This window comes from Durio zibethinus, chromosome 25 (genome assembly GCF_047325235.1).
Source record: "Durio zibethinus cultivar Kanyao isolate XHJ-2024 chromosome 25, ASM4732523v1, whole genome shotgun sequence".
Lineage (NCBI taxonomy): Eukaryota > Viridiplantae > Streptophyta > Magnoliopsida > Malvales > Malvaceae > Durio > Durio zibethinus.
This window is the reverse complement of record NC_143186.1, coordinates 12,438,978-12,511,066: the sequence shown is the minus strand read 5'-3', so window position 1 is coordinate 12,511,066 and position 72,089 is coordinate 12,438,978. Positions and strand designations below refer to the sequence as shown.

Genomic DNA, 72,089 nt, shown 5'->3' with positions numbered 1-72,089 from the left:
ATTAGATGGTTGGGTTTTTAGAAAAACCTTGAGATATGTTATCATGATTATCTGATTGTTCATTTTTGGGCTTTGTCCCAATACATATCCTTGTAATTCTTTTTGGCCAAATTTGCCAACATTTTACTAATAAAAGACATTATATTTCACTCTTTGTGTCTTTTTTTCTGGTGACTGTTTTTTAACCATTTTTATTCTTTTCTTCTCAATACCCTACAATGGAAGAAATGTGCAAATGCATTCTTACTTTTTGAGTTTGAAATAATGATTGATGAATGAATAATAGCATTAAAGATTTTTACATTACATTGAAAAAGTCAAGAGTAATAAAGGCAGAACCGAGATATTCAGTTTTTGATAAGGTCATTGAATTTGAAAAGAGATTTCATACAGAAAGAATGTAAGTGGAAGAGATGATCGAGAGCTACACTGGCTCGATCTTAGAAGAGCAGCGTAATTGGGTCTTTGAAGAGTCAAGGGTTCGGGGCCCAAGAAAAGAGCTTGAGAAACTTGAGTACCACAATTGAATAGGAGTTAATTAGCCAACATTTGCATAACAGGCATTGAATTTCATATGCATTGCATAGCATATACTACATAAATTCAAGAAGTAGGGGTATACCAAAATCTCACATAGAGAAGACAGATGTGAAGACATTTTCAAATTTGAGAAAAAGCTTGTCAGGTAAGTTCCTATTCCTTGAAATAGGATGTCTCTTGGTATCATGGTTGATTTATAAGACCTTTGGGCATAATCCCCTGAAATTCCTTCAAACACGATTTTCAACTCTTTTGGACATGATTGTCAATGAGCAGTTTATTTTTCAAAGTTGTGATGCCTCTGATTAGAGAAGTCATTTATTTTTCAAAAGTCATTGAGCCTCTGATTAGAGGAGCCATTTATTTTTCAAAAGTAGTTGAGCCTCTGATTAAAGGAGTTATTTATTTTTCAAAAGTCGTTGAACCTTTGATTAGAGGAGCCGTTTATTTTTCAAAGTTGTTAAGCCTTTGATTAAAGGAGCCGTTTATTTTTCAAATTCATTGAGCCTCTGATTAGAGTAGCTTTATTTATGTTTTTCAAAGTCGTTGAGCCTCTTATTAGAGGAGCTTTGTTTATGTTTTTCAAAGTCGTTGAGCCTCTGCTGAGAGGAGTTTTGACCAAATCTTAAACACAAAAAAATAAAAAAAAAGATCGAGTTGAGTCTTGAATGTGTGTCTACGTCTTTGCATAATTTCTGTTTCACAGAAAATGTGCAAAGAGAGGCAGCTGTAGACACCCAATTTGGTCCAGGTCTGGATCAATTGGGCCTGGTCCAAATGGGTAGGCCCATTGTTTTTATTTATTTTTGTATTTTATATTTCTATATTTATATTTTTATTTTTTTTCTTCTTTTTCTTTTGTGTATCTTATGTATTATTTATATATTTATTTATTTACTATTTATTAATATTTATTTATTTATATATATTTATTTTTACTTAACTATTTATATATTATTATATCTATGTATTTATTATTATTTATATATTTATATATTATAATTTATCTATTATTATTGTTATTTGTTAATATTTTTGATTTATCTGATTATTTCCTTTAATTATCTATTAATTTTTTTATTTTTTATTTGATTTTTATTTTTTTTCTCTTTTTTTTTTTGCTGGAGATTGGATTGGTTTAGGGGAATCCTACCATGAATTGGGATTCAATCAGAGTCCATATTGGATTCAATGATTGAATCCCAATCCAAGGAGGAGTTGAAATTGATCAGAAACTCTTATGATCAATCCCTATAAATAGACCCACGGATCAAAGGGTTGGGACACAGAAAAAAAGAGATACTGGCTGATAGAGAAAAAGGTAGACACAGAGAAGACTTAAAAGCTGAAAAAAGGGTTTAGAGGCATTAGAATAACTCTAAGAATTGGTGGGAAATTTTTGAAGAATTTTTTGTTATTTTTTTCTGGAAATTTCTAGAAAATTTTCAGATTTCGGTTGAATTTTTCGACGAAGGTTGAATTTTTCGGTGACTTTTTCAGCCAAGTTTGAACTTTTCGGCCAGCTGCTCAGTTTTTGACAAGAATTTTCAGAAACTGACCAACTTTCTGGTGAACTTTCGGTGAAAAACCAAGATTCCGGTGAAGATTTCCAGAATCCGACGAGATTCAACCGGAGTTCTTTGGGTTTTTAGAGATGAGGGAGAGAAGAGGAAGAAAAAGAGAGAAGGGGAAAGAGGGTTTTGCTGAAAAAACAGAGGAATCAGCCTTATATACCGTCTCCAAAACGATGTCGTTTCTGCGTTAAGTAACCCAAAGGATCCGCACATTTTGCTAAGATCCGACCCAACCCGAGCGTCGACCCGCTTTCGACCCAAGTGTGACCTGAGTCTCCAAGCCGTTAGTCGAGTCGAGCCGAGCCGACACCTATGAGCCGCGTCTCCGAGTCATTTTTTTTCCTCAAGCCGAGTTGAGCCGCTAAGCCGAGTCGTTCCCAGGTTTTTTTTTTTCGTTATTTATTTATTATTATTATTATAATATTAGAATTGTTTAATATTTTTTATTTATTTGTTATTTGTTTTCATTTTTATTTTATTTGATTTTATTTTTTATTTTCTTTAAATAAAATTCAAAAAAAATATTTTTGTGGAAAAATTGAAAGTATCAATTTTCCTTGAAAATAAGCTTTCAAAAAAAATATTTTTGGGAAAAAGTTGAAAGCATCAATTTTCTTTAAAAATGAGTTTTCAAAAGGGATTTTTGAGGAAAAGTTGAAAGTATCAATTTCCCTCGAAATTAAAGTTTTCAAAAAAAAATATTTTTGGAAAAAAGTTGAAAGTATCAATTTTCTTTCAAAATAAGCTTTCCAAAAAAAAATATTTTTCGAAAAAAGTTGACAGTATCAATTTTCCTTGAAAATAAGCTGTCCAAAAAAAAATTTTTGAGAAAAAGTTGAAAGTATCAATTTTTCTTAAAAATAAATTTCCAAAAAAAATATTTTTAGGAAAAAGTTGAAAGTATTCCTTAAAAATAAATTTTAAAAAATATATTTTTGGGAAAAAGTTGAAAGTATCAATTTTCCTTAAAAATAAGTTTTCAAAAATAGATTCTTGAGGAAAAGTTGAAAGTATCAATTTTCCTCGAAATTAAAGTTTCAAAAAAATATTTTTGGGGAAAAGTTAAAAGTATCAATTTTTTCTGCACAAAAACAATCATTTTTTTCTTCCTTTTTTATTTTTTTTAATGTTAAATAATCCGACGATGGAGCCTCTGTAAGTGAAACAATAGTTTTCTTGCATACTCTTGAGGTGAGAAAATTTTTTCAATTTTTTACTAAAAGTATTAGAGTCAATTGAGAATAATTTCTAATAGTTAATTACTTGGTAAATTTTAAAGGTTTATTGGATAATACAAAATTAAGCTGGTACCATCTTTCAATGGGCGTTGTGAGGGTGCTATAACCTTCCTCATGCGTAATCGAACTCCCGAACCCTGTTCTAGTTAGTAGACCTGAGCCTATTCTTTTAGGGATCCTTAAACTTAGGTGTTCCTTGAAAGGATAGATTCCTTAAGGGGTCATCGCACCTAGATAAAAAAGATTGGTGGTGACTCCTTAAGTCAATGTCTAGCGATAGATCCCTAGATCTAGACGTTATGACAATCGTTGTAAGCTCAAATCTATTTTTTAAAAATTAAATGATATACAGGCGATGCAAATGATTAAATATTAGTGTGCATATTTTATTTATCCCTTTTTTTAAAAATCGTTTATTGATTTTTTTATTATATATATTTTTTAAAATTTTTTTACAGAATAAATTTTTTTTATTGTGTTGAAAATTTTTTTATAAATACTTTAATACGTTGATAGTTTTAAGAAAAATTTCTCACCTAAAGATTTATTAGGTATTACTATTTGAAATTTTTTAATATCTCATCATTGGATAATTTTTTTAGATTTTTTTACACTTATTATTTTTTTATTATTTACTTTAAAGATTTAAAATTTAAATTAATTTGCATAAATAAATAAATAACTTTGTAGACACCCAATTTGGTCCAGGTCCGGATTAATTGGGCTTGGTCCAAATGGGGCAAATTGGCCTAATTTTTTTATTTTATTTTAATTATTTATCTTTTCAAGAGATAATGATTAAAATTTAAAAAAAAAAAAGAAAACAAGGTTTACCGATTGGTGCAGAGTCTTGGATGGACTCAATCAATATGGGATATGTGAAATCCCATCAAATTATGGACTCATAATCAAATGAAAAATCTCTTGATTTTTTTTGCCTATAAATATAGGCTTAAACAACATAGAAAAGAACACACAAACCAAAAGACAGAAAACAGAAGCCAAAATAGGTTCTGGAGAGTAGAAATAATTTTAGATTTTTTGAAATTTTTTGGAAATTAGTTTTTGAAAATTTTTTGAAAAAATTCAGATTCCGACAAAATTTTCGGTCAAACTTGAATTTTTCAACGTGTTCTTTCCAATTTTGGACGTGTTTTTTCAGTTTTCGAGGAAAATTCAACCAGATTTTGGGTTACTAGAGAAATAAGAAGAGAAAAAAAGGAGAAAAGAGAGAAAGAAGAAAAAGAATTTGCTAAAAATGCTGGGATTTAGCCTTGGAAAACGATGTCGTTTTGGCGTTAATGAATCCAAGAGGATCCGCGCATTTCTATTCGGGCCAACTTGACCTAATCGCAACTTGCTTGGCTAACCCTTGTTTCAGCCAACCCTTCAGTTGAGTCGAGCCATATTCCTTGAGTCGTGCCTTCAAGCAGCCTTTTGTGCTTGAAGTTGAGCCGTTTCACAACCGCAAGCTGAGCCCCTTTTTTGGGTTTTTTATTTTTATTTTTATGTGTTTATTTTTTAATATTTTTTGCATGATTAAATTTAAGAAAAAATTAATAAATAATAAAAAAATTTAGAAATAAATATTAATTATTCAATGATAGAATTTATGAAAATTTCAAATGGTAAATTTCTATAAAATTTTTAGGTAAGAAATTTTATCTAAATTTGTCTCAAATTGTGGAATAATTTAGATAAAGTTTTAATAACAATAATTAATATTTATTTTCAAACAAAAAAAATATAAAAGCCAAGGAAAAAATAAAAATATAAAAATTTTGGAATTAAATACAAATTACCCAATGATGGAATTCTTAAAAATTTCAAATGGTAAATTTCTAAGAAATTTTTAGGTGAGAGATTTTGTCTAAATTTGTCCTAAATGGTTGAATAATTTAGATGAAAATTTCAATAAAAGTAATTATATTCTTTTCCAAAATTTGGATGAAAATATTTAATAATTATCCAATGATGAGATTTTTAGAAATTTCAAATGGTAAATTCCTAAGAAAACTTTAGGTGAGAAATTTTCTTTAAATTTGTCTCAAATGATGGAATAATTTAAATGAAATTTCAATAAAAATAATTTTCACATTATTTTCTTTTCCAAAAAAAAATAAAAAGAATTTTCTAAAAAAGCCAAAATGGTGGAAAATTTAGAAATTTCAAAAAAGAAAATTTTTCTAAATTGACCTAAATGGTGAAAAATTTAGAAATAAAAATAATAATAAAAAAGATTTCTAAATAGGCCTAAATGGTGGAAAATTTAGAAATTCAAAGGAGAAAATATTTTTAATTTGGCCAAAATGGTAGAATAATTAGATATATTTTTGACAAAAAGCCAAACAAAATAATTAAACTTTTTTCCAACGACGGAGCTTCTTCTAAAAATCAAATAAAATTCTTGAATACTCTTGAGGTGAGATAATAGTTTTAAGAATTATGCTAGATTGATGGAAGAATCTTATAAATTATTTCTAATATTTAACATAAAAAATTAAAGCCATTAGAATCAAGACCATAAGATAAATTTAAAATAATATGGTACCATCTTTTGGATATGCATGTGGAGGTGATATAACCTTCCTCATATGTAACCGAACTCCCAAACCCTGTTTTGGTTAGTAGAATCGAACCTATTTTTTTAGGGACCTTTCCTCAAGTTTAAGAGCTCCTTAAGGGGATAGATTCATTAGGTGGCCAATCACACCTAGTAAAAAAGATTGGTGGCGACTCTTTTTGTTAAGTCTAACTATAGATTTACAAATTTATATATTATGATAGTTTGGTGACTCCACTGGGGACGCTAGAGAGTCAAGCCATAATTTTTGAATTTATCTTATCCTTTGGTCTAATGGTTTTAAATTGTAATGATTTGTTTTGTTTTTTATTTGATTTATTATGGGGCATGAAACCGATATGTTCTTTCACACACACTAACACTTACATTTACATTACATGAGCTCTACACCCGAGCTTCACCCCTTTTAGGAGGAAGTAAAGTACCTACACTCTAATGAGATAATAATCTCCACAATGGCTAGAGAAATACTCTCACTCAAATTGAATCCTTTTTGTTGACAACCTATGATGGGTAAGGATTGGAATGCCTTACTAGTCTATGATGGATTATGATGTAAGGAACAATTTGAGAATCTTTAGTGGTCAAAATCATCTAACCCTGCATATAGTTCACTTTTAAGAGGCTAGCTCTAAGATAGAGCCCTTTTTACCTAGTGATAGATGTAACTTGAAGTTAAGACACAAGAAGGAATAGTTTGTGATCTAACCATTTTGTTTGTTTGATTTTGTGCACTTGCATCATTTTTATTTGATTCTATGCATCATTTTCATATTATCATATCATTTCATTCAGTGCATCATTATCATTTCATTCTATGCATCATTTTCATGCTCATGATTTAACACTATCATTTACGCCATTTTCATATAGGGAATATTTACGATATCTCATACCTACATCCATGAAAAGGCACATTTCATTTATGCACCAATATACCATGTATAAAGCATAACATTTTTTTATCACAATTGTGGTATAAAATGTTCAAGGATAGCTCCACCAAGCAAGAACTTAACTCACCAATACAACATAAGGGCATAAGCTAAACAGATGGAAAAAAAAAATTTTAATCATCTTGAGAGGATAGAAAAAGCCCAAGAGAAGCTAGAAGGGGAGTTGAATATAATTTTGGAGGCTTTGAATAAGTTAAACAAGGGGAAGAATGTAGAAGAAAAAACTAGCCAATAAAACCATCTATCACAAGAGGTGGATAACTCACTATACCCTTCTGATTTTGGGCCACATCAAGTCTAACCTACACAAGGTCCACCACCACAGCAGTTCACCTATCTTGTAAGGTACACATACTCTGAAATGTCATCAGCTTCAAATCCAAGATAGTATTTGAGTTATGTAAATTTTATCTTTATCGAAAAGATAGTACAATCAATACCAGTCCCTAATTTAGATGATCCAAAAGAGAAAAAAAAATTAAGGCCTAAAGAGAATGAGACTTTAAAAGCCTCAAAAGCTAAACAGAATATGAACTTAGTAAAAGAAAGGCTACGAGCGGTGGAAAGAGATAGTTTTTATGGTTCAGTCTTTGTTTAGTCCCTGATGTGGTTATTCCTCCAAAATTCAAGGTTTCAGAGTTTGAAAAGTATGATGATACAAAGTGTCCAAAAATCCATATTACTATGTACTGTAAAAAAATGACGGCCCATTTCAATAATAAGAAGCTTTTGATGCATGTATTCTAAGATAATCTTATAGGCTTTGAGGTAGGTGGTATGTCCAGTTAGATAGGACTTGTATTTGATCCTGGAATGATATAGCCCAGACTTTATTAGTCAGTATCAACATATCATAGACTTAGCCCCTGATCGCCTATCTTTATAGAATAAGGAAAAAAAAGAGACTGAATTGTTTAAAGAATATGCCTAAAAGTAAAAAGATATTGCTTTTCAAGTGCAGCCTCCTCTAACTAAGAAAAAAACCATAGTATTGTTTGTCAGCATCCTAAAATCTCCCTATTATGAAAAGATGATAGGGAATGCAACAAAGAATTTTGCTAACATGGTGATCTCAGGCTAAATCATTGAGAATGCCATTAAAATGGTAGGTTGAAAGGAGGAGAAAGCAAAAAAGCATCAGAGAAGAAAAAGATCGAAGCTTAAGCTATGAGTTTTGACAGACAGTTCAAGGGATATCAACCCTATCCATAAGGTTACTCTCCATACCATCCTGCTGTGAACAATACCTCATCCTACCCATACTAGCCCATACCACAACTATCTTACTCACCACATACCAACCTGTTTTTAGCTCTCAATCTCCCATATACAACTTTAACATTCAACTTTCTGCAAGACCCCAAATTCATCCTATTAGCCCATTAAGTAATTCATGAGAGCAACGAATTACTCAAAAAAAATTCGTATTTGATCCAATCCTCATGACTTATATAGAGTTATACCAAGAGCTCTACAATAACCACTTGATTGGTCGCAGCCGTGTAGAGCCACTTAAGTCACCCTATCCTAAATAGTATGATCTTATAGCCCACTATTATTATCACTGTGAAATTGCTAGCCATTCTACTAAAAATTGTATTACTTTAAAGCATAAGGTGCAATGATTGATTAAGGATTGAATGATAAGTTTTGATCAATGAGGAACAACAACACTTAATGTTAGTGGTAATCCGTTGCCTAATCACAATGTCAATACTCTAAGTGAGAATCAAGAACACATTGATTCGAAAAAGTTTAAAGAGTTGCAGTGAATCAGGGGCAAGATGTCAATAAAAATCCTTCACCTAATGATAATTAAAAGTTTCTTGTCATTTTAGGATTTCTTTTAGGCAATAGGATTTTCATTTGTTATCATTTTAATAAAAGGCAAGAATAATGCATTTCATTACATTTTCTCTTTCATTCAACCACTGCTCCATGCTTTGTCACATTTCATAACTTTTCATTCCCATTCTTAAATGTCAGATGATGAATATTTAGACAATGATAACAATAATTTTGAAATTTAATTATGAAAACTCATTCATATTAATTTGAAAAAACTATTTGAAATTAAAAAGCTAGCTACTAGCATATGTGGAATAGATATGTCTTGAAAATGTGTAAAGATCTATGAGTTTATTTTTATTCAATAGATGAAATTCAAGAAAAGCATTCACATTTGATAAGAAAAATGGCCATTTTTCTTTTACCATTCGAAAAACCATTCATTAGTACCCCTTTGAGCCTATTACGATTTTTTTTTCAAAAAAACTCTGACCAAGGATCACCCTCCACACTGGAGGGCAATTTTTGAAAAAGAAAAAAGCCCAAAGATCGCAAAAGGTCTCAAAGATTAAAAAAAAAAGATAAAAAAACAAAAAGAAAAAGAAAAGAAAAAAAGAAAAATGAATGCCACAAATGAGTGAGGTAAAGCAATGAGAATCTTTTTCTGAGTAATGAGATTAACGAAAAAGGAAAACATAGTAAAATGATAGGGTAAAATGCTAAGTTGCATCAAATGATGAGAAATTATCCTTTGGTTCTAAACCCTTTAAACGCATGTTTGAGCCTATTTTATCTATTTCTTTCATGACCCCTCATCATGGACTACATTACAACCTTTGAAAGTCTATTTGGATCAAATGTGAACTCTCGAATTGAATAGTCATATTTTGGGCTAAGGCATGCTCATGGTGGAATGACAAATCATGTTTCGTTGCTCTAAAGATTGATGTGAAAGAGATATTAATAATGGGTGAAAGAATATAGGAAAGAGAAAAAAAATAAAATAAATAAAAAAATGAAAAAAAATGAAAAAAAGAAAAAAAATGAAAAAAATGAAAAAAAATGAGAAAAATGAAAAATGAAAAAAGAGAGAGAAAAAGAAAAGGGAAAATGAAAAAAAAAAAAGAAAGAATGAAAAAAAGATGAAAATGAGAGAAAATGAAGATTCAAATTGAAAACCTGAAAGGGAGATTAGGGTAGGAAAAATCTTTGAGTTAGAAGTTGAAAAAATAAGTCACATAGATGAAAGGTCTAAGATATTTGAAGATCCTCCAAAGTTAGAGTAAAGTTTAATGAGCTCAAAATAATTTTAACAGTCAATAGAATGAGTTTTTCAAAAAAAATCTTGGATTAATATTTAGAATTGTCTAAATATTCATTGTTTGAATATACCATTCATCCCAAGGACATATTTCCAACTTGTTCCTCATTGATTGCCTTTCTATTAAATCACCTTGTGCTATTTTATTCTCATATCCCTAGAATGAATCGAGGAAATGTATGATTGTATTGTGTTTGTCAAGAATTGAAATGATAATGAATGAATGAATATGTGCTTAAAAGATTCTTTCATTCTTTTGAAAAGAAATTTAGGATGATAGAGGTAAAAAATGAGAGTAGAAACTTGAAAAGATGATTTAAAAGGACATATGGCATGACCAAGTGATGGATTGGTCGACATAATTTGTGAAAGGTGATCAAATGATAAGGATCAATGGATGAAATCCATTTTGGAATGGCTAGTGTTGAGAAACCTGTCAATGGTAATCAAGCGATGGATATAATATGAATCAGAGTACAAAATTCATTCTGGAATGGTAAATGCTGAAAAGCCTATGAATGGTGATCAAGTTATGAACATAATATGGATCAATTCTAAAATTGCTAAAAATGAGAAGCCTGTGAGCTATGATATGAGGCAATGGATGCAACTTGTTCTAGAATTGCTAGTGTTGAAAAGCTTATGAATTACGATCAAGTATCAATTGATGGAACTTGTTCTAAATGGTTAGTGTTGAGAGGTTGAAAAGGAAAATGTGAGATGGTGGGGTCTTGAGAACCATATTATCACATTTTGATTAGAATTTCATGACATTGATATCTGCATTACATGCATTACATTTGCATTATTGTTCGGTGAATATTTGAAACTTTGGTTTAGCTATGCACTTGCATTATGCAGTAAACATTTGAATCATGGTTGAGAATATGGTATTGTGAGAATCTAGATTGTTGTATTTGCAACATTAAGAAAGCATTTGCATCATTGATCATGACATTCAATACATACAAAATCTTGACTTTAATAAAAGTTTGAAAGTCATATAGAAAAATTTTTTTGAATATTTTGATGAAGTCCTAAGTTCTAAATGAGAATATTTAAGTCTTAAATGAGAATCTTTAAGATATTTTCAAAGGAAAATCTTTACGGATCTTTGAATTTCAAATGAGAATCTTTGAGATGTGAAACCCAAAATTTATTAAATGTGAATCTTTGAACTCAAATTAGAATCTTTGAGGTTCTTCAAACTCAAATGAGAATCTTTAAGAATCTTCGAATTCAAATAAGAATCTTTGAAACTTAAATGAGAATCTTTAAGGATCTTTCAATCTCAAATAAGAATCTTTGAGATGTAAAACTCAAAATTTGTCGAATGTGATTCTTTAAATTCAAATGAAAATCTTTGAATTTTAAATGAAAATATTTGAGATGTGAAACGCTCAAAATTGTCAGATGTGAATCTTTGAAGTCAAATGAGAAGCTTTAAACTTTTGGATGTGAATCTCTAAAGTTTGAATAAGAATCTTTAAATGTTGGATACGAGTCTTGTAATTTGCAAATGCAAATTTGAATTCTTGTAAAACTGAAATTTTGATAATCAAATTTTAGTGAATTCTTACGAAGCTAAAAGGTTATTACAAATCTAAACATTTGAATTTCAAACTCAAATTGTGAATATTTGAGCTTTCATTATAAATTTTATCAATCTGATCTACGATTCCTTTGAACATGATTGTTGATGAGTATTTTATTTTTCAAATGTTATGACGCCTCTGTTTAGAGGAGCATTTTATTTTCCAATGTTGTGGTGCCTCTGTTTAGAGCAGCTTTTTATTTTTCAAAGTTGTGGTGCCTCTGTTTAGAGAATCATTTTATTTTTCAAAAGTTGTGGTGCCTTTGTTTAAAAGAGCATTTTATTTTTAAAAATTGTGGTGCCTCTGTTTATAGGAGCATTTTATTTTCAAAGGTTGTAGTGTCTATGTTTAGATGAGCATTTTATTTTCCAAAGTTATATGCCTCTGTTTAAAGGAGCATTTTATTTTTCAAAAGTTGTGGCGCTTTTGTTTAGATGAGCAATTTATTTTTGAAAAGTTGTGGTACCTTTGTTTAAATGAGCATTTTATTTTTCAAAGTTGTGGTGCCTCTGTTTAGAGGAGCATTTTATTTTTCAAAGTTGTGATGCCTCTGTTTAGAGGAGCAATTTATTTTTCAAAGTTGTAGTGCCTCCGTTTAGAAGAGCATTTTATTTCAAAAGTTGTGGTGCCTCTGTTTAAAGGAGCAATTTATTTTCCTAAAGTTGTGGTGCTTCTGTTTAAAGAAGCAATTTACTTTTTCAAGTTGTGATGCCTTTGTTTAGAGGAGCATTTATTTTTCTCAAAGTCGTTAAGCTTCTATTTAGATGAGCTTAATTTATTTTTTTAAAAAAATTAAAATTAAAAAAAAAATTTGTTGGGCGTGATCATATGTAGGGTGTCTACATCTTTGCACAATTCCTGTTGTACAGGAAATGTGCAAAGAAGGGTAGCTGTAGACACCAAATTTGGTCCAAGTCTAGATCAATTGGGTCTGATCCAAATGGGTCAAATTGGCCTAATTTTTTATTTTATTTTATTTTAATTATTTATCTTTTTAGGAGATAATGAGTAAAATTTAAAAAAAAAAAGAAAAGAAGGTTCTGCCGATTGGTGGCAGAGTCTTAAAGAGACTCAATCAGTATGGGATATATGAAATCCCATAAAATTGTGGACTTGTAATTAAACAAAAACTCTTTTGATTTTTTTTACCTATAAATATAAGCTTGAACAACACAGAAAAGAACACACCAAAAAAAGACAAAAAACAGAAGCCAAAATAGGTTATAGAGAGTAGAAACAATTTTAGATTTTTTAAGGAAATTTTCAAAGTTTTTTGGCAATTATTTATTTTTGGGAATTTTTTGGAAAAATCCAATTTCTGGTGAAAATTTTGGCCAAACTTGAAATTTTCGATGTGTTCTTTCTAGTTTTCGATGTGTTTTTTCAATTTTCGATGAAAATTCAACCAAATTCTGGGTTGCTAGAGAGAGGGAGAGAAAATGGAGAGTAGAGAGAGAGAGAAAAAAAAAAAGAGAATCTATTGAAAAAGCAGAGATTTAACTTTATATACTATTGAAAAATGACGTCGTTTTGGCATTAATAAATCCCAGAGGATCCACACTATTCTATTTAGGCCAACCTGACTTAATTGCAACCTACTTAGCCAACCCGTGTTCTAGCCAACCCTTCAGCCAAGCTGAACCAAGCCACATTCCCCTAGTCGCGCCTTCAAGCCACTTTTTGTGCCTAAAGCCAAGCCGTTTCGCAACCGCAAGCCAACCCGTTTTTTTGTATTTTTGTATTTATTTTTATGTGTTTATTTTTTAGTATTTTTTGCATGATTAAATTTAAGAAAAATAAATAAATAATAAAATTTTTGAGAATAAATATTAATTATCTAATGATGGAATTTATGAAAATTTTAAATAGTAAATTTTTATAAAATTTTTAGGTGAAAAATTTTATCTGAATTTATCCCAAATGGTAGAATAATTTAGATGAAGTTTTAATAACAATAATTAATATTTATTTTCAAATAAAAAATAAAAGCCAAGGAAAAAATAAAAAGTAAAAAAATATAAAAATATAAAAATTTTAGAATTAAACACAAATTACCTAACGATGGAATTCTTAAAAATTTCAAATGGTAAATTTTTAAGAAATCTCTAAGTGAAAGATTTTGTCTAAATTTATCACAAATTGTGAAATAATTTAGATGAAAATTTTAATAAAAGTAATTGTATTCTTTTCCAAAATTTGGATGAAAATATTTGATAATTATCTAATCATGAGATTTTTATAAATTTTAAATAGTAAATTCCTAAGAAATCTTTATGTGAAAAATTTTCTTTAAATTTATCGTAAATGGTGGAATAATTTAAATAAAATTTCAATAAAAATAATTGTTACATTACTTTTTTTTCAAAAAAAAGAAATAAAAAATTTTTTTAAATAGGTCAAAATGGTGAAAAATTTAAAAATTATAAAAAAAATATTTCTAAATTGACCTAAATGATAAAAAATTTAGAAATTCAAAGGAGAAAATATTATTAATTTAGCCCAAGTTGTGGAATAATTAAATATATTTCGACAAAAAACCAAATAAACTAATTAAACCTTTTTCTTCAAGAAATGAAATGGGATTTTTGAGTACTCTTGAAGTGAAAAAATATTTTAAAGAATTTTACTAGATTAATGGAAGAATCTTATAAATTATTTTTAATATTTAATATTAAAACTTAAAACCATTAGAATCAAGACTATAAGATAAATTTAAAATAATATGGTATCATCTTTCAGATGGGTATATTAGGGTACTATAATCTTCACATATAACTAAACTCTCAAATTCTCTTCTGGTTAGTAGATCCAAATCTATTATTTTAAGGACCTTTCATCAAGCTTAAGAGTTCCTTAAATGAATAGATTCATTAAGTGGCTAATCATACCAAGTAAAAAAGATTGGTGGTAACTTTTTTTGTTAAGTCTAACTATAGATTTACGATCTATATGTTATGACAAACTTAACAAAAATATAAAAAAACAAATTAAAAACAGTAAGAAAATACCTAAAAACACTAGTCAAAGCTTGATCAAAATTTAATAATGATCTTTTCTTGTTCAATCGGTTTAGGCTAGTTCAACTATTGAGAGGAATTCAACCGGTTCAGGAGCATGGGATGGTTTGGTCAGTGGTTCACAAACGATTCACTTGAACTTGCCTAAGTTGGTCCAAGGAAGGGGAAACAAGTTAGGCTTGTGGATGCGAATTCGGGTTAAGTCTTCTATTTTTTTTTTAAATCTATAGGAGCTAAGTTTTTTTTTTAAAAGAAATTTCATTTCAAACCTATTTTACCCAAAAAAAAAATTGCAATACTTTAAGGGAGCGTTTGGTTTGCATAATCTTAGATTACGAGAGAAAATGTGATCTTTGAGAAAATACGATATTTGGGGTTTTTTTTTTATTTTCAAGATATCTCGTATTCAGATTTACTCATTTGGTTATGGAGAATTCATATATATTAATTTCTGAATAATTATTATAATGTCCTTAACATATATTATAGTAACTTTTTGTTAGTTTTTATTAATAAATACTCAAATGAAAAATTATACCTTTAACAGGAAAAGAAAATAAATATTTTATTTTATTGTATTTTTATTTATAAAATATAATTAATAAAAAATATTAAAGATTATTTAAGGTATTTTTGATAAAAAACACATTAAATAATACTCTTTAATTTGTTTAAAGATATTATTTAAAGCTTTTTTTTAAAAAAATACCTTAAATAATCTTTAATATATTTTTAAAGGGGATTAGCCTTAAATAATCATTAATTTTTTTTAAAAAAATTATTTACAGAGTTTTTGGTAAAAAACACTTTAAATAAATACCTTTCACTTTTTTTGATCGTATTATTTAAGGTATTTTTTATTAAAAATATCTTAAATAATCTTTTTTATTACTTATAAGATTTAAGAGATAAAGTATAAAAAATTAGAGTAATTTAATTGATTAGAGTATATAGTTATTAGTCATAAGAGTGTAAGTTTAATTTTTTCTTTTAGCTTTTTAATGTTTTTTTAAGGGGACAAAAAACGACTTAAATAGTATTTTTTAATTTTTTAAATCATATTATTTAAAGTGTTTTTGACTAAAAATATTTTAAATAATTTTTTTCATTACTTATAAAATTTAAGAGATAAAATATAAAAAAATTAAAGTAGCTTAATTGTGTAAAACATATGGTTATTAATTTTAAAGTTATAGGTTTAGTTTTCTTTTTAACGTTTATTTTTTTAGATTACTTATTTAAGGAATTGTTGATCAATTTACTTTTTTTTAAAGATTATTTAAGGTATTTAATTTTTCTTTTTAACATTTACTTTTGAGGATTACTTATTTTTTTAAAAGATTATTTAAAGTATTATTGATCAATTTATTTTTTTTAAAGATTATTTAAGATGTTATTGATCAATTTTTTTAAAAAATTATTTAAAACGTTGTTTACCATCAAATAACTTAAATATTCCCATTTAAACCTTTTATAAAAAATTATTTAAGATATTTTTTGATAAAACCACATTAAATAATTTTCAAAAAAATTAAATATTATTTAATATGTTTTTAATCAAAAAATACTTTAAATAATTTAAAAAAAATTGAATAAAATTATTTAAAATATTTTTATATCAAATATTATTAATTACAATACAAAAAAATTTTTTGATAACAAAAATTTATAATTAATTTACAATCATTTATTTTAGACATAATTTTTAAAATAATAATAATTTTTTATAATTTTTTATTCAAATTAAATTTAAAAGTAATATAATTTTTTCTCTAAAATCTTAAAATACTTAAAATATTAAACAAAAAATTTTTTTATTCTAAAAATTTAAATATTGTTAAAAATTTATAACTTTTTTTTTAATTAAATTACCTTAAATTAATTATTAAAATCAAATACCCAATAATAAAATTTCAAAAAAAAAATGCATGAATTCCCCGTAACTAGACAACCCTAAAATAAAACAACCAAATGGCCGGCCAGCTAACCCAGAAACCGCCACCGTGCAGGCCGCCGCCTCCGGTCGTCGATTGCTTGTCACCGGTGTTGAAAACCACAAAAATTCATCTCGTGACACTTTTCGACCCTCTTTTTACGTTTTCCGCTTCCGTTTTTCCTAAAAACCAAACCATAAAACCCTAGATCTGAGTTTGAACCCACGGTTTCAATACCAAAAATACCCCCGCTCCACCGCGCCAAGCACCACCGGCCTCGAGTATGTTCTTCTTCAAGCCTAAGTCCTCCTCACCCGAAAATCCAGCTTCACAACCCTTCCAAATACCCCCAAACCAAAATCCACTTTTCGATTTTTTTTTTTTGGCGCTGAAACTCCCCATTAGGGAATGTGTTTTTTTTTTTTTTAATTTTTTTGTTGGTTTTCAACTGTTAAGCAGAAAGGTTTTTTTTTTTTTTTCAAAACGGGTTTTGGGTATAGGTTGTTTGAGGTGAGTGATGGTGGTTGTTCTCGGGTGTTGGTGCTGTGGGCTCGTTTCAGGGTGGCACTAGATTGCGGTTGAGGTGTTCTTTTGGTGGTGCCGAAAATGGTTGGGGACGTTGGTGAGGGTAAGGCTGTGATGGGGTGCAGGGGCTAGTGCAGGTAGGGCCTTGGTGCTGAGTGAGATTTCGGTGAAACTTGGCTTTGTGGTGGTAGGGGGCTGATGTGATTCGGTTGAGTTACGCGTGGTGTTTATGGGAGCGTTTTAGCAGAGCCTCGGGTATCTAAAAAAAATGGCCTCCTCCTATAGATTGGAGGTCGGGGTTTTATGGTCTTGCAGGATCATTGGAAGAACTGGGCAAGAGAAAGCACTCTTGGGAATGGTGGTCAATTGACGGCAGCTGAAAAGGTGGCGGTAGGGTGGCCTGAGCTGGTTGTTGGACAGGGTAAATGGTGCTTGAGGGTGGCAGTGTAGGGTGGCAGTGTAGGGTGGCTATTAGGGGTTGGATCACGGGTTGGTGCAGAGTAGACAGGGCTTGTACGGGCTTCAGTTTTTTTCTGTTTCTCCTTTTCTTTTTTTGTTTATTTTACTTTATTTTATATATTTTTTAAAATTAATCAATATTAAATTGATTAGGTAAAAATTAGGAAATATATCTAAAAGTCAAATTAATTTAGAACACAAAATTATTAATATAGAAAAACATTAATGTTTGTAGTTGTTATTTTTCTATGCTATTCATATATGCTTTAATCTTAAATTGAGATATTTTAAGAATTTTTTTATGATATATATATTATAATATATATATATAAATTTAAATTGAAACATATAATTTCTTAAGTTAAAAAAGCAAATGATGTTTTACAAGTTTAGATGCGGTTTTCCACAATTCATAAAGTAAAAAATGAAGAATTTTGATGCTACTCATGAAGTAGGGAAAACATCAGCAATAGTATAGCCCCTCTGTTTTCTAAAGTGGTCTATACTTCAGAGCAATTTTTTCTTTCCACCTGTACTTTGCAGCATTTGGATGTAAATAGTGGCCCTTTGGATGCTAAACCTCACTAGGGGTGCCGTTGAGGTGCAGTTGCATCCAAATCAACCTCATCAGTTAAAAACTACAGAGAAAGTAATATATATCAATTAGGAAATAAGTAAATATTAATTTCATTCCTTTTCTTCTCATATTAGAAAGCTTTGATGTATTAACGTTTGTTTGCTGTGATTTAAGAGCCGGAGTTGCTTGTCTCTTCCCTTGGTTACTTATACAAAGATTGCTTTTAGTCCCATCTGTTTCTCAACCTAATTGCATCAAATTTATTTTACTACTATAAAGCTTTGGCGTGACATTGGTTTTATTTTCTGTTGAAATGATAGTTTACGTATGTAGGGACCAACCATTCTTCAGCTTGCTAAAGTAGCCTACCACCCACGAACCCATGAATGGAATTTGTTTGGCCGACAAGCTAATTTACTTTATAGGACATTACAGTAGAGAGATGCGTGAGGATCATTCTCAATGTGGTACTTTTAAACACCCAATAATAATATGAAATAAAAATAATTTAAAAAAATATAAAAATTATTCGAATTAAAATTTTTAAAAAATCAATATAAATTTAATAAAAATAAAAAAAAAATTTTATTTGACATATTAATACGAATTATAACATAAATTTTTATATTTTATATGTGTTTGACACAAATAATTACTATATAGATATACAAATTACCAACCTAATTAGTTAAGATGTGTATATTTGAAACCCTGAAAAATTATTTGATAGGAAGTGTATAGAAAGCTTCATCGAAAATTTATAAGTTTAGGTACGTATCAACTAGTTAGCCGCCTTCAGGTTTCCTGTACCTTTCCGCTGGTCAATCTCTTTTGTTGGTCCAATGACCTGGGAGAATATGAAGGACTCTCTTCAACGACAGAACTAGTTATAATAAAGGGCCTAAAGGAATCTTTAGCAGAGATTCCCACTTTGGATGGCTTGGTACAATGGTGCTCTTGATAATGATTATTTTGTACGCGTACTGAACTTCACAAATAACAGTTACTATTAATGCTATAAAAATTTTTGGATGCCATCATCTATAGTATCTAAAGATTACTGTTGGATTTCTTTTGAAATCTACAAACATTTGACAGTGACTGATGGGGAGAATCAAAGGAAATAAAAGGCGTACAAATTGTTACAACCATTTTTGCATTTCCATATCTTGCTCGATTTATGATTCTTTGTGCACTTTTTCTCGTAGTCAACTGACTACAGCACAATTTTATGCAAGAAACTTAAGATTTTGGTAGGCTAAGCAGATTTGAGGTATATGCTTGATTGTTTTAGAACTGTTTGGTAATGCAACTTCATTTCTTCTCTACAAGCATTTGGGTTATTGGGTTATTCCTATCAGAAGAAGTAAAACAGAAAAACACTATAGTGGAGTGTCCAAATTTGAACCCACTTATGTAGAAGGAACTTTTGCTAATTATAAACAGACAATGAGCAAGGCTGTAAAAGAAAAATGGAGGCATTGGATAACAAGTTGAGAGATGGGGGATTTGAACTTGATACCTTTCTCAACGCGATCTGTGGTCCTTAATTAAGATGAGAATGGTCTAAGTTTTTAACATCTAAGCACCATTTGTAGATGGTGGAGCCTAATGGTGCATGCACTTGTGGAAGTGGTTGTTACTGTTTGAAACATCTAAGCACCACTGAGATCTTTCTTATATATCTAAAATATAGATCTCTTCGGCAAGCTAATGACTTAAATTTTAGTTGGTCTTTTCTGTTTCTGCTTTAAATTTGACTTAAAGATTAAAAGATCTCAAAGTTTCTTACTTTTTGCAAGTGGTCTTTACTGTTGATTCAGGAAAGAGGGGTTTTCAGTGCAAACTAATGTTTTATGCTCAGCGGATATTTGTTGTCCAATGAAAACAAGAAAATCAAAGCAATAATGAACATGAGAATGTGCTTAAGCAGAAAACAAGAAAATTCAGAAAATTTATATTTTGAATATGGTATTGCTATATACAGGCTGCATTGTCACTTTTTCTTTTTGGTATAAGAAACAAATAATTCTTATTTCAAGAGATGCTAAATGGAATTATAGCTTTTATTGGAAATTTGGGTCCATTTGTAGCAGCTGAGACCAGCATGGACTTTATTCTTATACATCAAATTTTGACATGTAAAATTTCTGGACTAAACCAAAGAAATCAAATCAGAAGGCAAAAAATCTGTGAAGAGACAAACAGGGCATTACTAGGGTATGACAATGTCTTTTTAAAGATATAGGGGGGAAACAGTTTGGAGACCGTTGTGTTTAATAATGGCCAGCCCCAGGACTCGGTTGAGATTGTAATATTCGATCAATTTTGGCAAGATGAAGGTTAAAGAGCCTTTCGTCATTAACCATCACATGCCCTTTGTCATCAGTAGCGGAATGTGCTGGTGTAGCATTCTCAGGAAGGACACTAAGAACAGCATTTTCCTTTGTGAAAGGAACTTCTTTCTTCTCCATGCTCAGATGCTTTCTAGCTTCTGAAAATGGTTCTTGGATTATCAAAGCAAGAAGAAAGATAAAAAGAACAAGGCTTAAGCGAGTCATTTTAGAATGCAAGAGAAAGAATCGAGGTATCCTATTCTTTCGTTGTATTGAAGATAAGTAATGAGGTATTGTATGGTTTATTGCTTGAGTTTTGGGTATATATATATATATATATATATACATATATATATATATATATGTGAAGAGAGGAATCATATCGGCCATCCAAAATGTTTGGAATGAACCAAAGTGTATTTTGGTATTGTTTGCAAAGATTCTTGTAAGAGATTCATTCAATTTGGGGTTCGGTACAAATCAATAATACTTTCAGCCTTTGCCTTTTCTTACTAAGTTCATGCATTGTCTTTGCACCAATGACTACAATCACCTGGCGTAAGAAGATTTTGTTTTCCAACAGTATTCATTTTGATTTTCTTCCCTTCTGAGCTGCAAACAGTATTTTTTCTAAAAGAAAGTTTTTGCATTAATGGACCAGGACTCTTTATAATTCAATGTTTAAACAGGGGAATGGAAAGCTAAGTTTTGCCAACATTGCACTCAAAGTAGCGTGTCTGCTCTGTGTTAGAGAATTCATTAATTTGTGGAAAATTGTCAGATTCGGCCAATTAACTCGATATTCTTGCCTTTCAAGAAAAATACCATGTGCATTTCACAAACAACATGCTAGACCAAATTTCTAAAACCGTAGGCTATCCACAGATATTGCAGATACTAAAACTACCATTGGTCTTCGAGGGTACTAAAACTACCATTGAGTAGGAAAAATTCAATGATCATCAGGCACAAAAATGGACTGATTAATTAAAAATTGATTGCTGCTACTAGTTTGAACCTTTACTGAACGCATACTGCTGCCTGCATAATGATTATTAATAAATTTATCTTTAGTCAACCATTTCTCGTATTTAACAATTATGTTGTGGTCATGCTGCTGATTAATGCAAACGATGGAAAGTAAACTGAAAGACGATACCTCATAAAGCCGAGTTAGCTGCTAACTCAATGATATCTATGTTTAAGAAAAAGAATTCTATTGGATTAGCCTTTCGTGAGGTTGAGGGGTATGCTTGACTCACAAAAGACCTCTTGCATCCTGTTCTTTGAACTCAGCATCAGCAGAACACCCTACGTTCTAAAATGTAAAAATTTGAGAAATTATTAGTTAAAATTATCCTAGAGTAGGTTTCTGATTCCATACGTTAGTCTTTTGCTAAGCACTCACCAAGTGTTAATTTATATGTTGCATGCATAATGCCTATTGTTGGGAGTATTTAGTGGTCAAAAGGGTATGTTGGTTTTTTTCCCTATTAGAGACCTTTGGCACATAATTAGAGGTATTGCGAACATTTGTGCCAATCTGACTGACACACTTAGTGCCACGTTAGCTCGACCACATCATTATTATCCTCCGCTGGTCCTTTACCTCTCCTCTATAAATACAGACATCCAGGCATTATTAAGGCAGGTTCTCCCTACTCCTAATTCCTTATCTTTCTCTCATTTCAACATCTTCTCTAACTTGCGTGTTAGAGTACAAATGCAGGGAACACTCCTTGCTTTTGCTTTTAATTGTTTTTCTCTTCTGTTCTTCCAAGAATACTTTTACTTTGAAGCTAGACACAAACATTTGGCATGCCAAGTAGGAGCTTTTCCATTCATTAGCCAAGCACGAAATAAGGCCACCTAGGAAGAGAACTTTAGAGGAAGGAAAAATGGCCGCTCCAACCAAAACAAAAATGCACCATAGTCAGCATTTAGACCGACCTGCCCCACAATAGGTTGGTCTGACCATGGAGTAGTTCCAGACCTTGACCTAGCAGATACAAGCCTTTAAACAAATATTGCATATCATAACCCTACCACAAGCTTCAAAAGTGCCAAACTTAGTTACTCCCAACCAATAAGCTACATAAAGATAGCCAAGTAACGAAAAGATAGAGGCTTCTTCAGAATCAAAAGAAGAAGAGCACAACACTCCAACTTGCCACTACTTCAGCCATAACACGACATACTCCACAACCTAAAAATATTCAAATAAACAAATCTCAAACCTCGACCGAACAAAGACTTGAAAGTTCAGATGCAAGCTATGGAAAAAGAGTTGAAGGAAAAAGTAATGGCCTTTAAGGATGAGCTTAAAATTTTGGATACCTCACCTTTTATTGAGGAGATTGACAAAGCCATGCTTTTCAAAGAGTTCAAAATGTCGACCTTAGAAACTTATGATGGTACTTCTAACCCTTTCGATCATTTGAAACTTTATAGAACTAATATGATGATGTAGGGCGCAAATAAAGCTTTAATGTGTAAGGGCCTCACTACCATCCTTAAAAGCGTAACTCGATCCCAATATAACAGTTTGGAGTTAAGGTTAATTACAACGTTTAAAAAACTCAGCCACTCTTTCCTATCCAATTTGTAAGTAGTTAAAGAATGAAGAAGACAACCTTGGGTTTAATGTCGATCTACCAAGGTGGCAACGAATCCCTAAAAGGCTATGTTATGCGTTTTAATGGGGAAGCTCTATAGGTAAAAGACCTGGAACAAACGACCATTGTAGCTACCCTGAACAAGTGGACTTAATGACAGAGAGGTACCACATGAAGTTGACCTTGTTATTAGAACACCTAAGTCTTTGACCAATGTCTTACTTGTAATTGAAAAGTATATAAATGCCAAAGCTACAATGAGAAAAAACTGAGGTGAAAGAGGCTTATCCCCCCTCTCGATCATAAAAAAGGTAAAGATTTTTACGATCCTCCCTTAAAAGAGAGACAACATAAAGCTAGAAGCTCCAGTAGAGAAAGAAATTATATAGTACTGAATACCACCTAAGAGAAGATTTTGATGCAAATTGAGAGGAACCCAGAGCTAAAATGGTTGAAGCTACTGAGTCGAAACATAAAAAGGGATCTAACCAAAAGGTACATCTTTCATAGGGACATAGGCCATAATACTGAAGATTATATCAACCTAAAAAATGAGATTGAAGCTCTAATTAGGAGAGGTCAACTGAGAAAGTTCGTGGAACAATGAAAACAAAGGCAAGTCAAATTGGGATGCAGATAGGACTGAAGAGAACCTATCAAGGACAGAGAAGGTAGCCCAAAAAAAATAGAAAGAAAGATGTCCAAGGAGATGAGCCAATACAAGAAAAAGGTCGAACTGATAACAACAGGCCAAACGCTAAAGTAATTAATGTGATTACTGGAGGGAGCTCAACCTCGGCCAAAAGAAAATTCAATCTAGGAATGATCATGATCGTGGGTTCTTTGATAAAGAAAGAAAAAGACTAAAAAAATAAATCGATCTTGTTCAAGTCAAAAGATTTGAAAGGAATCCAATATCTATGTGATGATCCTATAGTAATTATAGCTGTGGTATATAATTATATAGTCAAAGGTATCCTATTCGATAATGAGAGCTCTACTGATGTCATGTACTATGACACCATGAAAAAGATGAGAATTAGTGAATATCAACTACAATCGATCATTACAACCTTAATATGATTTGAAAACGAGCAAGTACTAGTAAAAGGAACTATTAAGTTACTGATCTCTTTGGGCACAGAATTGAGGACAGTCACCTTTGTTATAGAGTTCATGGTTGTAGACATCCCATCTACTTACAATATGATATTGGTTGACCTAACTAATCTGTTATGCTATTCATAGTCTCAGCTCCCCATCTGAAAGTGAAATTTCTAACACCTTAAGGGGTTAGAGAGGCGAAGGGAAACGAGTGCATGGCACGATAGTGTTATGTCACCATAATGAAAGGGATGACTGGGAAGCAAACTCTGGCAGTTTGACCGAGACTGATAATGCTGAAGAAAGGCACGTAATAAAAATCAAGGAAAATAAAAAAAGTATGAGTAAGAACATACAATGTAAGATTTACCTGACAGAGCAAATTTTTAAGCCATTCCAAGCTTTTAAGCTCAAATGAAAAGATATCTTTTGTTTCATTTTTTAAAATTTTAAAGTAATTCTAAAGATGATAGAGCTCTCAAACCAGTACAAAAAATTACATGACATTTAGACCGAGCTAACACATCGGCCAAAACATAGTTTGAAATGAAATGTATACTAATTTAACTATGTATTCTAGCAAGTTACCAATATCATACTAATTATCACGTTGAGATCCATCTTCGTAGGAAATGGTCATGACCTAATCAAATAAAAAGAGATAATTGACCAAAGACCTGACTTAGACTAAAATCGACTTGAATCAGTAGAGGATCTTATAACTATTTATTCTGGGATAATACCTTTGAAAAATATATGTAGATCGAAACTAAACTTAAGAACGAGGAACATTTAATTCAACTTTTGAGAAATAACGTCGACCTTTTTTGCTTAGACACTGTTCGATATGTTTGAAATTTATATTGAGGTAATGGTCCATAGACTGCACACTAAGCTTGATGTGAAATTATTTTGGCAAAATAAGAGAACTTTTACCCCAAAAAGATAAAGGGTTAGCGATGAGAAAATTGACAGACTATTACAAGCAAGCTTTATTAAGGAAGTTTATTACCCTGAATGGATAACCAATGTGATCATGGTCAAAAAGCACAACAAAAAATGAATGATATGTGTTGACTTTATTGACCTGAACAAAGCATGTCCAAAAAATAGTTTTCCTCTTCTTAGTAGAGATCGACTAATGAATAATAGCACTGAGCATAACCTTATCAGCTTTATTAATGCTTACTCTGGCTATAATCAAATTAAAATGTTGAAAGATGACGAGGAAAAATAGCTTTTACTACCGAAGGCCTTTATTATTACAAGGTGATGCCCTTTAGATTAAAAAATACAAGGGTGACCTATCAAAGGTTGGATAAAAGCAAGAGTTTGGCCGAGCACTTGAAAAACCTCGAAGAAACCTTTGACACCTTAAAAAAGTATAATATAAGGCTTAACCCAAACAAATGTGCTTTCGAAATCACATCAAAAAAATTTCTTAGTTACATGATTAATAAAAGAAGTATAAAGGCAAGCCCAAAAAGGGTTCAAGTAATCCTAAACATAAAAGCACCAACCTTGATAAAAGAGGTACATAGGTTAACTAAAAAAAGATAGCCCCAAGCAGGTTTATGTCTAGGTCAACAAAACGATGTTTGCCATTCTTTAAAATTTTCAAAAACATATCTGACTTCAAGTAGACCTCTTAATGTCAAAAAGCTTTTAAGAAACTCAAAGAGTTCTTATCTTCTCCATCTATCCTATCTAAGATGAGATTCGGTGAGACCTTATACCTATATATGGCTGTCGTAGACCAGACCATCAGCTCGATCTTAGTTCAAGAAAAAAAGGGAAGGCAAAGATTAACTTACTTTGTGAGTAAAGTATTGACAGGGCCAGAAATAAATTACAGTAGTATAAAAAAATTAGTTTATATGATTGTCACCTCTGCCAGAAAACTCAAGCCATATTTTCAAGCTCATGTAATCTATATATTGATTGATCAATCGGTAAGACAAGTCTTACATAAGTTAAAATTATCAGAAAGATTAATTAAGTGGGTAGTAAAGCTAAATGAATTTGACCTGAATATATTGTCCAGGTCAATCTTCAAATCTCAGGTGTTAGCGGACTTTGTTGTAAAGCTGACCTCAGCCCATCCAAAAAGATGACCTAATAAAAAAGAGGAAACTTCAAATAAGGAAAAGTGAAAGCTTTTGTTGATGTATTGATCATAAACCACAGTGAAAAAGTTGACCTCATTCTGATCAGCCTGAAAGGACTATAATATCAATATGCCTTGAGATTTAGATTCAAGACATCCAACAATAAGGCGAAATATGATGTATTAATAGCTAGCTTAAAGTTGGTAGCTGAACTGAATGTTCAATATATAACCATGTATAGAGACTTCTAATTAGTGGTCGATCAGACAAACAGAGAGTTCAGGGCTTGAAAAGAAAAGATTTGAAAATATCCAAATAAAGCATTGGCTTTGGTCATCAATTTTAATAATTGAGGCAAAGAAGATATCGAGATCCGAAAACTCTCTAACAAATTTTTTGTCTAATTTGGCTTCAAAAATAACAACATAGAGTTTTGATCAAGTCTTGATAAAAGAATTGATATAAAAAAGTTTCGAGGATAAACTCATAGGATAAATTATGAAAAAAAAACTTAGATGACCCCAATCAAGACATACTTGACTATGAGAGTGCTATTTGAAAAGAAGGTCTAAGCTAAAGCATTAATGAAGAAAACTCCTCGATACACGATGTTCAATGAAAAATTATATAAAAGATCTTTTGGTATGCCTTATCTAAGATGCATAGATGAGGAAGAAACAAGTAATGTCCTGTGAGAAATCCATGAAAGAATATGTAAAAGCTACCTTGGACTTCGATCGTTAGCCTACAAAGTGTTTAAGCAGGGCTACTATTGGCCTACCATTAAAAAGTAAGCGACTAACTTGGTCAAAAGATGTGATAAATGTTAAAGGTTCACCCACGTGTAACATCTCTCTTCGATTAACTCATTCCTATCATTAGCCCTTGACCTTTCATGCAGCGGGGAATATATGTCTTTAAACCATTCACTTTAGCCATAAGTCAAAGAAAGTTCATCTTAGTAGAGTAGACTGCTTCACAAAATGGCTCAAAGTTGTGGCCTTGGCTATAACAATAGAGGCCCAAGTTAAGAAATTTGTGTGAAAAAATATAGTTTGTAGATTTGGCCTATCTTGGTCTATAATAACAAATAATGGCAAACAATTCAAAAACTTGAAGTTTAAGGAATAGTGTTCAACCTTTACATCGACCTGAAATTCACATCAATCGCCCACCTTCAATCCAATAGACAAGTTGAAAAAGGTGAACAAGACAATATTAAAAGCCCTGAAAAAGAGATCGGATGAAATGGAAGGGAATTTGGCCAAAGAACTTCTTGAGGTACTATAGGCCTTGAAAACGACCACTAAAGTACTAATAAGAAAAATCCTATTTCATCGAGCATTTGGAACAAAAGCTGTAATGCCCATCAAGATCGACGTTTTGAGCTTGAGAGTCTAATTAAAGTTAGAAAAAAGAAATAAAGAGGCTCTAAAGGCCAACCCAAACCTCGTTAAAGAACAAAGAGATACAACCCTAACATGGTTAGCAACTTATCAACAAAAGGTATCCAATTATTATAATAAAAAAGTTCAACGTAAAAACATCTTGAAGGGCGAATTGGTACTTAAGAAGGTCGAAGCCTCAAAAGTTTATGATCAAGGTGACAAATTAGCTCTAACTTAGGAAAAAACCATATGTAGTCAAAGAGATCATCTATGATGCAACTTAAAAGCTACAAGACATGAACGACAACACCATTCCAAGGACATTGAATGTGAATAACTTAAAGGTGTATTATCAATAGCTCAAAAATATTGAGCTCACACTTGTAACCCAAAATCAATGAAGTTGCAATGATTATGTTTCACTTCATAGCGCCTATATTTGCTCCTCGCTTTAATCGACCTAACAAAATTTTACTTAAGACTTTAGATTGATTGTCAAGTTAATTTATCCCTACTTACTTAGGTGAATTTTTAGATCACTTTAACCGAATTTAAAATTGGGATTATTTTCAGTCAAATCAAATATCGGTTAATTCATTTTGGACAATTTGAGAAAAATTTATGAAACTTATGTCATGACGACCTTGGCAACAGTTAGTCGAGCTTAAACTTCTTCGAGTAATGAAAAAATAATGTTGAACTTATCATTGATAGAAATTAGACTTTCTTTGAGTAAATATATTTCATTTCAAGTCAGTAAAAAAAATTATCTTTGATAAACGTTTTGGTGGAATAATTCCTATATGAAGTCACAACAAAAATTGACTTCATATGTTAGCAATTCTAAACAAAAAGTATAAAAAGTTAAAAAGAAAAAAAGAGCTATGTATCAATAACATCAGTAGAAGCAACAATAGTGGTGCCCTCACCTTTAGAAGCAGCAGCAACAACCTCAACTTAAGCCCCTTCAGCCTTGTCCACCTTAACCTTGGCCTCTAAAGCAACCTTGAGCTCAGTGTTTAGTGCCTTATCTTTGTCCTCTTCATTTTTTTCCTTCCTAGACTGATCTAAAAGAAGCTTCGATATGATATTATTGATATCGATATTAGAGAGATCGAGGTTGAAGTCGGTAAATTTGAATTGCACCTCGTCTTTGGCTAATTCGAAGGCACCAACACGTTATCCCTGAAGAACTCTACCTGAAGCCTAAGGAATTCACCAGAGGCTTTAAAGTCTTTAATGTCGTTATTTTTTAGCTTTTCTTTTTTTTTCCCAGCTTTCAGCTCAGACTTGAACCTAGTTATCTAAGCCTGTGTGTCATTAAGTTTTAGCTCAACTTGCTCCCTTATTGACTCTGCCGGGCCTTCTTAATGTGAATGATCCCAGTTTGACCATAAGCTCGTCTATTCTTTTTTGTTTACTCAATTTTTTAATGAGACGTACTGAAGGTAGACTTGACATTGCCTAAAGCATCTGAACTCTTATTGTACTCTTCACTCAGGGTAGCCATGTCTTTTTTGGCCTTAAACAAGTGAGCCATAGCAAGATATGCATGGTGAAGGGCTTGGCTAGTGTTGTCAAGAGGCTGAAATGAAAGCTTTTGATGAACTGCATAAGATGAGCTCTGACTTAAACAAAAGTGAAAATGAAAATGAAAAACAATGAGAAAGTTAAACTAGAGTTAAGTAATGCTCATCGAGGAGAGGGACTGTAACCTTGTAGAATATTCTCACCATATCGAGGTTCTTCATGGGATCATCAGCCAAGGTGTACTTTATCTTTTTGTAAATTTTTTTAATTAGGCCTTAACACTTTTGACTCAAGATTCTTCAAGGTAGAAGAAAAGAGCTCAACCTTAATCTTTTTGACAAAAGGGGTTACTATCGTAGAAAGCTTCTAATGAGCTATTAGCCTTGTTTTTCAATTGACAAAAGAGTGCTCAATTGAGATGCTCAGTGGTTTATCCACTACAGGGTTGATAACCTTATTTCCCCTCGAGAAGGGGCCCCAAGCTAAATCTTTTTGCTCTAGGCTTTTTTGAGCCTCGATTCATGTTGGAATAGAGAAAAGTTGAAATCCTTATTGGTAGACATCTCTACAAAATCAAGTTAAGAGTTAGATAAAAGCTAGGTTAAAATAAAACTTTATGGGGTTACCTCACACTTCTCTTAATACTTTATATTATTTATTACTTTAAAAGAGGTCAGCTTATAGGCATTTATGATGAGCTCCCCCTACATGTGTACTATATTATTTTATCCTAATCTGATAAGTACATGATGAAAAAAGCTACTAGCACATTTACAAAAACATCAGGTTCATTTATTATCTCTTAGACCTCAAAGCCTCAATTTTATCCTCGGTTTCACTATCCTTATTTGTTTTTTGTTTCTAAAGGCAAAAAAAAGGCAGTTTTTAATTTTAAATAGAGCTCGAACAATCAACGAATAGTTTTTTATTGGATCGAACTATTACGTAAAACCACTTCTTATCACTGGGGTGCCTTTTAATGGAAAAAATTCCCTAAATAAAAAGAGATTAGGATGAATATCTAATTGTTAGCAAAGAATGATAAAGCCTACTATGTTCCGTATAAAGTTAAAAGTGAATCAAGTGATAGTTAAATTATAAGAAATGAAAATTGAAACAAATAAAGAACAAAGTGGAAACCACAAAATAGTCACGAATGAATCTTAATATACATAAAGTCGATATGGCTCCTGTTTATCGATGACTCAATTTGAGGAGTTTGGCATTAATATGCTATACCTTTCTCTAAAAAAATGGAAGGTCATCGTCAAAATACAGACGTTATGAGCTAAACACATGTTAGGATAGTTTCAGGATTAGACCTGCCTTTTAGTTCCCTTATCACATCCTTGAGGATCATACCAAGGTCATAAGAAGTATATATAAGAGCCTCGACCAACTCATCATGTCTTGAAAGATTTCTCTTTTTGTTATTACTTCTTTCAGTCGAGGTGTCCTCTTCTTTTTATTCCTTCTTAAAACCCTTTTTATCATCAGAATTTTCACCATCAGAAGACTCTAACACCTAACAGAAATAAGATTTCGAGATGAAACGATGGCTAAAAGCAATATGACCATGAGGGAAAAAAGCCAATGTGAAGACCCCTCTAGAGAATAAGTGATTTCAATGAGAGTTGACTGAGGGGGAATGAAAGTGAAAACGAAAGCATTTATGGGTAGAAGAGTAAAAGTAGAAAAAAATTGATGAGACTAGACCCTAAAAGGGAAAACAGTTAAAGATGAAGGAAGGTCGATCATAAAAGATGGACAGACCTAAAAGACAAAGAAAGGAGGTGGATTTTCTAGCTCAAAATCTATTTAAGCACATGACTCCTTTATGCTCAGGACCCATTCTCCTTTTGCTCGAGCATTATCATCATTTTGTTGCTGGCCTTCCTTTGACATTGAGTTGAACCAGTAGGCCATCCTCTGATAATCATAACCTCCAATGATTGGTGGAATTAGGTCTTCATCACTTTTCCTGAGCTGACCTTCCCTAGGTTTACGTTGAAACTTTCAGCTTCCTCAAAAGTAAAACTACAAGATAAAATGGAAAGTACATACCGAAAAAAATAAAGAAAATGGATAAAAAGAAGAAGAATTGTAAGGTTAGAAAGCTTTTGAGGTCAAAAAATTTAAGTCTGATTGAGAGCAATGAAAGTAAAAATGTTTAAAATGAAGGCCCCAATGGCCCTTTATATAGCCACACCTCAAATCAGATGAGTGACCCAAATTACGCCACATGTCAAAGCGTAGATGGGAAGACATCTTTTCATCTTCCCCATCTTAGATTTTTTCACTCAAGCTACCTCTCTACTCATTTAATGCCATCAGACCAACCAGATTGGACAGCCCTTGGGTTAGACCAAACAGCTCCCTAAGATAGGCTAGGTAGATTTCCTAGCCGAAACTAACTTGACAAACCAATGCCCAATTCATCAACAAAATTCAGAATGAACACTTGAATCCAAACTTCTAAAAAAATGTCTAAGTCCCACGTTAACCAAACAAACCCCATCCTAATTTTAGATCACCCTGCGAACAAAGGACACATTAACCACCTTTAAGCCAACTATGTACTCAACCTAAAACATATGCACAAGATCGAACCCCTACTATGTTAGACCATAGTTTGCGATCAATCATCCCAAACGTCGATCTCTACATTGATGTCGACTACAAGAGATCGGATTTCATGCCGTTTCCTTTCATTCGGTCGACCTATACAAAATATATTAAATGCATACCCTACAACTTGACATTCAGATTGCTTGGCAGGAGACAAAATGTTTGGAGCATTTAATGATCAAAAGGGTTTGTTGGTCTTTTCCCCTATTACGGATGCTTGTCACATAGCAAGGGGTATTTCAAACATTTGTGCCAACTTGACCTAATATGCTCAGTGCCATGTTAGCTCGTCATTATTGTCCCCCACTAGTCCCTTGCCTCTCCTTTATAACTATAGACATTCAGGCATTTTTAAGGCAAGTTCTCTTTAATCCTAATTCACTATCTTTTTTTCGTTCCAACCTCTTTTTTGACTTGCGTGTTGAGTGCAAATGCAGGAAACACTCCCTATTTTTGTCTCTAACTACTTTTCTCTTCTGTTCTTCTAAGAACACTCCCACGTCGAAACTCGGTATAAACACCTATCGATTGTTATTCTTTACCATATTCCTAACTTTTTTTGGTGCTCTATATAGGCTGCCAATCTGTACAGGGAATTCAAGCAAATAATTACAAGTTGAAATTGTTTTTTTTTTTTTATTCTGGAAACATACTGGGATCATTGTTCCTTTCTAACGTCGAATGAGTAAATATCAAGAACACCCTTCAGCCGCTTTAGAAGGGAAAAGTGAAATAAAATGAAAGCTTCTTAAGTATATTATACCAATGTGTTCGTAAACCAGATCACAGAAAATCCTGGTGATGAAACAATACTCTTGTAATGTACAAAGAAATAGAGAGAGCTTGTGACATTTTCCAAAGCTATTGTGGGGGCAAGCGGTGGAGATGTGTGTCTAGTGGCCGGCTCCGGGACTTGGGACAGACTGTAATATTCGATCAATTTTGGCAAGATGAAGAGTGAACAGCCTTTCCTTATCAACCATTTCGAGACCTTTATTGCTGAAAGAAACTGCTGGTGTAAGCTCCCTGTGCTCAACACTTAATACAAAATTTTTGTTCAAAGAAAGGGTTTCTTTTTCCTGTATGTTCAAAAGCTTCCTAGCTTCTGTCGGTGGCGAGGCATGGCAGATAAATAAGAAAAGAAAGATAAGCAAAACTATGCATAAACGAGTCATTTTAGAATGCACGGAGAAGGAATATCCTAATTCTTCAGCAGTGACCTTTAATGCAGTGTATGATTGGTGGTAATGAGGCCTTGTCTAAGACATTGGCATTGAGGTTCATATATATATATATATATATATATGTATATATTATATATATGCAAGGAATCAATATCAACGTGTTGGCTAGGTCAACTATAGCATGTTATAGCATGTTTGGAACCAAGTAAGAGATTCATGGAATTAATAGTAGGCACGGATCGATTACACTGCCGGCTTTTTGTTTAGTAACTTAATGCAATGTCCTTGGATCTATGGTATCAAACTCCTGGATCTAACAGATAAAGCTTCTTTCTGCATTTCTGGTATATACCTTTCAGCTTGCAATTCCAAGCTGTCTATGAAGGTGAAAGACCATTTCTTTGCATTGTGAGACTCAACATTTTGTGCATGGATCAGAGTATCTATTTGTCTGTTTAAGTTGGTTGATTTGGGCTTTTACATGATATTCTGATCATCACTTTCCAAGAAAATAGCACATACCATTGCATATATGCACGAAGAAAATGTTATTGTTGGAGACTCAAATATCCAATATTACCTGCTAATTGTTCATAATTCAAACTTGAAAGTCAGTATATATGGAAATTAATATACTTGGCATAATTTTAAAGTATCTGCAATTAATATATTTGGCCCAATTTTAAAGTATCTGCGGGCCAACGTGTAGTTGACTACTTCGGCAAAAATTGGTGTAGACATTCTAAAAGTCCATCTTTAAACTATTCTGAAAGAATCAAAGTCAAGCAGTATAAACTATCCAATAAAGGAGAGAATTGTAACATCTTCCCTTGGATGGAGAGCCATTAATTAGTTTGCTTACTAATTGAATAAGATTCTATATTAGTAGTCAACCATTTCTTTCAATTAAAAAAATTCTGTTGTGATCATGAAGTTGGTTGGTTGTGTCATCACAACTACTTGTACCAAAATAAGAAAAAAATTATAAAAATGATTTTTTTTTTTTATAAAAGAGATCGTAAACTAAAAATAGAAGAAAAGATTATAAATACTAAAATTTGAATTCCATACATGCCGAATGTCACCTCTCAGGAGTTGTTGTATGAACCAAATGAACTAAGCTCCAGGCTTAATAGTTCTAAAATTTGAAAAATATATAATTGTATATATTTCTATATTGAGTTATAATTGTATATGTAAGTCTTAGCCAGTTAGGCAATTTATCACATATTATCTTTTTTGTATGTTTAATGAGTTTGGAAGTAAGAAGTAACATAGGACAATAAAAGCAGACAAAATAGCAATAGAGGTAAGACTTTTTATCAGGGTTGAAGCAAGAATTATGCTCTAAATTGAATTATTCAGTAGAATTTGGCCCTTGAAAATAGTTTGAAAAAATTTTGCAGAATGTTATCTCCTAGAAACAGCATGACAGGTTCTACAACTTGGCAGATTTTACTCTATCTATGAGATTTCTCCCTTCTTGAGTACTTTTGATTAACTAAAAGATAAAAAGAAGGCAATTTGTTAACAGAATGAGTCAACTGTTATGCAGGGCTGGCCAAATCTAACCTCACCTAGAACAATGTTTTCGGTTGATTTTTTCTTTGCTTAAAATGTATTTCAACACCAAAAATACTTCTGATGAACAAATTTCAGGAATTAGTACCAGTAGCATTGATCTATATATCTTGGCATTTCACTTTTCACTAGTAACATTGCATTATTTACTCTTATCATCAGGAACAATACCCCCCCTGAAAGAAGGGAGCTCATGGTTCTCATTTCTAAAAGCTCTCTGGCTTCAAAAGATGGTAAAAGGATAGCAGCCATTTAGCTAGAATTTGTAAAAAATTCAAGATTTATATAATGTTTTGAAGTTTGTGCATGTGTTACAGCTCACATCTACAGATTTAACTTCTCAACCAGTTATCATTGGATGTTTGGCTGCATGCTTGAGAACAAGCGTCTCTGTTATATATGAAGTACAACAGAAAAATAACATCTGGATTTTTTATATGAGCAGTTTCCTGTACCGTACAAGAAAAATTAACTGGCATTATTTATTGCTTGAAAGATTGTAGTCACAATTACAATTGAAATTGCAAATTTTGGATAATTGTAAGTAGAAACATTTGAGTAAGACGGTCATAATAATCTTTTATTCCTTGCATATTTTCAAACTTGTATTTTTCGCTATATATACCTATTGAGTATATAAGAATGTGATACCGTATTGAAGGGGCTATAGTGGGAGACAATGCGGAGACAAGTGAGTCTAGCTAGTGGCCAGCTCCAGGACTTGGTACCGACTGTAATATCCGATCAATTTTGGCAAGATGAAGAGCAAAAAGCCTTCCATTGTTAGCCATTATGTGCTCTTTGTCAGTTGGAGAAGGCGGTGCTGTAGGCTTCTTTGGAAGATCAGTAGGAACCAAATTGTCCTTGAAGGGAAATGCTTCCTTCTTCTCAGCATTAAAAAGCTTCCTCGATTGCATAGATGGTACCTGATACATCAAAGCAATGAGAATGATAAGCAAAGCAAGGCTTAAGCGAGTCATTTTTGGACTCCAAATGGCTTTTCTTTGATTTCTGATGCTGTATGACTTGGCTGTGAGGGCTGGGTATGATGTATCTGTTTGATTTTAGGTATATATAGATGTATTTGGAGATGGATTGCTTCACGTAATGTTGGTTAAGTCTTCTTATTTGGATTGAAACAAAAGATTTGGGCTGGTTTGAGATATTCATGGAATTTGGGGTAGGTAAAAATCAACTGCACTGCCGGATTTTGTTTTGTAATGCGTTTGCTACCAAGAATTTTTTGTTTACTTCCTTTCAATTTCAAGTTGTCTGTGAAGGTCAAAGCAACTTTTTATCATTAGCAGCTGGAGATCCTGTTTCTTAACAGAAAAAAATTCTTCATAATTCAACGATCAAACAGTTGAACTGAAAGCCAGGTTTATGGCGATGTCGCACCCACATTTCATATTGGCTTTAGCTCAAAACCAAACTTTTTTATAACTTGTGCCAAGAAGGGATTCATACTCTTACTAAAAACAGAAAATCATTAAAAAAAAATCATATATCAATTATTGATTCAAATATTCAGTGCAAATAAAAGGGAGTCAAGCGGCTTGCACTTGGCTTTCCCAAAAGTTTAATATTACTCTTTTTTTTTTTTTTTAGAGTTTTTCATTTTAATTTTTATTTGACCCCATATTTTTCTAAAATTTTAGTTTTATACTAAAAGTTTTATGTTTTTCTTTTTTATCTTTAATTGACTCTCCTAATTTTTTAAAAACTTTTAATTTTATCCCATACGAATCTACATATGTTCATTTTATCTTCACTAGGCCTATTACTTCCTTTAATTTTTATTTAATCTTCAAATTTTTTCAAACAATTTAATAATTTTCAAATTTTATTCAAAATTTGTTATAAGAAAATTCATTTTTTACCGGCCTTGATTTCTTGAATTGACATCCTTAAGTTTCTGTTCATATACTTATTATTTTTTTAATTTATCACCTTTCTTAAAGTAGTTTATTTGTGTGAAACAATAGATACTTCCCAACTTATGTGATGCCCAACAAAATACAATCATTTTTCAATAGTCAATGAAAGCGAAATTTTTAAATTAAAATTATAATAAAGCATTGCATCTATATATAATCAATTAAATAATAAATTACTATATCATAATCCAATTATAATTATTAAATAATCAATTAATAAATTAAAATATAGTTCAATATCGAAACTCACACACACGATAAAATTTAAATTTAACACCTCAAAATTTTAAAATATTCTTTTATTATTAAACCAAAATCTTATTGGCATGAAAATGAAAATTTAATTGTGAATAATGCTGAGTGAATATATCTAAATAAGTAGATAGACCTCAGGATTCAATCGTGGCTCCGATGGTGGGCCCAAAGACCTAACTTTTTTCTGCTCACTGATTTGGTCAATTACTTTAGTCGTCCTTCCATTCAAGCAATCAAAATATGTACTTTTGTATTGCTGGAATTCATTTTCTATACACTATTTGATGGAAAATTTATGGGAAAAGTATGTTTTTCCATTGAAATTTTGTAGAAAATACACTTACCTTCTTTTAATTTGAGCAATACCCTTTTCACTTCTTGAGGTTTGGCAAAAAATTACACTAATTCCCTTAGTGTTATTTACTAAAATAATTAGTGTTATTTTACTACGATAATTTTATCTAAAAAGATAAATAACATTTTCCATCCCTGAAATTTGATAAAAAAAAATTAACCCCAAGTGTTATTTACTAAGTTAATTTTATTTCAGAAGATAAATATACCTTCTTTTAATTATTAATTACTTATTTTTCACCCATGCGATGAGACTTTTAGTTAATTTTATAATATTTTAATTTACTAAAATTTTTGAATAAATTTATGATTTTTTATTTAAATTTATTAAATATATCCAATTCAAATTTTAAAAATTAATATAAATAACATCAATTAATAACCAAACCATTGAAAAAAAATTCTTTAACATATGAGAAAATTTAGAGAAATCTTCTAATTCAGTTAGTTAATAAGACAAAGTTATTTGAATTTTGGAATAAAATTTTCAATAATTCAAAAAATATTGCATACTCTGTACTTGAGACAATAATATTTCTCGCTAAGATTTAATTATAAAACAAGATATAATATCAACTATCAACTGATCAATAAGACAATAACTAAAAACAAGAGTTGCTCAATGGCATTTATCTAGCCTGTTCAATGTCCTTCAGAAACTTGATTTTGATCTTCTTCAGCTTGACAACAGTTTCTTTCATGTCAATCCTCTCCTCTGGCAAATCTGCAGGACATTCCACTCCTAATTGCAAAATGGACAAGACACAATCCTTTGCAGCCAAGTGTTCTCTCCCTCTAGAACTTAGCAAATTTGTATCCACAACTTGAATTAATGCAGATGGTAAAGACTGTTTCACCCAATACTTCAAGCTCATTTCTCCTGAAAACATTTTATCGGTGGGCTTTTTTCTTGTGAAAGTTTCCATTAGAAGAATGCCAAAACTATAGACATCTCCTTTTACGGAAATGATCCCTTCTGCTCCATACTCTACATATTGAATTTAAATTCATCAACAATTATTAAATTAAGTATACATTGATGTTGCATGAAAATGAAATGATAAAAAAGGGTCAGAAATTTAATCATAAATTGAATGACTATGTATATGCCCATGAGGAAAACATAGAGGTATTACCTGGTGCCATATACCCAATAGTTGCCAGTGTCATGGTTTGTATTATTGAGTCCTCTTCACCTAATAGTTTTGCGATGCCAAAATCACCTAAATGTGCACCCATATCTTCGTCTAGAAGGACATTGCTAGGCTTCAAATCGCAATGCACCACAGATGTTGTATGACCATGATGGAGATACTCTAAAGCTGATGCAACATCGATCATTATGTTCAACCTTTGCAAAATATCAAGAAAATGGTTGTGAGAATACAACCACTCTCCAGGCTTCCATTTGGCACGAATTCTAGTACCAAAGCTTTGAAATCAAGATTACAACAACTGCTGATGATTTTGACCAAACTTCTATGGCGAATGTTTCGGAGGACCTCACACTCGACTTCAAAGCTCTTAAAGGCTTTTTCTAACTCCAAATTGAAGACCTTCACTGCAATGCTCATTCCATCTCGGAGTGTGCCTTGGTATACTGAGCCAAAACTTCCAACACCAAGCAAATTGCTCTCACAAAATCCATTAGTTTCTTGTTGAAGCTCGTGATATGGAATTCTTCTCCATGTTGCTAAAGGCAAAATATCTCCATGAGTTGGCAAGCTTTCTTTCCTTTTGTCGGCTTTGCTTAAAAATGACAATCAAGGCCAGTATTAATGTTGTTGTGGCAACTACCGTTGGTTGAATGTATGCTAGAAGCTTTCTAATCTTCCTGGATTCATGACTATGCGCATTATTTTTGCATGGTGGTAGGTGCAATCGAGCAGCACCACACAATGCTTGATTCCCCATAAATGATTGAATCGAGTAGTTTGAAAATGGTCCTCTCCCTCGGGAATCTCCCCTTGTAGCCTATTGAAAGAGACATTAAAATATTTGAGATTCCAAAGTTTTTCCAGAGATGCAGGAATCTTTCCTGAAATTATTTCTTGACAAATCCAAGAATTCCAAGTCTATCATGTCACGAGTCGCCTGAGGAATAGAGCCTTGCAATTTATTACCAGACAAGGAAAGATGAGTTATGCCCTTGAGATCCCCAATGCCCAACGGAATATCACCTGATAATTTATTTCCTGATAAATCCATATCAATCACAACCTGCCATTTTCCAATATCAATTAGGAGAGTACCGCTTAGAGAATTTGAAGACAAGTTCAGGTGCAAAATATCTTCCAGTATTGTCAAGGTTAATGGTATTGAGGATGAAAATCTATTAGATCCTAGCAAAAGAGATCTTATAGAACTGAGATTACCCAAGCATTCTGCTATTGGTCCAGAGAGTTTGCTGTTGGTGAGAAATAAGAAACTCAAGCTCTCCAAACGACATAAATCAACAGGGATCGATCCTTCTAAATTATTGTCTTGAAGAGAAAATATTGCAGCCCTCTTTTTCTTCCAACTGTTGTAGGAATTGTTCCAGTCAATTCATTGTTATCTAGGTTCATGCTCAACAAGCCGCTTAAGTTCCCAATTTCAGTCGGGATGATGCCCTTGATGTTGCACCCAGTGGCAGAGAAAACTTCAAGAGAACCTGACAAATTTCCTATTGAATCTGGAAGTTTAGTATTGATTAATGGATTCTCATCAACGTATATGTTTTCCAAGTATCGACAATTTGTCAAAGATGAGATAAACTCATTTCTGGAGATGAAAGTTTACAAGAGAAATTATTATCCTGGAGGTGAGATCTTGTAGATGTCTTAGATTGCCAAATGTATCTGGAAGATAGCCAGAGAAGAAATTCCTTGGCAAATCAATGCTGATAAGGTAGGAGGCATTTGAGATAGAAGCTGGAATTTCTCCAACAATTTCATTTCCTGCAAGATAAAAGTATTGAAGTTGTGGAAGCCAAAGAGTTGGTGGAAGCTGGCCTGACAGGCGATTTGTTTGCAGTGACAAACACACCATTGTTGAGCTGTTAAAGATAGCAGAAGGGATTGGACCAGACAGGTTGTTGTCTCCCAAATATAAGTTGTCTAGATTAGGAAGGTTGCTAATCTCGATTGGAATTGTACCTGCCACAAATTCCAAATAACCAACCTTTATTATGTAGCCAAAAGAAATTAAAATTTCCAAGTACTATGCTCTTATATATCTTGAAGCATATCACTTTCAATTTTTTTATTATAATTTTAAAATTAGTTAGTCACAATAAAAAATTATATAAGAATCGACAATTTATGAATATGAACTTTACATAAAATTTTGATAACGTTCATATAATTATGAATTATAATTAAATAATTATACTACAATGATTGAATGTGAAATCCTTCTCTATACCCTCCATTAAATAAAAAAAAATACAATAAATTATATATGATTTTGCCTATGTCTACGGGCTTAGTGGTTTGCCCAAATTCGATTTTGGTTATTAAATCCAAGTCTGGTTTGATATAATCATATAAATATGTCCTTGGGTCTAGTTGATTATAAGTAACTCTTTTTTTTTTTTTTTTTTCATATTGATGTTAAAGGTTGGGGCCTAGTGGCGAGCTCAGGCTTATGCTAGAATTTTGGAAGCCTAATGGACACGTCTACCACAAACCTTATGCTAGAATTTTACATGTTAAGAAATACATAAACGAGGGTTAAATAATTATTTTATTCACTAAAATAAAAACTAAGAATCTAATAACAAATATTTAGAAAATGATACAAGCTCACTCAATTTTGAAAATTTTCATTATTTTATTTTTTATTCGAAAAATAATCTACTGTGATAAGGCGTGTGAACTGCTAAAGGAATTTTTTTATAATGCGATAATGGATATCTTCGAATTCTGTTTAAACCAAAACCCTTCTCGGACTATTACTCAAATATTTTACTAAAGTGGCTGCAAGTAAACTAAATTTCAAGAAAGGGAAGAAATTGATACCTGTGACGTTATTAAAATTTAAATCAAGAACACTAAGAACAGTTAGGTTCCCTATAAACGATGGAATAGGACCTTTCAACCCATCGTTTGTAAAGCTTAACATCTCCAAACCAATAAGACCACCAATTTCCCTTGGAATTTCACCTGCAAATATCAATGGACAATTAATAGAATATAACAACAATAACAAATTAACTTTTATATCTCATAATTTTTAGATCAATTGTATAAAATATCTAAAAATCATTTTGGATTGTAATTTTGAATATTTGTTCATCATTCATTTCTATAAAAAATAAACAATTAATGAGAATATGCCTTAAAATATAAAAGATAAATTTTAAATGAAAATAAATAGCACCTTCCCCTAAATATTGTTATAGTTGTATATTTTAAATTATTTCGAATTAATGTCTCATTTGAAAATTTTAAAAAATTTAAACCCTTTTTTTTTCAAGATGAAGATAATTTGGAAAAAAATTTATAATAAATAAAAATAAAAAATCAACTTATAGATTTTTTTTTTAATTTTATGTAAAATCACAGTCAGATGACACTATATAAGAAATTAATTGAGCGAGCATCATTTTCTAATAGGCTTTCCTCTTTTTTTTTTTTTTGTACATTATAGGTTTTCCTCATTAAAGTCAACATTTGCATACATAAACATATCCCAAATTTTAGGCAAGCACGTTACAAAAGTACCACTTGCTTCAATTTTTCTGACTTTTTGAGTTGCTGTAAAGTCACATGCTCACTTGTATCAATTCTTATTGGTTTAGCTGTGGACAATAGTCAATCAGGTCATTGATGGGACATTAATCTACTATACTTTAGTTTAAAAAAATTTTAAATTGAATTATGTTTCTTCAGGGAAAATGTTTAATAAAATTGAAATTTAATCAATAAATAGAAATTTTGAATATGTGCAATCTTGTATAGAATTTTCACATTTGCCCGGATGCCGAAGCAATACCGGCCTCAGATTACCTTGAAAGTTGTTCCAACCAATGAACAATTGTTTGAGCGCAGTCAAATTCCCGAGTCCTTCAGGCACAGTCTCGTCAAATTGATTGTGAGACAAGAATAAAACTTGTAATCGTTCATGCTTGAATAGAGCCGCTGGAATTTCACCAGAAAATTGGTTCCTATCCAAATAAATCTCTTGTAGTTCAGGAAGGTGATCAAACATATCAGATGGGAGATAACCAGTGAGATTATTAAAGCCAAAATCAATGATTTTTAGAGAAGACATGTTGAGTGGGATGGAGGGTATTGAACCAGTTAGATAATTGATTTTGAATTGAACATCTTGGAGTGAAGATATGTTGAAGATTGAAAAAGGTATGGAACCTGAAATCTGATTATTCTGCAAATATAACATCTTCAAGCTTGGAAGATTTCCATTTTCTCCAGGAATCTGTCCTTTCAGGTTTTTTTTATGCAAATCCAAGATCTACAGCTTTGGCAAATAGCACAAAGAAGATGGGAGAACACCGCTGAAATAGTTATCATGCAGAAACAAGCTTTCAAGTTTAGGGAATGAATCAAACCATGATGGGATTTCCCCAATGAAGTTGTTCTTAGCAAAGCTTATGTATTTCAGCCAATGTAAATGAGTCAATTCGACTCGTAATGAGCCTTGAAAACTATTGTTTTTGATGTCGAGCCATGAAAGAAAAGACAGATTTCCCAAGTGAGGTGGGATAGTTCCAGTAAGACTCATGCTAGAAAGACTGAGAGCTGTGACTCTGAGGTGCTTGGATCCACAACTGACACCAATCCAATTGCAAACAGAGGTAGATATAGACCAGTTGGTTGCCAAGAGGTTTTGAGGGTCATGGACATTGGCTTTTAATGCAAGAAGAGCAAATTGGTCTATGGTGATGTTGGGTGATTCCATAGACAAGAAAAAACAATTAAGCAACAGCAATACCAGCATAAGATAAGCAAGGGTGAAACAAGAATTTTTCATGAGTTTCAGTGGGATGAGGAATAGGAAATGGAAGATGCCAGGCAATTGAGAAAGAAATGCTAGTAAACCTAATTACATATTTTGGCTTTAAATATATTATGCATTTTTTATTTTGAAATAGAGGAAATTATAGATTTTTATCCACCCGGTCAAACAAATTAAGTTCAATTGACACCTCTAAAACTCATGATAGGATTTGAACTTGATCTATCCATTTAAATTAAATTTATTATTGAAACATGAATTTTTTTAAAAAAATTAAAATTTAATAAAATATATTATTTATTAATATAAAATATCCTTCGAAAGAGATTAAACTTAAAAAATCATATTTAAAACTCAAACCTAATCGAGTTATGCTCACAAGTTTCGTGAATAATTTAGGTTTAGTGAAAATTATAAATTTGTATCCATCTGGTCAAACAAATTAAGTTCGATTGGCATCTTTAAAATTCATGATCGAATTTGAACTTAATCCATCCATTTAAATTAAATTTATTATTAAAATATGAAAAATATTTTTTAAAATTTAATAAAATATATTATTTATTAATATAAAATATCTTTTAAAAAAGATTAAATTTAAAAATCATGTTTAAAGTTCGACCCAAGCTTGCAAGTTTGGTGGGTAGTTTAGGTTTAGTGGAAATTAGTAGTATTTGTTATTTTCACAGGCGCTATAATTATACAATCTAATAGTCTAATTTCTACGGGGAAGACCTAAATGATTGGTATGAAATTGAGGCAATCAGTTAATCCAAAATTATTTGATAATAATAAGAAAAGAAGTATCATGTATAATATAATTTATACGAAATGATAACAGACTCGGACAAGTTAAGAGTTAATTGTTCTAAAAGGAATTTCAGGTCTATAGAATATGGTTCATCCAAACTTCAAATTCTGGATCCATTTTAAAATTAATGGGTTGCTAAACATTTAACTTAATAATAAATGCTTTGCATATATATTTCTTTATTTAAATAGTAATGTATAATTTCGATAAGTAAAAAAAAAAGTATAATTTTGATTTCTTTCTTAATAAAAAATTTACAAAGTACAGATAAATTTAAAAAAAAAATTTTAAATTTTGATAATTTCAAATATAAAAAATTTTTTTTGAATGAAATTGCAGTCATTTAATTTTTTTTTTCTTGCATGATTTTCAAAGAGTATGTCGTAAGAATCCACAATGGAAAAAGTACTTAGTGGAGTCCTCATGTACTTTAAGTCATATTCAACATTAACATTGGGAAAAGAAGTCCATAGTGGAGTCCCCATTTTCTTCAAGTCATATTCAAATTGAAATTGGATAAATGGCACTCATGCATATGCTACTAGAAGAGCTGATTAATGAAATTAATATTTTATTGAATGGTAAATTGAAATTAATTTCCTCCTCTTTTTCTCCAATTTTTTCACATTAATATTAAAATGGTAATCATAAGACTCATATTATGTTGTTTTGATTTTTTATTTTTGAAAAAAAATTCAAATCCGATACATATTTAAACGGACATGCGTCCAAAGATGAAGATCCTCCCATAGGCCTTGCTTTCTCAATTCAAAGAAAGGGAAAATAAGGCTTTACTCTCCTTTCTAAAATTTATGGATTAATATACCAAATTGCTAACTATTTTTGTTGTAAATCTTATTATTAACTCAATTTTATAATTCTTTTTCGTAAGCATGATTACCGGGTCAGGCTCAAATGATTTTTTGTAATCTGTGCGCAAGGTCTAGGTCAGCCCAATTCATCAAATCTGAAAGACTAAATTTTTTGTTAAAAGAAATAAATTTTAATATTTTTAAATATATTTTAAATTAGAATTAAGTAAAGACATTTTTTATTAATTAAAGAACATCTAAGGCCCAATTTTAATAAGCAATCTAATTCGTGGACAAGTCTAATTACATTTAGGTATTGTTTGGTATGGGACGATTATTTCAAAAATTATGGTGATCTACATATGATAATTAAATCATTATGTTTGATAAGTACTTAGTGATTTTAGATGATAATGATTTTAAATCATTAAAAGTAATCAAATCACCGTATTAGAAGATGATATAATTCTTATCTAAAAAAATAAAAAACTTTAATTATCAAGATAAAGTGACTTGTACAATTAATAATAGTTAATATTAACAAATGATAATATCACCTACCTTTGATCTTTTAATTTCTTAAATTAAGACTTTATTTTCAATCAATCAAATAATCTAGCCCAATAATAATAATAATTGTCGCAATAGATTTCTTTCTATGTTAATAATAGGAAGAACAATTCAAGAAATTAGTTATCATTAAATCTTTATAAATAATGCTCGACTTTGAAATTCAAACATATTTTTATTTTTATTCAAATAAAATACCAAGATCACTTATTTTGCTTGCAATGTAACTCAACTTAGCCACAACGACACTTATTTCCCTTGATATGTAGCTCAACTTAGCCACAACGACCAGGTGCAAATCCAGCCCTTCCATTGGCATCATCATAGACAGCCTGTTAGCCCTTCTGTTGAAAATTTCCTAGGATCATCACATCATTATCATCGTCATTTTCTGCAAACGCCAGACATGCTTGAGATACCTTGTTAAAATACAAAATCTCAGTAGCATCAATAGGTTTCAACACCCCCATCGAAGTATAAGCTGATCGTTGGCATTACAACAGTAGAATTACAACTAAAATCAAAGCATGTCCCTAGATTTTCGAACGCCAGTGCCTTTGGATACTTGGTCATCCTTACTTCAAAAGCTTTTCGGACTCTAGAATAGGCTGCTGGAGGGAGACGGGTGATCAAAGATGCCGAATCAATGACCGTGCCAGAAGTCGAAAAAACTGACCTATCAATGGATAGTCTCTCGCTCCCCACCCCTATATCGATCATATCAAGACCGTAATAATGTGTTCCTTCGAATGATTTTGACATGGGAGTAAATTTAATCGAACTTGGGAGGTTTGCATTACCAAATTTTAGGAATCCGGTCGATTTATCGCTTGGTGGTAAACAGTAAGAGAAAATTTTATGGTAATTGTTAGCAGTTTGGGATACTATGGAAAACCATCCGCGACCAAGTCCTAATGCCCCAGCTGATCGTCCGCCGTTTGGGAAACGGTCTCTTTGGCCGCAGCTAAATAAGAATCCTTGGAACACATCTGAAGATGTTATGCGTAAGGTTTCTTTTGCCAGAAAGCCACTGGAAAACGTTGTATTGGAGTAGGTAACGCCATACAAACAGGTTGAAGAGGAAGAGCAACCCTGTTGCATACCTACAATTATAGTATCAATTGTTATATTATCAAAAGTATATGTACTTGAAATCAAAATTATAAGTAGTCACTGTGTTTCAATTTTAATGTGTATGTTTAAATCGGCATAAAGATTAAAAACAGGCTTTGAATTTTTTATAGTTTTTAATTTTTAAAGTAAAATGTTGATAAACAATAACTTTTAATTAAAAAAGTTTAAAAAAATAAAAATTAATATGAAATGTAAATAAAGAGTTGTATGTAGAGGTGTTTATGGGCCAAGCAAATCCGGTTGACACTTCTAAAACCTTGTCCAAGATCTAATCCGTAAATGAAAATCTTTTTAAATAAAATATTTTGAAAATATAAAAAAATATTAATATTAATATTAAAAAATTGTGTTAATATTTTTAAATATATTTTAAAATTAAATTAAATTAAATTAATTATTTAATCTAAAAAAAGAAATGACCATTCAACCTAAACCCGGTGGAGTGACTTTGAAATTTGTTAATTAACCAATTCCAAGTCATCATTACCTTCCGGAGAAATTTTACTGCACGTAGCTGAGGGGCATCGAATGTTGGTATGGGATGATGACTTGGACGGATTGAATATTGGTTCATTTTGGTCATAGCAATATCCTAGGCATGGCTGACATTGAGTCCAAGTTAATTGATTAGCAGTGTCAAACACCAGTGAAAGCTGCGTCTCGGACGAGCCAAAGCCCATGGTGACTTGGTATTTTCCTGTGCCTATTGAGTTTCCTGGTTTGCTTTGAAGTGATGTCTTCTCCAAGGAATTTAGGGAGACCATGGAGTGGATTGAATCAGCTCGGGCTTGGCCTTGACGGAAATTTCTACACGAGAGGGAGCAATATTTGCTTTGTCTTGGTTCAGTCGTCAAGAGCATGGACCATGCTTGTTTATGATCAGTAGTGTTGATCTTTCGTTGATAACTGAAAAACATAAACATAACTCAAGAAATTAACATTTAAATCGTTTCTCCACTTCTAATTATTTTGCATGATTTATCTATGAAATCATGATAATCTTTTTCCTCCTTATCTTGCATAAATGAAAGCAATTTGTTTCGATTAAAAGTCTCAGTCGAAACTAAAAAAAATCTCATTCTTCTAATTACCCTCTGTTTCGAATTGTTTTTTCATAATATATTTGTCAAAATTGACACAAAAAATTAAGAAAAATACTTGTATTTTAAGTTATTTTATATTAAAATTTTAATTTTTTATAAAATCCATATTCAATAATGTTAATGTCAAGAAAATAATATCAAATATCAGCAGAGTAATAAGACAGTACATATTCGAATTAGGTCCAGAAAAGTAGAGGAACAAAGATAACGGGACGGCAACAGTATTTTACTGTAGAGACCTTGTTAAATGTTATGAGTACTAATAAATGAACCTTTGGTAGATGATATGCAAACAGTTGATGGCAGTAGAGAACTGTTTGAACAGTGCGACTATGATGAAGATCCTTCACTTCTTGAGCAGTTGTTTTTCCTTGAAAGGCATAACTGTTCTTTGAACAGCAGAGAAGCAAGAAAAAAAAGAGAAGCTCAGTGGAGGAATACAAACAAGTTGGAGAATAAGTGGCCATGGACCATAAATCTATAGCTCTTTGTATTGTTTCAAACTTGGAAACAATTGCTTGTTTTTTACCTTTATATAGAAAATATTAACGCTATTTTTATCATTAGATTAACAAATTTTCATCTTTACATTTTTTTCATTTTTTTATCATGCAAAATCTAGATGTTAATTTGTAAAAAACATATATTTTTACATATTTTTTCATTTTATGTGATTTTTTTTATAATTTTATTAATTGAGTTTATTTTTTAGAGCTTGTTACACCAACTCACTCACCTCTGATATTATATAAAACTCAAGGATACTCAATTTCAAATAAAAATAAAATTAGTTTTAGTTTTAAAAAGGGCAATGAAAAAAACAAATGAAAAGAATTTCCATGTCAACATTTTTAACAGATAATATATAAAATAATTAATACATAAAATAATTTAATGGCAAGTAAGAAAAATCAAATTTTAACAAAAGTTGATCGAGAAAAGCATCCTTACCTAACCCTACTTGAATTAGCTAAAAAGGTAGAGGTCACGACTTAATTCAGTTATTCATGTAATTATTTTTAAAATATAACATTAAAAGATATAAGATTTAAATCTCACAACTATAATTCTGCAACCTCTTTCTTTGTTCATAATTTGTGACTTTATAAAAAAACTAAAAAAGCCCTCAATTACTTGAAACCTAAAGGCTAAATAAATGCTCATTGTGGATATACATTTACCAAATTCTTTATTTTAAGATTCAATACATATTATTTCTTTTAAATATTGTTTTTTTTTTAGTTTATGAGAAAATTTGATGACAGAAGTTATTAGCAAATTTTGGTTTTCTATTAAAACCAAAACCAAATTACTCAGTCAACTAAAACTTTATTAAATCTTCTTTTTTTTTTTTCTTAGGAATTGAGATTCCAATTTTGAATATAGATCCTTTTAAAAAAGAATTATAATAATCACTAGGCCAAATCCAAGTTGTATATTAATTATATTTTCTTATCTCCAATTCCGTATGCTCATTATTCCAAAACAAACAAGAAAGAGCCACTTACGAACAAAGTCAAGATTTATAAAAGTAAATTGCAATTTTCCAAAAGGAAAAAGGGCGTCTCCAATCTCCATGAATTTTCATGCTTGTTGCATTGTACATGAAAAATTATGTGCTCAAATATATTATAACATCGCTCAAAGTCTTTCCAATTAAAGTCAAAATTATACAGCTATTTTTTGTAGTGCGTTATCTTGACTTTAGAAACTTGAAAATGCTCAAATTTAATACGAAGTCAAAATAAAAAACAGGGAACAAATTGTCTTCTTTTTATTAAAATAATTTCAGAAATCACATTTTCTGTCTTTTAATTGATAAACTTGTTGAACTTCCTGTAAGAACTTGATTTTGATTTTCTTCAACCTTGCAACAACTTCTTTCATATCGATCCTTTCTTCTGGTAATTCTGCTGAACATTCTAAAGCTAATTGCAAAATGGATAATGCACAATCCTTCGCAGCTAAGCGTTCTCTTTCTGTGGTATTCAGCAAATTAGCGTCTACAACACGAACTACCTCTGATGGTAATGACTCTTTTACCCAACACTTCAAGCTCGTTTCTTCTGAAAACATTTCATCGGTAGGCTTTTTTCTCGTGAAAGTTTCCATAAGAAGAATACCAAAACTATATATATCACTTTTTGTAGAAACAATTCCTTCTGATCCATATTCTGCATAAAGAATTTAATTTAAATTCATCATTGATATTTTATGATAATAAAGAAAAAAATTGCTTAAAATTTTAGTGATCACGGATCTAATTAAAGGCATGCACGTTCTATAAACATATATGAGTAGAAATATCATCTAAGATTTCATCGGTAGGCTTTTTTCTCGTGAAAGTTTCCATAAGAAGAATACCAAAACTATATATATCACTTTTTGTAGAAACAATTCCTTCTGATCCATATTCTGCATAAAGAATTTAATTTAAATTCATCAATGATATTTTATGATAATAAAGAAAAAATTGCTTAAAATTTTAGTGATCACGGATCTAATTAAAGGCATGCACGTTCTATAAACATATATGAGTAGAAATATCATCTAAGATTGATAAAATAAAATTAAACCATTACCTGGTGACATATATCCAATCGTTGCTAGCGTCATGGTTTGTGTCATTAAATCCTCTTCACTTATGAGTTTAGCAATGCCAAAATCACCCAGATGCGCAATCATATCATTATCTAGCAGGACATTGCTCGGCTTTAAATCGCAATGAACCACTGGTGGGGTATGACCATGGTGAAGATATTCCAATGCCAATGCGATGTCTATCATTATGTTCAACCTTTGCGAAACGTCCAAAAAATGGTTGTGAGAATATAGCCACTTCTCCAAGCTTCCATTCGGCATGAACTCAAGTACCAAGGCTTTAAATTCACTATTGGAGCAACTACTAATGATTTTGACCAAATTTCGGTGACGAATGTTGCGAAGGACGTCACACTCAACATCAAAGCTTCTAAGGGCTCTATCTATATTTACATTGAAGACTTTTACTGCAATGCTTATCCCATTTGAGAGAGTCCCTTGGTATACTGACCCAAAACTCCCTGCCCCTAGTAATTTGCTTTCAGAAAATCCATCCGTTGCTTGATCGAGCTCATGGTAAGAAATTCTTCTCCACTCATACAATGGTAGCAAATTTTCTGTATTGACTGGCACTTCAGCTTTCCTATTTCGTAAAAAAATGATAACCATAGCCAATATTACTATGGCTGAGCCAATTGCTGGTAGAATATATTTTAAAAGCTCAGTACCCGTATCAGTTTTGCAAGGTCGGACTTGAAGTCGAGATGAACCACATAAGGCTTCATTGCCCATAAATGATTGGCTCGAGTAGTTCACAAATAATCCTCCATTAGGAATTTCTCCTTGTAGCCTATTGAAAGAGACATTCAAATATTTTAGATTTAGGAGCTTCTCTAAGGACTTGGGGATCATTCCTGAGAGGTTATTTCTCGACAAATCCAAGTATTCCAAACTTATCAACTCATCAAAAGATTGAGGAATAGAACCTTGAAGCATATTACCAGATAAGGAGAGATGAGTTAGGTGTGCGAGCTTAGCAATGCTGCTTGGGATAGTACCTGAGAACTGATTCTCTGACAAATTCAAATTTATCACAGAACTCCACTTTCCAATATCAACCGGAAGAGTGCCACTTAGAGAATTTGAAGCCAATTCTAGGAACAAGATACCATTAAGTCTTGTTAAGGTTGATGGAATTGAGGTAAAATTGTTGACGCCTAAGAAAAGATTTCTCAGATAAACGAGATCCCCTAAGCATGCTGGTATTGGACCAGATAGTCTGTTATCTGTGAGAGTCAAGAAAGCCAACTTCTCCAGATGACATAACTCAGATGGAATGGATCCTTCTAGCTTATTGCTCCCAAGATTAATATTTTGCAGATCTCTTAATCCTCCAATTGTAGGAGGTATTGGTCCAGTCAAGTTATTATGGTCAAAACCCAACCAAACCAAGTTGCTTAAGTTACCAATTTCACTTGGGATGTTGCCCTTAATGTTACAATGAGAACCATAGAAAAGGGTTAGGGAAGCAGATAAATTTCCGACAGAAATTGGAAGTTCACCACTGACTAATGGATTATCATCAAATATCAAATCGTCCAAGTTTTTGCAGTTTGTCAGTGATGAGAGGAAGCTCAATTCACGGGATGAAGGGTTGCTACTTAAATTGTTATGACTTAGGTCGAGGCGTTGTAAATGTCTTAGATTGCCAAACGTGTCTGGAATAATTCCAGAAAAAGAATTATTCGGCAATTGGAGGACAGTAAGCTGAGTGGCATTGGAGATAGAGATCGGGATTGGTCCACTAAGTTGATTTAGTTCAAGAAAAAGCCGTTGCAGTTTGGGAAGTCCAAGGCCTGTAGTTGATGGAAGCTGGCCTGAGAAACGATTGAAACCAAGCCAAATGGACCTTGCAGTTGAGATGTTAAAGATGGAAGGAGGGATGACACCAGTGAAACTATTATTTCCCAAGAATATGATTTCAAGATTCTGTAGGTTACCAATCTGATTTGGAAGCGTACCTGCCATAATTAATTTGTTCATTCACAATAATTTCAAAGAAAATGTTAATTAGCTAAACAACCAACCCAAAATTATTTGATGCACTATCAATATAGTTTTTTAATTTTACATTTAAAATTAAAAACTGACACATATTTCATTTTTTTATAGTTAAATTTTTTCTATTGTTAATATACTCTATGGGATATGTCTCTCTTCTTTTAATCAGTCGTATGTTCCTACTTTGTTGAAATTATTTTTACTAGAATTTGTCCATACCCATGCACTAAGCAGTGAAAGAGACAAGACAGAAAATTTCTCTGTAAAAAATAGTTTCTTGACGTGGGTTTCATTTGTTTAGTTATATATAGTTTGGTGGTTGATATATTTGATTATGTAATGATTTGTTATATATAGATGTAATACTTTATTATAATAATAATTTGTATTTGTAATTTCATAAAAGTTAATTTAAAATGATACAATTAAGAAATCAAATGATTAATATAACTGTATTTTTTATATGTTATTTAATTATGTAATTAGAGTTTTAGATTGTATTTCATAAATTATTGAAAATCTTTAGACCATTGAAAACTAATTTTTTTAATAATTTAATTTTTTTAATGCATGCATTCGATTATTCATTTTTAGAAACCACTTAAACAAATATTTTCAATAAAAAAGTGTTTAAAACTTTAAGTAGTTTTTATCTACTTAAATATATTCAGCCAATTCCAATATTTAAGGAAAATATGTTATTTAATTACATTATTATTCTTATATTCTTGATTTTTAATCATTTATTCTGTCATCGATGCAAAATACTTGTAAAATCACATATTTTTCTACAAAAGATTTAATAAAAAAATCTACCGTTTAATTTTCACTAGCATGCCAAGCAATCCTTATATCATCAATTCGGTACTTAAATTTTTCAAAACTAAAAACTTAGTTCTTAATTTTTCAATATTGAAAATTTCAATTCATCAAACAGTATTTGTGTCCACTTGACTTCTTGACTTTAGCTCAATAATTGGTTTTAAATATAATTAGCCATCTGCACACTCACTATGTGAATGGAATAAATAAAAAAAAATTATTATTTAGATAAATATTACCAAGAATAAAAAAGGAAAAATCTTTATAGTCATCTTAAAAAGTTAAAAAAGAGAAAAATATGGAAAACCTTTATAGTTACCTTAAAAACATAAAAAAAAAAAAAGAAAAAAAAATAATAACTACAAATACAACTTTTTGAAGTAAAGCAAAAGAAAGTAGAAAGGTTTTTATATATTATTTTATAATTTATTTTTTTGTCAATCTCTAATTGGACTGAAGTAGTATCACTTGACTCATAATATCAAAGTCAATTAAAGACTTTATAATTAGATTAGTATGAATAGTAATTACTCTTTAATTAAGCAAAGCTTGTTATATCTTTCCTCTTAACTTCTCCATTAATGATTAAAATCATATGTTATAGTAATTGTTCATTAGTCATGGACCCACAAATTTTATTTTGTGAAATAAACAATTTTAAAAACTTTACTTCCTTTTATAAGAAAATCAATCTATAAATTGGAAACTTAGTGGGAAAAAAACATATATAGAGAGATATATAAGATACTACATACCTGACAAGCTATTAGTGGAAAAATCAAGGAACCGAAGAGATGTCAAGTTCCAAATACTTGAAGGGATAGGCCCTTCTAAGTTGTTTTCTGACAACCTAAGAATCTCTAAATTTAGAAGAGAACCAATTTGTCCAGGGATTCTACCTGAAAAACATATTAAATGACCAATTGACTTAATAAACTTAATAGCTAGTTTTCCATTAAAAAAATCTTAATAATCAATGATACAAGCCTAACTAATAATATTTGAAATTTCACCTTGAAAATATCGAATTCGAATTTTGTGACAGGAAAGTATGTACCTGACAAGCCGTTATATGAAAAATCAAGGTGCTTAAGAAGTGTCAAGTTCCCAATACTTGAAGGAATAGGCCCTTCTATATTGTTGTTTTCCCAGCTAAGCCTCTGTAAATATAGAAGATTACCAATCTGCCATGGGATTTCACCTGTAAATGTAGGAGATCACGACATTTGCTATTGTGTAATTCAATCATTAAAATAAATACTTTTACTTTCTTTTTCATTTTTTTTACTTCCTACCAAAAGGAAAATAAAATTCAGAAGGGAAAAACATGGATGAAGAATATATAGTTTGTGTTCTAATTTACCTTTGAGATTGTTTACACTGAGTTGCAATATCCTAAGCTTAATCAAATTCCCAATTTCCTTTGGCAAACTTCCCTCAAAATGATTATGAGATAAGGATAATTCTGTTAACTCTTTGCACTTGAATAAACTAGGTGGAATTCCGCCGAAAAACAGGTTCGCACTTAAATAAAGCCCTTGCAGATTAGGAAGTTTGTCGAACATGTCCGATGAGAGATTTCCACTGAGAACATTAGCGGTTAAGTTAATGATTTGCAGTGAAGAGATTTTGAGTGGAATGGGGGGTATCGACCCAGAGAGATTGTTGTTGCTGAGATCCAATATTTGCAATGAAGATAAGTTGAAGATTGAGGAAGGTATGGATCCTGAAAGCTGGTTATTATCCAAAATCAATATCCTCAAGGTGGAAAGATTTCCAACCCTGACAGGAATCTGCCCTTGCAGTTTATTTTTATCCAACCTCAAGATCTCTAACTTTGGAAAATAGCAAAAAGATTATGGGATTACGCCCGTGAACTTGTTTCCGTATAGAAACAAGCTTTGAAGTTGAGTGAAGGAATCAAACCATGATGGGATTTCCCCACTGATGTTGTTGTTGCCAAAGTTTATGTACTTAAACCGACGTAAGTTAGCCAATTGGATGGGTAATGAGCCATGAAAACTATTGTTCTCAATGCTGAGCCAGGAAAGGAAAGATAGATTTCCCAAGTGAGGTGGGATGGTACCTACCAGACCCATGCCTGAAAGATTCAGAGCTGTGACCCTAAGGTGCCGGGATCCGCACGTTACACCAATCCAATTGCAAACTGAGGTAGCAGTAGACCAATTGGTTTTTAACTGGCTTTGAGGGCCAAAACCTACATGGGATTTCAATGCAAGAAGAGAAGATTGGTCTGTGGTGATGTTGGGTGATTCCACAGACAAAGAATAAGTAACAAAATTGTGAAACAGAAACACAATTACAAGAGGGAAGAAGAAGCGAGTATTCCCCATGAGATTACTTGGGTTGATGAAGAATTGGAAATAATGGAAACTATTGAGGCAATTGAACTTGGTCATGAATTCATTAAATATTGGCAAAGTCGACCGCCTCGTCTGGACGTCTCAATTACGTCTTAGTGCAAATATTATGACTTTCATTTTTCTCCAACTCCGAGTAATTGCCTTCTTTTTTTTTTTCTTTTATAATAGCTTAGCTTCAAGAGAACTCAGCGTTGCATGCATCCACCGCGAATCTACAACTACAACTTGCTCGTGAAAGATATGGATCTAATTGAAAGATAATGTAAACTATAGCATTTCAACTTCCATGCACGCTTCTTTTCTTTTTTTCTTTTAAGAAAAAATATTGTAATTTGAACCCGAACTTATTTTATGTCACTGATTGAATGAACCAACTTAATTAAACTTTAAATTTTTCTCAAATTTTTTCTTCTCTCGGTTTGGTAGACTTTTGACTTTTTCTAAGTAAGATAAGGGAAAATTTTCTCTTCTCTTGGTTTGGTAGACTCGTGACTTTTTCTAAATAAGAAAAGGAAAATCTATAACTTGCATGGTTGCAGTGAGGTACAGCAGCAACCTTGAAATTTCGTCGAATTAATGACAAGTCCATGAGCGGAGAAAATGAAGATGGAACATTATTTTCCTTTATGAAGCAAAGATTCCCCTTGACTTCATATTCACACCATCAACGTCTTATACGCGACTTGCCCCTAGCTAGCCGCTTCTAATTTGCTATGTCACCAATTAGTCAATACAATCTAACCTGCCATAATCTGTTTGGTCCAGTAATGGACCACGTCATCCACGTCAATTCCACATATATCATTGATGTTCATTATTGCCGTGTGTAAGTATCCATTTGTCCATCTTGATGCCACGTTAATGCCTTATTGCTAGTATGTCAGCCTCTCATTATTGACGACCAATGGGCTGCCTCCTCGTCTTTATGTTGGCCATAGCCTTGAATGCAATGTGGCCACTAGATTCGAATCAGAATGGAGAAAACAACCAAGGTATATTTTAATATTTTCGGGGTTTTTTTTTTAAACAAGAAAAACATCAACAATTGCTTCTTCATCAAGCCTATTCAATGTGCTTTAAAAACTTGACTTTGAGCTTCTTTAGCTTCATACCAATTTCTTTCATATCAAGTCTCTCATTTTTTTTTTTATGTTGTAAAGACGTGAAAGTGACATCATTTCTTACATAAAGAGTTTACGTAAAATTTCAGTTCATGAAATTTTTTGTTAAAAATAAATAAATTAAAATTAAAAATAATAAATTAAAAAATCTCATTACATGAATGTAAATTTTAATTAAATTTTAATATATTTATTAAATAAATATTTTGACATCATTTCTTACATAAAGAGTTTACGTAAAATTTCAGTTCATGAAATTTTTTGTTAAAAATAAATAAATTAAAATTAAAAATAATAAATTAAAAAATCTCATTACATGAATGTAAATTTTAATTAAATTTTAATATATTTATTAAATAAATATTTTTAATAAAAATATTTATAAAATTATCATTAAATAAATATCGATTAAATTTGAACAATAAAAATTTTTTTAATAATCTTTTTATATATTATTTATTTTTATATTAAATTTTATAAATTTATTGATTTAAATTTTTTATTAGATTTTTATTTATTTATTTTTAATAAAAAAATTTTATAAACTTCAACCATAAAATTTGACGTAAGTTTTGTTATATTTTGACAGCAGCCCTTCTCTAGTATAAACCGTCTGACATGTGACGAATAAGGGCCATAGCCTAATATTTTGACTTTTCATTTTCTTTCCATGGTCAAGTGACTTTTTTCTAGATTAGCAAACGAGGGAAGGACACAGTGGTGAAAAAACATGGTGAAAAGAAGGCCACACAATAATTTTAAAAAAATTTAAAATAATAATTAAGTGAGATCATTATTATATAAAAAGGAGATAAAAATTTTTGAGAGATCGTGACCCTGCTTCCTTCTTGCTCAACCTTGATTGGAGATAAAATAATATATATAGCAAGTGCAAAATTTTAAGTACGGATTTAAGTAGAATTTTTTGAAAATAAATATACACTAATGATTAGTAAAATTAAAATTTAATTTAATTAATTTTTATAATCAATAAAACCCCTTTTATTTAGCGCAATCAGTTTGCAAATATGAATAAATCTACTACTTGTCCAGCTGAGTCTAAATATTTATTATTAAGGGTATTTTTAAGTTTAAAGAGTAAAATGATATTTTTCTTACTCAAGATTGTTAGTAAATAATTAGAATAATTTTTATTATTAAATCGATTTAATATGTCAGATCAATTCGAGCTTACAATGTTACGTTAATTCGATCATCTTATTAATTTATCCAACGAATTCTCTTAAATGTTAATTTATTAAACTTTAAGTGAAAGGTTAACATTTAAGTCAATTTTGTCTCTCAAATCATCCTTTCGAAGGCTAATTTTGAGCAGTTAAAACTACCCAAAACCCTTAACTTTTCAAGTGTAAATAGGGCTATTCAAGTATCATTTACTTATCTTCACTATCTTGCTTTTTTTTTTTTAACTTTTTTATATTCCCCTTTCTACTTTACTTATTGGGCAATCTTTTAATTGAGTATCGGAACACTGACGCTGAAACCTTATTCGACCTTTGTCATAATCGCTCTCTTTCTTTGATTTTAGGGTTTTATCCCTAGCAATTCAGCTTAGCACAAACACTTATAATGATTCTACTAACAATAATAAACCCCGAATTTTCTTAGAAGCAATAAGAGTTCTTACAATTTCCTTTCAATCTATGGAAGAGAAAATGAGGCATTGGAAGATCACTTTTTTTTTTAGTCTTTTCACAACCAATTTTGGCATAATTATTTCATATATATATATATATATATAAACCTTAGCTATTGTTCCTAAAAGGTTTAAAAGAAAAACATTCTTATATGATTTTTTATATAAATTTTTGTTTTGGATGGTTAATGTTTGTTACCTATAAGTTGCTCTTTTTTTAACTATTTTTTTATTTTTTTACATATAATAAATAGTTTTTAAATTTTAAAATTTTTAAAGGTGGGTCCACTTTATACAATTTTCTTACTTTTTTGCTTTTTTTTTTTTGTTTTTAGATTTTTTAAAAATATTTTTTTAATTTTAAATTTTTTTTTATATGAAACTCACTTGATACTAAAGGTGTACCAAGCACTGTGGGTTTTTTTTTTTTTTTTTTTACTTTTTCATTTATCTATTGATTTTCTTGTTTTAAATATTTAATAAATATTTTCAAGATTTTAATTTTTTTTTGGTGTGATCGACTTAATTCCAAAGATGTATCACGTATCAAGTCATTTATTTCCTTTTTATTTTTTTATTTGTTTTTTTTCTTTTTTACTATTCAATAATTTTTTTATATTTTAATTTTTTTTAAAATAGGGCTCATTTGATATTATTAATTAAAAATATATTTTTTATTTGATAATTTTTTTAAAAAGATATTTCAAAGAATTTGTCGTCACTTTGGGATTTACTTTTTGTATCATTTTCAATCTTTTTTTTAATTCATGATATAAATATATATTTTAATATTCATTTAATTTTATATTTATATATTATATTAATAAGATTATTATTTAATTACTTAATTTAATAAATCTTCTTGCCATTCCATTTGGCTTCATTTTTTTTTCCTTCATTCTTTCATTTATACTTTAAATTTTGTATATATGAAGGTTTAATGAGGTGAACGTGACACTCCAATGCATTTCTTTTTTCTTTTCTTTTTTTTTTGTTTATTTTTTTCCTTTTTAATATCTAATCAATATTTTATATTTTAAAAATTTGTGCATAAGAGATCCATTTAATATTATTGATTAAAAATGTATATTTTTCTTTTCTTTTCTTTTTATGTGTAATATTTGTATTCGATGGGTTTCAATTTATCTAGAGCCAATAGGTTTTTTTTTTTTTTAATTTGGGATCAGATTGAGTTTTTTTCAAAAATAAGATTTTATCGTATGTGAGTTTATGGTTTAGGATAGAATTTAATAAAAATACTTTATTGATAGATAATTAAAATGTAACATATCAATCCATTATATGAATTTTACTCATTTTTACTTTTATTTTTTCCACGTTTAAAGTGTCGATATGACACCTTATTTTCTTTTCTCATTTACTTGTTTTTAAACTATTCAACTTTTTTTTTTAGTTTAGATAAATTTTGTGAAAAAATTCAATAAAGTTGTTTAGGTAACATCCTAATTGGGTTTTTTCTTTCACTTTTTTTAATTAGATAAATATTATAAGAAAAAAAGTCAATAAATAAGTATGGCAAAACAATTCATTTCCAATGAATTTTGATCTAACCCAATCCGATAGATCAATTTTTTTATTTTTTTACTTTTTACTTTTTTACTTTTTTCATTTATTTTTTTAATTATATAAATTTAGTAATAAATAATGTCAATGAAGGCGTTGACATAGCATTCCCTTTTGTTTATTTTTTTTAGTTTTTATTAGATAAATTTTACAACAAATGAGTCAATTGATAAAGATAGCAAAATAATTAGTATTCAATATATTTTAATCCATCTTGATTCAATATACATTTTTGTAAAAAGTTTTTTTCGATCAAGTTATGCTAATTTTTTGTTTAAGAAAGTGGGGATGGCTCAAAAGCATATTTAGGATGTTTTGCCTCAAGTCATCCCATAGTATATATAAAAGTATATATTTTATTATATATTTAATTTTATATTTATATATATTTTGTTAGAAAAAAAATTATAAGGCTAAGAACACCAGGCAATACAAAATTGATGTATTATATTAATAAAATTATTATTTTATATCTTAATTTAAGATATTAACATTTTAAAGTAAATTAAAATGGTTTCCACTTATCTCTCTTTTCCTTTTTTTTTTCTTTTTTTCTTTTTATTTTTTAATTAATAAAGTTATTATTTAATATCTTAATTTAAAATATTAACATTTGAAACTCAATTAGAATGTTTATTTAATACCCTAATGAGTTTTCTTTTCCATTTTTTTATGTTTTCTTTAATTAAATTAATTTTATGACAAATGAGGTAATTGAAAGTGTCAACGGGACACCTCCATTTGTTTTTTTTTTTCTTTTTTTATATTTTTTAATTAGATAAATTTTGTAATCAAAGATATCAATTAATAAAGATATCAAAATAATTTGTATTTGATGAATTTTAATCCATCCTAATCCAATAAAGATATATTTTTTTAATGGAGATCGATTTGAGACTAATCAAATTTTTTTAGAGAAACAAGATTGGAGTGAAAACCCATTTAAAGAACTCTATCCTAACCTATTTCAAAAAATATATTTTATTATTAACTTAATTATATATATATATTCATTAATAAAATTATTATTTAATATTTTAATTTAAAAAATTAAAATTTTAAGCTCAATAAAGTTGTCCATGATTTATGAGTTTTTCTTTTTTTAATTTTTTCTTTTCTTTTTTTTTTTTCGTTTTGGTCTTTTTAACTTTTTTAATTTTTGTTTGTGATTTTTACTTTTTTAATTAGATAAATTTTATAAAAAAAAAAAGATAACTAAAATATTCATATATCACCTTTATTTAGGTTTTCTTTTGACCTTTTGCTTTTTTTTATTAACTAAATTTTATAATAAAAATTAAATAAAGATAATAAAATAAAAAAAATTGACCCGAAATACCGTACTGTTATCGTTCTAGTATTAATAAAATTTACAATTTCATTTGACATTCATATCCATAGTGCAGAGAAATAAAATTACAAGTATAATTATGAGGGTAGCCCGTACTAGCATGGTCGAAAAGAGGACGCCACATGTGCTGAGCAGATCTTCAACCAACCGGTTGATCCATCAATAAATGCAGTAAAACCGTATTGTGTTTGGTGCCTTGTCCTGTCAGCGTCTCTCGGCATCCCACTAGGCCACCGTCATATAAAAATAATAATATTTGCTATAAAATATTATTTAACTAGATATTTATAAAGATAAAATAGATGAAGATTCATAATTTGAGGGTGAGATTAATTTTAATAAGATTAAAAAAAATAATGATAAAATTAGTTATTATATTAATGAGATTGAGTATTATAATAATAAAATTAAAATTAATTATAAAATATGTATTTAAATGTAAAAATAATAATAATAGTAAGAAAAATGTAATAAAAATAAAAAATGATAATTAAAATTATTATTTTCAAACTTATTATTTTTATTATTTATGTAATTATATATTTTTGTTAACTCATATTAATTACAAAATATTTATTTTAATTTATTAAATATTTATTTGATTATAAATTTTAGTATTTATTTATTTTATAATTATTTTATAATTATTTTATTATATAATTATATATCATATTTTATTTATTATATTAAATTAACAAAGTTATTTTAAAATTTTAAATAAAAATAAATAAAATAAAGCAAAAAATAAAAAGGAAAAAGAAAAGGAAAAGATTTAAAGGTAAAAAAAAAGTTAGGGATTTAATTGAAAAAAAATATAATATTGGGTGAGGTTTTTCCTAGAGCTTTGAGCTCCAATCCAAAAAATAACTTCAGCATGTTGAAAAAGCAAAATAGCCTGTAACTTAAATGGATGATCAGTTCAATTATAGGGTTTAATCTTAATTCACTGACTTTAATTGATCATCCAAGTGGGGTCTTAGAATGGCTTACAAAACATAGTTTAGTTGCTTTTTCTGATAACATTCTGATTAATAGAATTTGATAATTTTAAATTTAAAATCTTTAAATTTAAATCATAAGATCAGAAAGAGCTGACTCTAATTACATAACTTGCAGTCTCTCTACAATGATCTGAGAAGGATTAAATTTGATTTTATATCTAAGAGATCAAAATTCTAAGTAGGCTAACTATAACCATTACAGGGAAATATTTTTGCAGAGCCAAACCCTGCAATGGGTAGCGCACCAAACCCAACTCGTAATTTCTATACCTTTTAATAATGGTACCATAACCATAAACCACCCTTTTTTTTTCTTTTCTAAACTGGGATTTTACTGCATTTCATCATGACAACAAAATAAACAAATAGAGCACATCTGTGCTTACCAGTACCATAACAAAGTGAGAAACCAGTGGCCATTAAATCAAACAAAATCTCCATTCATTCAATAAACTCTTCTTTATACAATAAATTTGGACATGTCCATCTACACATTATATCAAAACATTTTTCTTCACCTTATATCTGATTTTAATAACTTTTTCATATCTATATTTCCATTACAAAGAATCTGAGTCAAAGGACCAACAATTTTAGAGCACGAAATCAATCAAAGTTGTTCTCAAGGAGTTTTCAGAAGCATACTTGATGAAGAATGTTCTCGAGTCTCATTTGGGAGAGATATTGAAGAATCAATCCATGGTCCATCCATAGATGCGCTTCTTGGTGCCTGACTATCATGAGAAAATATTGAGACATTCGTCTGGCTGTCGTGTAATAGCAACTCAAAGGCTTCAAACCTTGCATCCTGCTCCGCATCCTTGCGCTTGATTAATGGAGCTTGGACAGGAATCTTGCTTTCCATCATACTTACTACAGAAGACATGGATGGCCTTAGAGTGGGAGATGGATTGGTGCACAAAAGAGCAAAGTTAAGCATCCTTAATGCCTCTTCTTTTGAGTAGTTTGAACCGAGACTTGGATCGACAAGCTCTGAAAGGTTTCCTTGCTCTTGCAGGACATAGGCCTACAATCATATTCGGTATAAAAGTTAGCTAATGAGTCGAGGATCGCATATTTGAATAACACGTAAGAAAAACAAAGAAAAACATAAGTCCGAAACCAAAGATTACACAGTAAAAATGCAAAAGCTGATAAATAGAGCTCACCAATCAAGGAGATAAACAAACTCCTCCTTAGGCCTGTAATTTGTGTTACTCTTCCCACTAACAATCTCCGAAAGAACAACACCAAAGCTATAAACATCTGCTTTGTCTGTCAAGTAACCCCTCATTGCATATTCAGGCGCCATGTAACCTCTGGATAAGAAAAGGACATAGAAAATGTTGAATATAGGAGCCGAGAACCAGAAGCCTCAAAGCAGCATCAGAGAACACTACCCCAGTCAAAGTTTGACATATTACAGGTAATTCACATCATACTGCTAAGCCATCTGCTAATTCCCTAATGCCATCTTTTTTTATTGGAACAAAAGAGGCCGCAGCCTGGGATAGGGAAAAGGGCTGTGCAAGTGCTGAGATTTGAGCCTCAAACCAAATGTCACCTCTTAAAAGTGATTAAACAAACCCGCTGAGTTAAAGCTCTCTTTCTACTAAAAGCTGATATACATATATATATATATATTGTGGACTAAACATCAACAAAATGTCTTTATAAGAATAGACAACTTTTTCTCCATATTTATCCAAACTCAAGGGAATAAACTCTTCGAGCCCATATTTCAATATTTAATCTCTTATAACAGAAAAATAAAAAATTCAAGCAAAAAGATTCAGAGAGGGAGAGAGAGAGAGAGAGAGAGAGAGAGAGAGAGAGAGAGAGAAGGGGAGGAGACTCACTATGTTCCAGCTATTCTTGTGCTGATATGGGTGTTCTCTTCTTCATCGAGTTTTGCTAATCCGAACTCAGATATCTTAGCATTGAGATCCTTATCAAGCAGCACATTTGTTACCTTAATATCTCTGTGAACAATCTTCAGTCTTGACTCCTCATGAAGATAAGCTAGATCTCTTGCTATTCCCAAGCATATTTTCTTTCTTGTTGACCACTCCAATGTAAGACGCTGGTCATTACGACCTGGAAAGAAAGATTGAAAAAAGGAGAGATTGTTAGTCATCATTATCAATCTAGAACTACTGTTAGATGTTATATAAGATGGTAGTGAAGCAATTACCAAAAAGTTCACGAGCAAGACTGTTGTTTTCCAAGTACTCGTATATCAGCAACAGCTGATTTCCTTCAATACAACAGCCAAAAAGCTTCACAAGATTTGGGTGTTGCAATGCAGAAATCATCCCTCTCTCATTCACTAATTCACGGTTTCCTTGCTTAGATTTAGAGGATAGCTGGTTAACTGCAATTACTGTACCATCTGACAATGCACCCTACAAACAAGCAGATTGAAATTTAAGAAAAGTTCAAAAATTAATCTCTTCTCCCTTTTAGTACTAAGATTGCATGTCATAAACTAGACACTTCATCTGTATCTGAATACTATAACCATTAGGCTTCCAATCTTAGATTAAAACGACAACAAATATTACCTTGTATACTGGACCAAATCCTCCTTTGCGGATCTTATTTGCAGAATCAAAATTATTGGTAGCCACCTTAATTTGTCTTAACTGAAATAGCCAGATTGAAGTTCTAGCCCATGAAGTTCTGTAATATGAACAGATAAAAAAATTTAACCCATCATAGAGAAAAACAGAAACAATAACATATTCTACTCTTCTTTTTTGATCCTAAGAAAGTAACAATCAAAGGCAAAGATAATTGTTATGCAAATATTTCTTGTATTTATGGCTTTACCATTGTTTTCATCATCTTTGCCCCCCAAGTAACCTTTCAGTCTGAGGATGATCAATAGCAAGATGACAATCACACATGAGTCAATTACAATAGCAGCAATGGACTTGAAGTCTGGTGTCAAACTTGAAGTCTAAAGAAGACAAGCTAAAGTTTAGCAAGGAGCCAGTTCTTCCATGTGATATGGACTCACTAGGAGTTACTGTGGTAGCAGATATAAGTGGTCCATAGACCCCTTTGTCGGGAATGGCAGTGGTTCCTTTCCCTCTCCAGTATGAGTGAATCTCCAAAGTACTTCCATTTACATCAACATTGAATTCCCTGGTGATGCCCCTACCGAACCACCAGCTTCCTCTATAATATTGAAATCCTCCAAAACTACTTGCCCTTTGTAGCCAAATTTATTGGGCCTGAAGCAATAAATATAACAATGCAGAAGTAATATATTGTAATAAACCCACAGCAATAAACAACAATCAATAATAAAAAATGTAAGAAAAATAAAGCACACCAAGATTTACATAAAAAACCCTCCAATGTAGAGGGAAAAAACTACGGATCACCAAAAAAATCTCCACTATCAAATAATGAATATACAAAGTTCTTCTCTAGCTAAAACTAGAGCTAATCAACAATTAGAGAGAGACAATTGGAGAAATATCACCAAATAGGTGACTCAACAAATACACCTTAGATTTGTTCTTAGAGAGCTTCAAACCTGATCTTCACCATTCAAAATGTAGAACTTTGAATCATAAACCTGCTAACAAAATTTCAGCTCAATCAAATCACTGATCAACTTTCGTTCAACTAACTTTCCCTTCTCCCTTTTCTCTTTATTTTTTTGGCTTTTTTTTTTCTCTTCTTGGTTTTGGACACTCACCTTTTTTTATTAAGTAGTTAGGACACTGTGTAAAAAGAAAAACTAAGGCCCATGGCCTTTGATTGGTCCAAAACCAATTACATGGGGTTGAACCCTATTTTTCTAACAATCTCCCTTTCTAGCCCCATTAGAAGGAGATTCATCACTATAATAGTTTCATTTGGAACTTACCTTGGCCAAGGAATTCATTTCAAACAAGTTACTGCAGAGCTCAAGCTTCTCTCTGGGAAGTATCTTAGTCAACATATCTACTACATTCTTATCAGTATAAACTTTCTTCAACAACATCTGTTGTTCCTCACTCACTGAAAGTAACTAGTGATATCTAACATCAATGTGCTTCGTTCTAGCATGGTATATGGCATTTTTACTCAAATCTAAAGCACTCTCGCTATCACAAAACATCACATACTCTTTCTGATTCAACCTAAATTCAAGAAGAAAATATTTCATCCAAAGCATTTTTTTACTTGCTTCAGTTGCTACAATATACTCGGCCTCTGTAGTTGACAAAGCAATATACTTCTGTAACTTAGACTGCCAAGACACAGCTCCTTCTACAAAAGTGAACAAATACCTTGAAGTAGATTTCATACTATCTAGATCACCTGCCATGTCAACATCAGTAAACCCTTTTAGAACTGGTTGTGAAACTCCATAACTCAAGTACATTTTGAGGTGCCCCTCAAATATCTGAAAACCCATTTCATTGTTTCCCAGTGAACTTTTTTCGAATTAGAAAGAAATCTGTTCACTACACTAACTGCATGAGCAATGTCAGGTCGTGTACAAATCGTAAGATATATTAAAGAACTAATTACAAAAGAATAAGGAATACTAGACATAGCTAATTGTTCTTCCTTAGACACCGGATAAGATTTCTTGCTCAGATGAAAATGATTGGTAAGTGGATTGCTAACTAATTTAGCATGTTGCATGTTAATCTACTAAGCTTTTTCTATGACAACCACAGCTTTCTAACTCTCTTATCCCTGATAATGTCCATACGGATGAGTTGCTTTGCTAAACCTAAATCTTTCATGTCAAAGGACTTAGACAATTGTTCTTTCAATCTGTAAACCATACCAGCATCTTATCCCATAATCAACATATCATCAACATATAATAAGAGAATAATGAAGTTACCATTAGAAAATTTTTTAATATACACACAAAGATCCGCTGCCATTCTTTAATAGCTGTGACTTATCATAAAAGAATCAAACTTTTTGTGTCATTGTCGTAGAGTTTGTTTCAAGCCATACAATATTTGTTTCAATTTGTAAACTAAATGCTCTTTTCTTTTCACTTCAAAACCCTCAGGTTGATTCATATAAATGTCCTCCTATAAGTCACCATGCAAGAATGCAGTTTTAACATTAAGTTGTTCAAACTCAATATTTAAACTAGCTGCTGATCCTAGCACCACTCGAATGAAACTCATCTTCACAACTGGAGAGAAGATCTCATCAAAATCGATGCCAAGTTTTTGAAAAAAAGCTTTTACCTCGAATTGAGCTTTGTACCTTACTAGTTTGTCACCATCTTTTTTCAACTTAAACACCAATTTATTTTTCAATGGCCTCTTCCTTTTTGAAAGTTTAACAAGATCATAAGTATCATTTTTTAGCAATGACTCCATCTTTTCTTTCATTGCTTTTAATCAATGCTCTTTAGTTGGAATAGTCTGCACATCTTGAAAATTCTCTGGCCTCCTTTCATTGGTAATTAAAATAAAATCTAAACTTGAATACCTGGTAGATGGCCTGTGCTCTCTAGTATATCTTTTAGGCTGAAACTCTATATCACCTGATGTCGAAGGTAGCGCCTTCTACTCAACACTCTCAAGTAGAAAGGATTGCTCCCCCTGCTCAAAACTAATTGCATTTGGCTTATCACTAATTGTGGCTAGCTCATTTATATCCTCAAGTTCTATTTTTTACTCATTTCCACCATCTGTGGCTCTTTCTTGTGAAACTTTTGTTAGTGTTGAAACATCACACTTAACAGTAACTTGTGTAGTCTTCTCATTTTTCTCAAGGTTTACAATGGTTTTTTTTCATGAAAAATTACATCTCTACTTTTGACTATCTTTCTCTTTATTGGATCCAATACCTTGTAACCAAATTTCTCATCATCATATCTCACAAACACACACTGTGTGACTTTACTATCAAGCTTTGACCTCTGTTCTTTCAGCACATGCATTAATGCTTTACACTCAAAAACTTTCAAGTGAGAGTATGAAACATCTTTCCCTGTACATATTCTTTTTAGAATGTCAAAGCCTAAAAGAACTGATGATGATCTGTTAAACAAATAACAAGTTATGTTGACTGTTTCACCCAAAATGGCTTTGGTAAATTTGCCATCCTCAATATGCATTTAACTTTTTTCATAATGGTGCAATTCATCCTTTCATCTACACCATTTATGCTATGGTGTTCCATGTTCTATCATCTTATGTCTGATCCCATACTTTGAACAGTATTCTTCAAAGTCTTTAGATGTGTATTCCTTATCATTATCAGTCAGAATACACTTCAAGGATAATCCTATCATCCTTTCCATCATAACATAACATTTTTGAAAAGACTGTAATACCTAACTTTTGTTTTTCAACATATACACCCAAGTCTTACGTGAAGCATCTTCAATAAAAGTAATAAAATACTTGTTACCACCTAATGACTTAACTTTAATGGGACCACATATATCAGAATAAATCAATTTCAATCTATTTTCTTTTCTTTGAGAACTTTTACGAAAATAAACTCTATGATGCTTACCAAACAAATAATAATCACATGAATCGAGAGATATACCTTTGGTCAATGGAATGAGATTACTCTGCCAAAACTCGTAACCCTTTCTTACTTATGTATGCTAGCCTTTTATGCCACAAGTTTACTGAAGCATCATCTTTAATGGTATTTACCTAGTTACCGTTTAATTACATCCATGTCTTATACATTGTGCAGCATAGTTTTTCCTTGTAACTACTATAGATCCTTTGAAAAGGTTTCACTATCTTTTTTTTTTTGTCGACTCTCATATTTTTTCTTATCAAGGATATTAATAGCAAGCAAATTTATTCTCATATCTAAAATGTCTCTGACATCCCTTAAAGTTAACATACAGTCTGTACTAGTTTGTATAACAATATCACTAATCCTAACAATCTATGACATACTCTTATTTTTCATCTTAGTACAACCAAAGTCTTTTGCTTTGTAAATTGTAAACAACTTTCTCTTAGGAATACAATGATATACCGTTCCTGTGTCAACTATCCATTCAATATTGGGATCACCAACATGATTACAATCACTATGTGTATAAATTAAAGTAACTAAATCACTATCTAAATTTACTACTGCAACATTGCCATCATCTGAACTCTTGTCTTTCTCATCTTTTCGTTCTTGCTTTAAGATTTTACAGTGTCATTTTATATGACTTGTTTTACCATCATGAAAACACTTCACTTTATCTTTGGACTTGAATTTATGTTTAGACTTACTACAACCTTTTAAGTTTTAACCTTTGTCAACGTTTATACCCCTATTCTCTATGACTAGAGCTTGATTTTTAAGGTCTACATCTTTTCATCTTACTTTTCATTAAATATACTATCTTTTACTATCTCCAATGTCATCTTATAATCAGGAACTGAATTAAGAATAGTTATAACTAGAATATTTCAATTGTCTAGCAATGAACCAAAAAAAAAAATAATACCTTTACTTTATCATCCATCTTAAGCTTTATAATAGTCATCCCATTAAATATATCTTGAAAATCACTCAAGTGCTTTATAATAAATCGTTCATCCTTATATTGTAAAGTTGTAAGTTTTTTAACAAGCATAACTTTATTCATACCTATTTTTTTCTCATACAATGTTGTCAATTTTTTTCAAACAGTGTGGGCATATGTCTCCTATGCTACATGATGAAACATGCTGATATCAACCCATTAATTGATTGTAACTAGCATCTTTCTGCCTAACTTCATCCAGTTTTCATCTTTCATATATGTTGGTTTAGTTGAATCACTCAATACCGGTTCATACAAATTTTTACAATATAAATGATCTTTCATCATAGGCTTTCAAATTGAATAATTTAATGTTATCACTTTTATCATGGATCCTATATCACCTTCTATGATTTCAAATAGAATTTACTTCTGTTTTGGACTACTTCTATATCGTTGTCTCAAAATAACCCTCACTCTAATACCACTTGTTGGGCCTGAAACAATAAACACAAGAATACATAAGCAATATATTGTAATAAACCTATAGCAATAGACAATAATCAATAATAAAAAATGTAAAAAAAATAAAACACACTAAGATTTATATGAAAAATCTTTCAGTGTAAAGAGAAAAAACTACGGATCACCAGAAAAATCTTCATTATTAAATAATGGATATACAAAGTTCTTCTTTAACTAAAACTAGAGTTAATTAACAACTAGAGAGAGACAATTAGAGAAATCTCACTAAATAGGTGACTTAACAAATACACCTTGGATTTATTCCTCGATAACTTCAAACTTGATCTTTACCATTCAAAATGTAGAACTCTGAATCATAAACCTGTTGACAAGATAGTATGAAAAGTAACCTTGTGGATAGGATTAATTACCTTTGAACTATCTGTCAATGGTTTGAGCTTCAGTCTCTTTCTTATCTGATGCCTTCTTGGTTTTTCCTTTTTTAACTAGTCATTTTTAATGGCATTTTTAATGATTTCACTTGAGATCACCATGTTGACAAAATTTTTTGTGGCATTCCCTGTCATCTTTTTATAATATAGAGATTTCAAAGTGCTGACAAATAACATTATGGTTTCTTTCTCAGTCAGAAGAGACTACACTTGAAAAGCTATATCCCTCCACCTCTAGTCATATTCTTTGAATGATTCAGTCATTTTTTTTTCATATTCTATAAAGAAAGATGATTAAGGGCTAAGTCTATGATATGCCGGTACTAATTAATGAAGTCATGAGCCATATCACTCCAAGAATTAATACGAGTCTTATCCAACTGGACATACCACCTAGCAGTAGAGCCAGTGAGGTTGTCTTGGAATACATGCATTAATAGTTTTTCATTATTAGCATGGGCAACTATTTTTCGACAGTACATGATAATATGGATTTTTGGACACTTTGTACTATCATACTTCTTAAACTCTGACACCTTAAACTTTGGAGAAAAAATCACATTTGGGACTAAAAAAAGCATAACAGCATCTATGAAACCATAAAAACCTACTCCTTCCACTGCTCGTAGCCTCTCTTTCAGCATACTAATCTTTTGATCTTTTAGAAATTCAATCACTTTTGCTTTTTCTCTCTTTTTTTCCTTTAGATAATCCAAATCAGGAACTTGGATTGGTTTCAAGCCTTTTCAGTAAAGACAAGATTCACATAACTATAGTAGTGCCTTAGGTTCAAAGCTGATGGCATTTCAGGATAAGTAAGATATGTGAATTATTATAGTGGAACCTTTTGTATAAACTGGGCTTGAAGTGGACCAAAACTAGGTAGTTATAGAGGGTCAACCACCTCTTGTAATGGATGGTCCTGTTGGCTAGTATTCCCTTATATTCTTTTTTCTTTGTTTAGCTTATTCAAGGCCTCTGAAATCTTATTCAACTCCCCTTTTAGCTTCTCTCGGGCTTTTTTTATTCTCTCAAGATGATTAAAATTTTCTTGCTCCATCTGTCTGGCTCAAGCCTTTGTATTGTATTGGTGAGTTGATTGTGTGGAATTTTGGGTTGGTGAAGCTATCCTTGAACCTTAAATATCATAATTATGATTAGAAATGATATGCTATGCCTTATGTTTGGTATGTTGATGCATAAATGAAATGTGTATTTTCATGGATGAATAATATGAAAATGATGCAGATATATGACAAGATAATGCAAATACACAAGGTCAAACAAATAAAATGGTTAGTTTCATGGATGAAATGAAAGTGATGCAATGCACAATGTTACATATGACAATAAAAATGATGTATGACATGATAATGTAATCACTAACTAAAATGATACAAACACACAGATTAAACAAACCGGTTAGATCATAACTATTTCTTCTTGTGTCTTACCTTTGAATTACATCTATCACTAGGTAAAAATGATTCTATCCTAAGACTGAGCTTTTTAGATATTGATTATATGTAGGGTTAGGTGACTTTGACCACTAAAGGTTCTCAAATTGTTCCTTACATCATAGTCCATCATAAACTACTAAGGTATTTCAATCTTTATCCATCACAGGCTACCAACAGAAAGGATTCAATTTGAGTGAAAG

General features: G+C 30.9%; 4 protein-coding genes and 2 pseudogenes across 5 annotated transcripts; all 6 read right to left on the bottom strand.

Moving 5' to 3' along the window:
• Window positions 1-37,671: 37,671 nt before the first annotated feature.
• LOC111276298 (putative LRR receptor-like serine/threonine-protein kinase At3g47570) lies at window positions 37,672-39,096 on the bottom strand. Its single transcript, XM_089754511.1, has 2 exons — window positions 38,265-39,096; window positions 37,672-38,116 (listed from the first exon to the last, which is right to left on the bottom strand). The coding sequence occupies exons 1-2, from the start codon at window positions 38,467-38,469 to the stop codon at window positions 37,758-37,760; spliced, it is 564 nt and encodes a 187-aa protein (XP_089610637.1). The 5' UTR covers window positions 38,470-39,096; the 3' UTR covers window positions 37,672-37,757.
• A 2,931-nt stretch (window positions 39,097-42,027) lies between these two features.
• Window positions 42,028-43,156, bottom strand: LOC111276299 (uncharacterized). Its single transcript, XM_022862064.2, has 2 exons — window positions 42,627-43,156; window positions 42,028-42,554 (listed from the first exon to the last, which is right to left on the bottom strand). Exons 1-2 carry the CDS (start codon window positions 43,102-43,104, stop codon window positions 42,028-42,030), a joined length of 1,005 nt encoding a protein of 334 aa, XP_022717799.2. The 5' UTR covers window positions 43,105-43,156.
• Window positions 43,157-45,557: 2,401 nt separating this feature from the next.
• Window positions 45,558-47,986, bottom strand: LOC111275513 (aspartyl protease family protein At5g10770 pseudogene; annotated as a pseudogene).
• Window positions 47,987-49,264: 1,278 nt separating this feature from the next.
• Window positions 49,265-54,665, bottom strand: LOC111276303 (uncharacterized). Its single transcript, XM_089754686.1, has 5 exons — window positions 54,307-54,665; window positions 54,001-54,144; window positions 53,699-53,842; window positions 50,102-52,081; window positions 49,265-49,693 (listed from the first exon to the last, which is right to left on the bottom strand). The coding sequence occupies exons 1-5, from the start codon at window positions 54,506-54,508 to the stop codon at window positions 49,308-49,310; spliced, it is 2,856 nt and encodes a 951-aa protein (XP_089610812.1). The 5' UTR covers window positions 54,509-54,665; the 3' UTR covers window positions 49,265-49,307.
• Window positions 54,666-54,799: 134 nt separating this feature from the next.
• LOC111276300 (putative inactive receptor kinase At5g58300) lies at window positions 54,800-55,363 on the bottom strand. Its single transcript, XM_089754687.1, has one exon. It carries the CDS (start codon window positions 55,361-55,363, stop codon window positions 54,800-54,802), a length of 564 nt encoding a protein of 187 aa, XP_089610813.1.
• Window positions 55,364-62,547: 7,184 nt separating this feature from the next.
• LOC111276301 (putative LRR receptor-like serine/threonine-protein kinase At1g53440) lies at window positions 62,548-66,458 on the bottom strand (annotated as a pseudogene). The gene is made up of 8 exons (XR_016333603.1): window positions 66,331-66,458; window positions 65,060-65,257; window positions 64,874-64,995; window positions 64,606-64,723; window positions 64,236-64,446; window positions 63,901-64,138; window positions 63,207-63,360; window positions 62,548-63,068 (listed from the first exon to the last, which is right to left on the bottom strand). The product of XR_016333603.1 is annotated as a putative LRR receptor-like serine/threonine-protein kinase At1g53440 (transcript).
• Between the last annotated feature and the right edge of the window lie 5,631 nt (window positions 66,459-72,089).

Excerpts from the sequence above, each read along its gene's own strand:
- LOC111276298 (XM_089754511.1), bottom strand. The coding sequence starts at position 38,469 with ATGATCGATGTTGCATCAGCTTTAGAGTATCTCCATCATGGTCATACA. Across the intron at positions 38,117-38,264 it reads TATTGGGTATATGGCACCAG|AGTATGGAGCAGAAGGGATC; the intron begins GTAATACCTCTA and ends TTCAATATGTAG.
- LOC111276299 (XM_022862064.2), bottom strand. The coding sequence starts at position 43,104 with ATGAAAAATTCTTGTTTCACCCTTGCTTATCTTATGCTGGTATTGCTG. Across the intron at positions 42,555-42,626 it reads GCATGATAACTATTTCAGCG|GACAGATTCCTGGAGAAAAT; the intron begins GTGTTCTCCCAT and ends AAAACCTGAAAG.
- LOC111276303 (XM_089754686.1), bottom strand. The coding sequence starts at position 54,508 with ATGTTCGACAAACTTCCTAATCTGCAAGGGCTTTATTTAAGTGCGAAC. Across the intron at positions 53,843-54,000 it reads TTCATATAACGGCTTGTCAG|GTAGAATCCCTGGACAAATT; the intron begins GTACATACTTTC and ends TATGTTTTTCAG. Across the intron at positions 49,694-50,101 it reads GATTGGATATATGTCACCAG|AATATGGATCAGAAGGAATT; the intron begins GTAATGGTTTAA and ends TTCTTTATGCAG.
- LOC111276300 (XM_089754687.1), bottom strand. The coding sequence starts at position 55,363 with ATGACCAAGTTCAATTGCCTCAATAGTTTCCATTATTTCCAATTCTTC.